Source organism: Acomys minous (assembly GCF_964271855.1).
Source record: "Acomys minous genome assembly, chromosome: 1".
Classification (NCBI taxonomy): Eukaryota; Metazoa; Chordata; class Mammalia; order Rodentia; family Muridae; genus Acomys; species Acomys minous.
The window spans coordinates 125,115,102-125,187,190 of NC_140483.1; the positions used below are offsets into that span (position 1 = coordinate 125,115,102).

Sequence of the window (72,089 nt, forward strand, 5' to 3'; positions counted from 1 at the left end):
CTACCCCCCAGTCCCTCTGCCGGCTTTAAAAAAGTGTCTGTAAATAGGAACTACTTGTTCTAAGGGACTCATGGTTCAGCGAGGGACACAGACCAACAGAAGAAGGCCACTGTCAGGTAAAGAGTTAACATTGTAACTCATCAGTTTTATTAGGTTTTATTGGTGCTGCAGAAGACTGCTATGAATTCAGTGAGTTAATAAGGTATAAGCTTATTCTTGTCTTGTCCATTGATGGAGGTGGAAAGCACCAAGTTACTGCCATACTGGTTCCTTTCCTCAGGTTTAAGGGGAAATTCATTTCTCTCTGAACTTCCAGAGCTGTACTCCTTGGCTCTTGGCTCCTCCTTTCCTTGTGAGGATAGCAATGTAACATCTCTAGACACCTTCTGCATCCCTGACCACATGCTCCATCCCTGTGGAATACAATGTCTCTCTCCTTTCCGTTATGGACATTTGTAAGTCCATGTCTACTCCTGAGAGCCAGGATGATATCCCTATTTCAAGATCCTCCACTTGAGCCACGTCTGTAAATTCTCTTTGATCATCTATGGTGGCCTTCACAGGCGCCAGGGTTAGACTGTGATACTTTGCCTTTCATCAATCAGTGAGCAAAGAGAGCTACAGCCACAGAAACTCACAACCCCAGGGTCAGCACGTCTGGCTCAAAGATAGGTTTAAAAGATGAGATCTTTCTGAAGAGGTGAGTATAACTTGACATGGAAAGCGAATATTAAGGCAGTAGAGAGATCGTGGGTGGCGGGTCAGGTGACCTGCGGGACTTCTGGGTGTGCTTGAGCGGTTGACTTAGGCCTCTGTCTTGGCCGAGAGTCTTCGCAGCCATGGCGAGTCAGTCGCAGGGCATTCAGCAGCTCCTGCAGGCCGAGAAGCGGGCGGCCGAGAAGGTGTCCGAGGCCCATAAGCGAAAGAACCGGAGGCTGAAGCAGGCCAAAGAGGAAGCCCAGGCTGAGATTGAACAGTACCGCCTGCAGAGGGAGAAGGAGTTCAAGACCAAGGAAGCTGCGGCGCTGGGGTCCCATGGCAGTTGTAGCAGTGAGGTGGAAAAGGAGACCCAGGAGAAGATGGCCATCCTCCAGAACTACTTCCAAAGAACAGGGATGAAGTCCTGGATAACCTCTTGGCCTTTGTGTGTGACATCCGGCCAGAAATCCATGAGAACTACCGCATAAATGGATAGGCGGTGGAAGCACCTGCTCTGTGGGCTGGCGTGGAGATGCCCTCATAGGACAGGAAACCTCCACAGAGCCGAGTCCTGCTTTGGAAGGCATTGAATTATTTCTCTATGCTGTTGTAGGTCCCTTCACTTTTTGAGAATATCACATCTAACTTTTTGTACAGATTTAGTACATACCTGAAGTTTCATCTTCTTACCTCTGTATTTTTAAGGAGTTTATGTCACCTGTGTGTTAATAATGCAAGTAACAGGGACCAGTGTTGAATTTTCTGTCATTAGTCTAGTAGAAAAAAAACCAATTCTTTGAAGAAAGAAAGGGACTAAATTATTCCCTTCCACTTTCTTAAAGGTCAGGGGCGTTACCTATGAAAAAGTAGTAAATAGCTATTTGTAACTCCATGAAGCAGCAGCCAGCCTTACATAGTCCCTCCTGGCTAGTTAGACAGCCATCATGCTGTGAAGGTTGCTGTTACTGTATCCTAACCAAAACACGAGATGCTAGGACTCCACTTGTTACATGTTATTTGTTTGTCTTGCCTTTCTTAAAAAAAAAAAAAGGCAGTAGAACTCCCAGAAATCCTAGGCACAGAGAGTTGATAGCCTGAGTGAATCAGATGCAATCAGACATTTGCAGAAGTGAGAAAAAGGCCAGGAAAGGGGAAGCCAGAATTTGGAGGTCATTGGTCTCTGTGTTCTGGGGCAAAAAAAAAAAAAAAAAAAAAAAAAAAAAAAAAAAGCCATGACAGGGTGGTAATAAAGGGAGAGACAGACCTTACTCTTGTCCGCCGGGAAACTTGCATTCAAATTCAACAAATATTTTTTTGAACTACCAGGAAATACTAAATTATAAAAGTACCTAGACTAAGATGGACATGGTTCCCACTTACCTTTATGGAATTTGTTTACTGAGAATAAGGCTAGTAAACAATAAAAAAATGAAAGCAAGAACTTACCTCTTTTTGCCTGCACATATACCTGCACACCAGAGGAGGGCGCCAGCTCTCATTATAGATGGTTGTGAGCCACCATGTGGTTGCTGGGAATTGAACTCGGGACCTTGGAAAGGCAGGCAGTGCTCTTAACCTCTGAGCCATCGCTCCAGCCTGAGGTATAATATTAAAGGCACACGCTACCTTTATGGAATGTGTTTCCTGAGAATAAGGCTAATAGGCAATAAAAAATAAGAGCCAATGTTTACCCCCTGAGGTTTAGTATTGAAGGGACACGTAGAGTGATGTTAGAGAGTAAGTGGAAACTGAACTTAGATGTTGCTCAGGGATGCCCTTTCAGAGGACACAGGTCTGAGCTGAGAAGTGAAGAGTAAGAAGCCAGGAAAAGACTCCCATGAAGATCCACTTAGGGAAGCAAGAGGCAGGGTGCCGTCGAGACTCACAGGAGCACACATGGAGACGATGTGGCCTGAGCTTGGAACGAACTGCACACACAGATGTCGCAGACTTGAAAGCAAAGCCTCAAGAAGCCACTAAGGTGTGTTAAGCTAGTGGATGACTTGAGTGGCTTTACTTTTGAGATTCCAGCCAGCTGGTAAAGAGATGCTGTCTATCAGCAGCACGGAAGTGCAACAGGGATGCAAGAAGTTGAGGAATGAAGCTGTATTTTGGAGATAGAATGGTTTGTGGGTACGCATGGTGGGGGTTTGGAAAGTAGAGGGAAGAGAAAGAAGAGGGTCAGAAGAGTCAAACTTGTCCGTAGGTGGTGATATTACTTTCTGGGAAAAGCAACACGAGAAGCGAGTTGTACTGGGTGTTTGTGGTAGTAAGGAACGCCAAGGTCAGTTTTGGAATGTGGAGTTTCCTGTGGAGCAGTCACACGGGCGAGCCTAGAGAGAAGTGAGTCCGGAGTCCAAGATATAGGACTGACTGTGGGAGCCACGGGTGGTAATTAGAACTTTGGGGTGGATGAGGTTGGTCAGGGAAATAATGTAGAATATTAAACAGGAAGGAGCATACTGAACTTGAAGTAGGAAGGCAATCTAAAGTCCACGACTAGGAGAGGACCACAGTGTAGGAAACATACAGAGGTTGTGGTGTCCTGGATCCCTGTGAAACCACTAGCTAAGAAGGGAGTGTTCAGCCATATCACATGGGAGCACGTCTGGAAAGCTTCCTAGGTTTAGGAACAAAGAGGATGTTAGTCATTTGGGGCAAGAACAGTTTCAGGGGAGTGGCTCAGACAGAAGGCAGATTAAATGGTTGAGGATTGAGCAAGGGAGGCACTAAGTTGGTCAAGAACTGCCATAGGCAGCTTCTCCAGGATGTCTGGCCACAGTTCACGTAGGTTCCAGTAAGAGAGTAAGTTGATATGGAACCCATGCAAGAGAAGTGACATTTAAAATGCTCATACTCTTGGACCCAAGAAGTTCGATTCCTAGACATGTTTCCTAATAGTTTAAGCTTTCCAAGGTAAATTCTTGTTTATTAGTATTAGTTTTAAAGACAATTTTTAGCAGTTTCATATACGCATACTGACCTCCCTTGCACACTGACCTTTCATCTTCCTACCACTTTTGTTCATCTTCCCTCATTGCCACAGATCTCTTTGTCATATTTATGTCTATTCATTTTATTTTGTGTCCGAGCAGGATTAACCAGAGCCGTCTGTGTGACCTTGGGTTTGGAGCTACTAGGCTCAACAGTGGGTATACAACTAAAGTCAGTGACACCCACTTCCTGGAATTTATTGACAGCCAGTAGTTGAGAGGTAAAGGTAGAGCGCACAGCCCTCCCCATTCCTTGAGTAATTGTTGACACAGCTGGTTGTGGGGCCCAGCTCAGGAACCACAGTTGGTATGCTGCTAATTACAGTGCTTACACCCAGTCTAGGGAATGAAGCTTTGTAGCCCTTTCCCTGTAGTCTAGCTCTTACATATTTCTTACCCTGTGTTCTAAAATGTTTCCTGAGCCTTAGAGGGGCATGGTAAAAGTGACTTGTTTAGGGTTGGGCTCCATCTTGGGTAGTATTTTTTTGTGCATTTGTTTTCCAACAGCTTGTATTTTATTCAGCTAGCCGTCGCAAGAACATTCAAGTAAGAACTCACATAAATCCAGATATTTAAGATTGGTCTTTAAACATCATAGCTAATGATGCTACATTTGCCTATGATCTCTCCAATATAAAACCCATCTACACCTCAGTGGCCACCAAACCATTCAGCATAGCCTTCTTTAACTGTGAGGGTTTGAAGCTACCAGTTTTAGCACTTGGAAATTTTTTTTTTCAGTCTCTGAATGGCTGAAAGGAGCTCAGCACGGGTTGGGGAAAGATAGCTCAACCTTGGCATAATGTCAAAATGTGACCAATCAAGGTTTCCAGTAAATCATGGCAGCACGTTCCAGAGCTAGGACTTTCTCCGAGAAGTTACAGATGCACTTGGCCATGATCTAAGGTGAAAGGTCAGCACTGTTGTTAATAGCAGAAAGTTGTACAAGTTAGAGTACCCATTAACAGGAAACCTGTTAACTATTGGTGCATCTATACAATGGGATACACTGGAACGGTTTAAAATGGAGATGCCTCTGAACATCTAAAATTTTAGGAACTAAGCGCCAGAGTTGTATGTGGAGTGAAGAGGACAGAACACTCCTGGTGTCTGATCACACGCCGAAAGGTGGGATGCCCTTTTACTGTGTATTGTATAAGACTATACTCTTAAGCTTTGTACCTTTAAAGAGCATAGCACAAAAGAAATCAGGCTTAAATGGAGAAAAGCCAAGAATGAGGAAGGGCGAGTGTTATGAGGGAGTATGCAGTAAAGATAACTGGCAGAGCCTGTGCTGGGCGGAGAGGAAAAATCCCCCACAGAGTGCCGGGAGGGAGGCTTATTTTTGGCAGAAGGGGTACGTAGTTCTATTCAGATGCCGTAGAATGAGCAGAAGTAACGCCTCCCACCCAATCTGGTTCTGAGTCTGGTAACAGAATTGTGTGAGTTCTTATTGAATGGTCTGGAGGGTCACTTGATAGTATCCCCAACTGTTTACAATTTTATATAGATTCTAAGTTTTTATTGCTTCAAACGTTTGCTCCTGGGGCCCCTCTAGGGGGCCTGTGAGGTCAGTCTTTTATCAATTCCGTCTCTGCTTTGCTAACTGCCATTCCTTCACATGTGTCCTCTGGGTTGCATAAAGGTGACTTTGAACAGACTGACGGAAGATATGAGAAAACAGACTTTTTTTCTGCTTATCTTCTTGAAAGACACCTGCAAAATACTTTTCACCATTTTTTTTTATTGTGGAAAATATGATGGATCTTTGGCTATTTTATGTAAACTAGTTTTTTTTTTTGTTTTGCTTTCTAATAGCAAATGCAGTTACAGTGACTGAGTCAGCTTTGCATATCAACTTGAAACAGCTTATAGTCAACTGTGAAGGGAGTCTCCACTGAGAGCTTGTCCACAGAGCTGTCTGCCCAGCCTTGAGAAACAGAGCTTAGAAATCAATGTAGCAATGTACAAATGATCTTGTGTAGAGAAAAACTAAGGAAGAGGTTATAATTCTTTTCCTCAATGGAGTATTTGCCTATGATATACAGGTATATTAACATTCATTTTTTATAAAGGATCTTGGAGCATCAGATGCATAATTGTTCATTTTAATCCATGCATTAGTTACATGACATTAAATTTTAAGCAATTTATGAGACTGACAAGGTTCTTTAAATTTTAAACAATTTAGAAAGGATTTTTTAAAAAACAAAAATGGGATATAGCAATTCTTCAGGAAAAAGATTAATAGAGGTACACAGGTTAAGCGAAGGAATTTTGCTTTTACAAAGAATATGGGTACTTGAGATGAAAAAGTAATGTTTTCTGCCAGGCATGGTGGCATGCCTTTAATCTCAGCACTCAGGAAGTAGAGGCAGGCTGATCTGAGTTTGAAGCTAGCCTGGTCTATAAATAGAGTTCATTTTCCCATTATATTTTATGTGTATGAGTGTTTTGCTGGCATGTTAGTGCATTGTGTTATGTGCCTGGGGCCTGTAGAGGCCAGAAGAAGGTTTAGATCCCCTGAAACTGGAGTTACTAGTCGTTTGTCAGCTGTCATCTGGGTGCTAGACAGAGAACCTGGGTCCTCTGCAAGAGCCTGCAGCACTGTTAGTGCTGAGCCATCTCACTTGTTTAAATCGTTATTTCAAATTAAGAAATATTTTATTGTCCCAGTGCCATGTAAGTCCTTTTATTCTTTATTCATATTTTTTAAGGTATGAGTCTGGTTCACCTCACAAGTTTGAGCTTTCTAATTTAACCTGTTTTTCACTTTCTGCTAACTTTGTTAAACCGTTTCCAGAAAAAGGCATCACTTCTTATAGGTTCCCTTGACTGACATAAGCTAACAGCTCTGGCTCTCCTCCTCCCTGGGGGGCTGATGGTCACCAGCCCACTGAGGCAAGAGGAGCAGAAGATGAGGCACAGGGCCTGGAAGGCCGTAAGCACACAGAAGAGAGCAAACACTCCAGGAACCACTCCAGGAACTAGTCCAACTTTACTCAGTGAGAACAAAGGCTGCATAGCCTGGGTAGTGGGTGGGGGCTTCCAGGATAGGTGTACATAATTTGTTAAAACCAGGCACTTGAAGGATGCTTGTTTTGCATTTGGCAGCACGCTCCTAGCATATGAACAGGAACACAGTACCTAATTATCCTATAGGCGCAGGGAGGGGAGAGCTGGCAGGGAGCTGTGTCAAGGGCCATATGTGGTTATATCAGATGTGCTTGGGGCACCTATGTCTAAAGACACTCTCCAGATGGAATCAGGCAGAGAGTTGGAGGTCCTGCTGGGGAGAGGGAGTCCTGCACCTAAGGCCAAACTCAGAAAGGCTAGAGGACTGCAACCTCAAACAGCAGGGTCCTTCCAACAAACAACAAAAGAAAAAAAAAAAAGAATTCACACTGTGTTGCATTTTTATTGTTGTTGTGAAGCTGGTGTGAACAAGCTGAGAAAATAGAGTCTGTAGTGAGGCCACTCTGTGGAAACTGAACAGAATGAGTGAGGTGTGCACCTGAGCTGGAAAACTACCTGCTGGACCCTTCAGTCGTGTTAAAAAAACAAAAAACAAAAAAACAAAACAGCACAGTACATAACGGTCTCTGCCCAATCAGCATGCTTAAACAGGAACAGGAAGCAGGCTGCAGCAGGGACTACAATGGGTTGCTCACTCTGGAGACAGAGGAGGCAAAGGTTAAACAGGCGGACAGCCAGCCAGTGTTAATACAAGATTCTTTTTTCCTTCTTTATACACTTTGTATTCCCTGAAACAACCATCTCAAACATTTGAAAGTAAAATTTAAAAATGAATAGCTCTTTGGAGACTAGAACTTGGGATTGTGAAATGGGGATTCCATATCACGGCTGCACAAAGTCAAATTGCATTTTGGAGGAATAATGAAGAATCCACACATAAAGTGAGTTTGAAACTGTCTTACATCAGAAACGAAGGCCACCTTAAGGCACCGTTATGAACAAGAAAATTGTAATTATTATATAAAAAAGTTCAAGTAGTGAAACTGACATAATAACTGAACTACACACACAATGCAAACTTTTTACTTATATTAATTTAAAAAAATACTGCTATGTCATGGAAAGAGACTCATACTTATCCCTCCCAAAAAACCTTCAGTGACATATCTAATACTCTCATTTTTTCATACAAATATTATCCAGGTCATAGAGATATAAATAACCATTTGTAAACTGACTTTCCTCTCAAAACAGACTCACTCAAACACTTTTATTTTGAAGGAAATTTGAAGCTGGCGCTCTGGAAACCACAGGTACTTCCGGGTAAGGCTGGAGTCCCATTTGCTTGTTATCTTTCAACTTCTGTACTATAACTTTGGCAAACTCTTCTCCTTGAATGTCAGAGGTGTCCAGTAGCTGCCTGACTTTTGAGGTCCTTGTGGGTTTGGTGCTAATGAGTTCATAATCCTCTTTCATGATCAAGTCCCGAGACAAAAGGGCGTCCAGTGATTGGTTGAGGCACGCCTCTGTCATTTGGCTCACGATGTCTTCCCTCTTGCTCTGGATCCACTGTTGGGCTACACCAGGTGGCAGGCGCTCTGTAGAAAAGCAAAGCATGAGCAATCTGCAAAGCTGAGGACAGACACAAGCAAGGAGTATGATTCTGTGTAACAAGGAATATGTAGAACACACATTTCTGTATGATTGTTCCCATATAAACAGTATTTTTTGAAAATGCTTATATTTTCCAGGAACCATTCAGAGAGCTGCATTTTATCCATTCACCTTTCAGAAAGAATATTATATTTTTATGTGCTGTGTTGTAGGGCAGAATGACTTTAACTTTTGTTTCAGATGTAAAGGCTACCTGCCTATCTGATAAACCATAACCTCTTCACCTTTACTAACACAGTAAGTGATGCTTCCTTCTAATATGCCCTTCTGGATCAGAGATTCCCAGAATGCATCTTGACCTATGAAGACATATCAGCACTGAATTTGGAGATGCTTTTCTACTCAGACAAATATTTACTGAGGAAGGGAATGAAGACGTATTACACGGGGAATCTACTCAGCGTGTACTTGTAAGATAAATATCAGCATGTGAGGTGTATCTCACAGCATACACTTACCTAAACTTTTCTCAACCAAGAGTGAGTTTATTACAGCTGGTGAGCACTGGGTGGGTCTGTGATCACAGAAGGCTGCCCTTTGTGGTGGAGAGATGGTGCCGTCCCAGGTGTGGTTTCCAGGACAGGGATGCAGCTTCAATGAAGAGCCATTTTGAGGTCCTCCTATAGAACATTTTATTAGGGGTAGAGTTTTCATTAACTATTGCTATCTGTAAAATATCAACAGGTGGGTCACACAGAAGGTAGGTTCTGATGGCTTTGAGTTTTCACTGTCATTCCAGCTACTTCAGAAATCCAACTCTGAAAATACTTTAAATATCTTTTTTTAACGTGTGTGTGTGTGTGTGTGTGTGTGTGTGTGTGTGTGTGTGTGTGTCCCTGTCTGTCCATGCATGATGCATGCAGGCATCTGTGAAGGTCAGGGGACTACTTGTAGGAGCCAGCTCTCTTTCTACCATGTGAGTCCTGAAGATCAACTCAGGTTACCAGGTTGGCTGGACCTATTTTTACCCTCAGAATCATCTTGCCAGCCCTGAAAACACATTTTAGAGTAACAAGCAATTTATACAGAATAGCTTTTTTACTAGTGTTAGTGCTTGCTTGCACTGTGTCACAAGATTTCCCATTTTCCTGTAGTCTCATACTCTTCCTTGTGAATTCCTCCTTTTCTACTTTAAATGTGCCTTATGGATGTCTGTCAAATACACAGACTTTTAAGTGTAACAAATCTATATTTGATATGTGTTTTCTACTTTCTCCTCTAGAAAACAGCTCCAACTGTTTATTTCTACTTCAAGTTTATGTAATTATCTCTCTGTCACCATTGAAGTACCGTCCCATCAACATTTTCAGAAGCTCACTGCATACCATTAGGCACTGATGACATCACCAAGAAACAAAAAATATGAAAATTTAAAATCTTAACCATCATCTGTATTAACTCTAAACTCCATTTCAGTTCTAGTTGTAACTGCTGTGCTGTTCATACAGCTTAACAACTTTACCTCCTTTACTTCCTTCTCTCTCAGCTCAAGTAATATGTCGCGCTAGCCTCTCACACCACCCAGCCTGCCTTTGCTCTAACCTGTCCCTAGTCCAAATCTCCTTTTCATTTCAAAGTAGCTTCTCCAGGGCCATCATGGTGGCTCATTTGATTCCCAGAATTCACAGTAGAAGGAGATAAGTGACTCTCAAAAGTTGACCTCTGACCTCTACATGTGCACCATGGCATGCACGGCTTTCTCTGTGATGCCCTGTCCCCCCTCACACAAAAAACCAATAGAGTAAATACAATTTCAAATTCCAGCCAGGATGAGCCTTCCTAAAGCAAAAATATGTATGTGATACCCACTCCTGAACTTAAAAGCCTAAGTTTGCTTAGCTGAGAGAACTCTCTTTTTTAATTAAAAAAATAATATCAGTATAAGTGTTTCGTTCCGCATGTATGTCTGTGCACTGTGCATGCTTGGTGCCGGTGGAGGCCAGAAGAGGGTGGCAGATCCTCTGGAACTGGCCTTGCAGCAGTTCTGAGATGCTGTGTGGATGCTGGGAATTGAGCTTGATTCCTCTGGAAGAGCAGTAAGTGTTCTTTACCACTGAGCCATCTCTAGCCCCTAAAAATTCTTGATGATATGACTGTAATCCTCATCTTTTATAGCTTTTTATTCATTCTATTTACTAGACAAACTAAATTGTCCTCTGTTATCTGTTTCCTTGCTTCGGGAATCCATATTGTTCTTCTTCATGGAATGCCTATTTGTTATAACTATAGGCCAGCCTTTAGCCAGAAATAAGGTCTTCATGGTGACATGTACAGGAGAGTAACATGAAGGTATTCATTAAGCCCAGCAGTGGTGGTACACACCTTTAATCCCAGCACTCGGGAGGCAGAGACAGGCAAACCTCTGAGTTTAAGGCCAGGTCTACAGAGTGAGTTCCAGGATAGTCAAAGCGACACAGAAAAACCTATCTCAAAAACAAACAAACAAACAAACAAACAAACAAAAAAACCAAAAAAAAAAAAAAAAACCAAAAAGTATTCTCAAAAAGGCTGGGTTTAATCAAGTCTTGAATTTGTTATCTACTTGATATGTGATCCAGAGAGCACATAATCTGTAACACAAGGTCTAGCTCCCTTACACAGCTATTAAAAATACTATGTCAAGAATATGTCTTGCTCCTTGTAGTTACACACACACACACACACACACACACACACACACACACTCCTCTTAAAATTAATTACTATGGTATCTTAGAAACACTTTTCTTTTTTCTTGTGAGATTAAGGGGAAAAAAAACCCTTTCCTCATGATCACAGAATGCCTTTAAATAAATGTATTTGTTCAGCATGCCGCTACTGCCCTCACATATGCAGACTTGGTACTTTAAAAGAAATGGAGCATGAATGCAAATGAAAAATGTGTTCCATGCACACCATCTGTTTGCCAATGCCATAATCCTGAAGGAAAGTGGAAAAGTTGCGGAACAATACTGACTGAAAAATTGGCATACCAGAGAAAAAACTTTTGTCTTGAGGAGCTGATAGGGACCTGGAGGGTCCAGGAGAACCAGTGCTTCTAGAGAGCAGAGAGGATCCACACGATTCCTAAAGTAGACAGAGGACCAACAGGTTGAGGGGAACTGTATACATGAAAGTTTGTAAGAGGCATCATCTTTAAAATTACATAGCTATAGTTTCTAAGTTGTTCTTACCTTTGGCATCTTAAAATTAATACCCAGAACTACTATAAATTATAGCTTACAGAACCAAAGAAGCAACATATAAAACCATCACAAATAAACATAATTTCTTTTTTACCCCTATCTGTACTAGGGATTGAGTTCTGTGCAGCACACATGCTAGGTGAGAGCTCGGCCACTGAGCTAAATCCCAAATTTTGAATTTAATTTCTTTACCAACTCAAATGGAGGGTATGGCAATAATTATATACTAGAAAGAACTGTACACCCATCGTGATTCAAGGAATCTGTGCAGTGGCAATAATGATGAAAGAAAATTATGGTTATCTGCTGACTTAGTACAAGTGCTTGTTCTCAGGTTCCTTCAACCTGAAGGGATGGAAAACACTCAGAAAAACCATGGGGATCTTCACTCTTAGCTCTGTCAACGACTGCTGACTGCCCTTTGACAATGCATTGGAACTTTTGGCTTTCAGGTTCTAGCAAAAGTTAGTATTTACTCAAGGATCAAATAAGATACATTAAATAAAAGAGATTTTGAAACTGTGCTATGGTCCAATGAGGTATTTCAGCAGATAAGGTGCTTTTGCCACGTGGATGACTTGTATTCAATCCTTGGGAACCGCATAGTAGAGGAGAGAATGGATTTTTGCAAGTTATCCTGTCTCTCTCTCTCTCTCTCTCTCTCTCTCTCTCTCTCACACACACACACACACACACACCTGCACACACTATATAAACAAATGCAAAAAAGAAGCACCCACGTGTTGTGATTTAATGCTATTTTGAATGCACTCTTGTTTTAATAAGCCCATAAAGTAGATGTATAATATGAAAATGACTCATAAAATGATCAATTAAAGAAGTAACTTTTGGAGAGCAACAAAAATTTATCTTATTATTTACTGTAAGAGGTGGAAGGGCAGTATAAAATGGTGGTGAAGTTTTCACCAATGCTTACCTTATATACTACCCTAGAGCATCTTCAGAGGGCAACAGAGTGGGATTTCAGGTTAGAGAATATCATGACTACTTACCAAATTATAAACGCTCCCTGAACTTTAGTTTCCCATCAGTAAAAATAACCAAGGTGAGACTAAATGATTTTTAAATACTCTTCTCACATAAATATTTACTATATATAACAGATGTATATTTGTACCTCCTGTGGAGGATGGTTTGCAGGTATGTTCAGTGATAAATCCATTTTCTTATGACATAAGTGAACAATACTTGATGCACTCTGTATCTGGAATGAACAAACACACACATATATGTACTTTAATTGGATGTGACTTAGAAATTACAGAAGTAAATTATGATCTATGTCACGTTTTGTGTTTACACAAAATCAATAGAAATGAAATCTAATTCATTAAGAATGTATAATTTAGTTAGGTAGAGTCAGTGTAGAACAAGAAATGCTTAGGGAATAGACTTTGCATCCTGCCTTATATTAATTGGTTGACTTCAGTAAATATTATCTCTCAAGGAGCTTCAGTTTCATCTTTAATATCTACAAACAGGATTGTTTAAAGATTGAGATAATAATGTATTTGGTTCAAGCAAAGTATGCAATTTTGCTTTGTGCTCTATCTATCCATAATTGTTACTAAGCAAAATTATATTTCAAGAAGTATATTCTAAGTTCTATTACTATTCCTATTGTACTGATAAGAAACCAAGGTTGGGATGATGTAAAGGTGGTGATATGTTACCATGGTATTGGAGCGGTACCTCTAGGATATGTAACTATCTGACCCTTACATGTATATAATATGCTTTGGTCACAGTTATCACTCCATTCCCCTTTCTTAGGTCTCTCTTATACCCACTGAAACTCTACTTTTCACTTGTCCCCTGTTCTATTTTCATGCCCTCAAATTTTCATATATAAATTAAACTCAGTAGATGTGTGTTTATACACACATCTACTGAGTTTGGGGGCTGAAAATTCACATTAATTTTCTATTTATATATTAGAGATAAGGATACATATATAGTAGGTTTTTGTAAGTCGAATTATAAGTAATACATGTAAAAGAGTGCTAAGATTACTTGTAGGTATTCAATAAAAGGTAGGGGCTAAACTGGTGATTTGTTTATTTAAACACTATGACTTTACACTGAAGTGATTTACTTTTGGTTCCATAAAGTAGACTTAGACAAGGCGTCATCACTACTAAGTCATTTAACATCAAATCTGGAAGGCTACCCTGTACCTCAACTCCCCTTGATACAGAATCTCACTCTGTTTGCTGTGATTACATTGGAAAACTACCACACACAGCTAAGTCTACCTTCCCTCTCTATAGCAACATTAGTATTAATTGTTCTTCAGAACTTTAGAAACGAGTGGGTTCTGCACCCAGCTCTCCACCATGCCATCTCAACCTCGTGTTCCATTTCAGGGGAGGGGACTCATAGCCACCTGTGTATATGATGGATCTAGTTTATTACTCAGTAAACTAGTTCAATAAGTGTCTGAGACTATATAACCCTTGAGGACCTGGGTCTTGCTGCTGAGCTTATAGCAATCCACCTGCCTTTGCTGCCTTATAGGAATCTTCAAATTTGTTTTTTGCTATGCTTGTTATATAAAGTTTTCCTGACTTATATGAAAACTTTTCTAATATATCTTTTCATTAGTGATACCTTATTTTTATAAATAATGAGGTTTGATAATTCAAATTGTTTATGGACTGGTGAATCATTCCCAAAGAAGAAATATAAGAAAGTATTAAAGAAAACATTTTTGGTTCAGTTCTTATTTTTCAAGATATAGGAAACACATACTTGAAAAGACCTGAATAGTAAGAGTTGGTTAAAAGAATTTAAAAATATAGAAAATGCAAGTAAACCAAGCCATTCTAAATAGAGAAATATTAAACGAGTATGTGTGTGTTTGCGTAAGACGGAATCACATATGTTGATCATGTTTCTCAGGCTGTCCTGGCTTCAGACTCAAATTCTACTGCCTCCACCTCTACAGAGACCACAAACATACCACCATGCTTGGCTTCTAAGTTTCTATTTTACTGTTAGTTTCACAGTGGGGGTGTTATGTGACTAACTTTTCCAATACTACAATTGTCTCATATAAAGAAGCCAGGATTACAAAACCCTAACTATAATTTGATGTAAAAATAATACTCTGGCAGGGCACGGTGGTGCACACCTTTAATCCTAGCACATGGGAGGCAGAAGCAGATAGATCTCTGTGAGTTCGAGGCCAGCCTGGTCTACAAAGTGAGTCCAGGATGGCCAAGGCTAAACAGGGAAACCTTGTCTGGAAAAAAAAATGCCATGACACAAAAGCAATGATGAATCCATCTAGTGGTTACTAAGGTATCGGGAAACATATATTTTACTTAAGAAGATAAACCTTTTAAACATTAAGCCTTATATATAGGATCTGAGTGTTTAAACTGTTTGGAGATACAAAAGGGATGTGGGATGGTTCTCTTTCTCCTCATATTCAAGACAAAAGGCCTTTGTATTTTCCTGTTTCTTCTTTTCTTGTTTAATGATCTACCACTAAACTAAACCCCTAGGTTCCCTCCCTCTTTTATTTTTAATTCTGAGAGAGTTCTAACTAACTTACCCATGCTGGCTCAAGCTCACACTGTAGCCCAGACACACCTTGGATCTGCAGTCTTCCTCTCTTAGCCTACCCAAGTGGATGGATTACAGGATGGTAGTACCAGGTCCCTACTCACCTAGTTTTGCTTAGAGAGAAAGGAGAAAAAGAGAAACTTGTAAGGAGAAACAGGAAAAGAAAAGAGAAAAGGAAGCATTCTCAGAAGTTTGTATTGACATTGGTATCTCTGGAGCTGGAGAAGTTATGAAAGGAATTCAAAGAGATCACTTTTAGATCCTGCTAAAAACATTGCTGACCAATGGAACTGAATCAAAAACTTGGATATTAACATTGCTATGGTAGGTCTTTAATTTGATTATGACTGCTTGTTTCTTTTATACACTAATCTTTAAATGAAAGGTTATGTTAGTAGGCCCAGCAAACTAAGAGGGGAAAGGAAACTGTCAGTCAATAAGGAAACTGTACATCATGCTTGTTCATCATCCAAGAGTTGGGCTAGCTGGTAGTTTTATTGTCATATATGAAGTACAACTTAACGAAACCTAGTGAGTGCTAGCCTGTGCTGACTTTGCTCTAAGCAACTATGGCTGCTTCGTAAATCCTCAGTTGTTGTGATCCACACACAAAAGCTACACTGATTGTCTGTCCCAGGTGACTCACTTTAACTTCTCTTACAGTTTAGTCTATGCAATGTGAAGCATTTGTGAAAGAAAACAAAATAAAAACTTAGCCATAAAAATACAAGTTGGGGGCTCATAATTATCATAAACCCTGTTTTACTTGTCAATAAATCTTAGAAAAAGTCAAGTACATTAAAGAACAAGGACTCGTCCTTTGTAGGTCTTAACACTTAACAGAAGTAAATACAGACTAACACAACATATCTTATGCACCTGTGTGAGTGACACAAGGTGCTTGCTGCATACAGGAGCCTCTAAGTTCACATTTGATAGGCTGAAAATTCTGCAAGTGTTTTAATCTGAAGGTGGCCCATTTGAACGAAATGAAAATCCCTATTGGTGACAAAGAAAAGGTACTAATTGTCATAACCCCTAGCCTTTTTCTGGGAAACAAAATTAAGACATCATGAATGACATATAGCTGTTTGAAGTTATAAAATTTCAAAGAGAGATTTACCTTTGTTTTTTTCAGTTGGATAACAGCTTCAAGAAAAGTTATATCTTCAAATGTTCTCAGAACTGGTTCAAGCTCTATTAAGCATTCTAAATAAGAAAAAAACCCCAAAACAAAACAAACAAACAAAAAAACACAACAATTTTAAGTTCAGATTACTTCTAATAATTAAACTGAAATACTAATATTTATCTTATAAGGCCCCATGTCAATCTTTCACTAAACTATTTTAAGGATTCTTATTGCTGGCACAGATATCCTCATGTTATCAACAGAGCCGAGTGAGCAGCCTAAAAATGAATCATCACATTCTGGTAAGCTGATTTTAAACTGAGGGCCTTAACTTCTACAAGGCAAGGATAGTCTTTTAAATTTAATTGTACTAAGACATTTGAATAGCCATATTAAAAAAGATCACTTATGCATATCATACATAAAAATTGACTCAAAATAGATCATTCACTTAAATACAAACAGGAGGAAACATTTAAATCCTTGAGTCAGGGAAATTCCTTAGATATGACATCATAAAGAGGATTCATAGAAACCCCATAACTGGACTTCCAAAAGATCTTGAAAATTGTACTCCAGAGCAGGGGTTCTCAACCTGTGGCCTGTGCGCCTGACCCTTTCACAGGGGTCACATCAGATATCCTTCATATCCGATATTTACAGTACGATTCACAACAGTAGCTTACAGTGCTGAAGCAGCAACGAAATAATTTTATGGCTGGGGCTGACCACAGCATGAGTAATTGTATTAAAGAGTCAGAACATCAGCAACGTTAAGAACCACTTCTCTAGGAAAAAAAAAAAAAAGACACGTTTAAGAAAAATGAAAAGCACAGGCACAGAATAGGAGTAGAATATACTTCAAGTTGAGTATCTGCTAAAGGGCTTGCATCTGGCCTGCGTGAAACATCCTGACAGGCTGGGCCGGGAAGATGGCACAGTGGGTAAAAGTGCTTGCTATGGAGCCTGGTGACCTGAGCTTGATCCCCTGAAAGAAGCAAGTCTTCAAAGTTGTCCACTGACCACTGATGGAGTATGGTTGTACTCATACATACACACCACCACACACACACACACACACACACACACACACACACACACACGGAGAGAGAAAGAAGGAGTGAGGGAGGGAGGGAGGGAAAGTAGGAGAAAAAGAGAGAGAACAACAGAAAGAATACATGTAAAAGTCTTAACTGTTAGAGGACTAGGGGAAGAGAACAGGGCAGCAGAGGGGGCGGGGTGAAGGGGGAACAGCAGGGTACGAGCAAGGGGTAACAATTGGGATATAATGTGAATAAATTATAAAAAATTAAAAATTAAAAAAGGAGCACATTCTGTTCCTGAACCCAGATTTGGTTTCTGGTACCTACATCCTACAGCTAACAACTGTCTGCAACTCCAGAGAGACCTAATGCCTCTCTGTACATACTCACTTACACACATAACATGAAATTTAAAAAACCTTTCAAAAATTAAACTACATTTGTATGGGTTACCAATGATGATGCCAGTGTGACAAAATTCTTCCTTCCTTCCTTCGTTCCTTTCTCTGTCTGTCTTTGTCTGTCTGTCTCTGTCTCTGTTTCTCTCTCTCTCTCTCTCTCTCTCTCTCTCTCTCTCTCTCTGTCTCTCCTCTCTCTGTCTCTGTCTCTGTTTCTCTCTCTCTCTCTCTCTCTCTCTCTCTCTGTCTCTTCTGTCTCTTTCTCTCTCTCTCTCTCTCTCTCTCTCTCCCTCTCCTTCTTGAACCTAGAGCTTGCCATTTTGGTTAGTCTAGGTAGCCAGCTTGTTCTGGAGCCCCATCTCCGCCTTCCAAGTGCTGGGACTACAGGCGGGCTACAGACCTGCAGGTCACTTAAACAGGTGTTAGGGATTCAAACTCTGCTCCTCAAGCTTGTATGGCAAGCACTTCCTTCTGAGCGCCAGCTCCACAGCCTGGACCTTCACTCTAAAGTTCAAAGTTCTAATTGTTTTAAAGTTCAATCTCCAAGCTTATTTATTCATTGGATTTTTAAGAAAGATCCCATGGATTCAAATCTAAGAGCTCCACCTAAGCAAGGTCTGAAGATCTTCTCCTATCTATATTTAGAGGTCTGATCCACTCTTCTTCTGAAATACAGTTAATTCGGGATAATTTTTCTGTGCATAGAATTATCACCATAAGTGGACAGTCACTGAGGGAGTTTCCTAACTGGTTTCTTTGTTCTTCTCTGTTCCCCCACAGTCACTTCCCCATCTGGCAGTCAAGATGATTCTGAGCTAAACTTAAATTAGATCACATTTCTTCCAGAAGAGAAAAGGGTGCATGGCTTCCCACCGCACAGGAGCACAGGTCTGAGGGGGGCTCCCTTGCTCTCCCTCTAAAACATCTTGACCATCCTCTTGGTTCACTGTGCTCCAGAACACAGGATTTCTCTTTCTTCGTTGAAAACATAAAATGTTTTCTTCTGGTCTCAGAATCTTTGCTCTGGATGTTTTCTTTGCTGGAGCTACCCTCTCCCAGAGCCAGAGAATGACTGGCTCTGTTTCACGCTTCAAACAGCAGCTCAGACCCTTTCACCATTCTTTTCCTGTGTCAGCGCACTTGTTGTATTACCGGACTGACTTCACAATCCATGTCTTACTCATTCACATTTCCCCCATGCTGTCTGCAGAAGAAGGCTGTATGAGGGGTAATATTATGTCTTGGCTCCTTGTGTTAATCCCAGCAAGAAGCGAACACAAGGCAGGAGGTCACGAAGTGGCCACTCTTACCAGACAACTTCACCTTCTTTTAGAAATTCTCAAATACTCTCTAGAATTTACTTACATATAGCAAAAACAGTTTCAAGACAGGCATACATTTTCGAGGAATGTTTTATTTATAGTATACGGAAAATTTCTAGAATCAAAGGTCCAGATTAAAACTGTTGACTCACTCAAGAAAGATGGTCGTTCGTCCGGGTTTTGTGCCCATCCACTTTGTATTAGAGAGACCATGAGACCTCGATGAGGTATATCAAATGACAAATTTTCCTCACTAGTGTCGGGCCGATGACCCTGGGACACACTATACATGATTTGCAACGGATTGGTGACCTCTGTCAAAACAAATGTATTTAATTAACTGGACACATGTGACTAAAATTAATCAAATAAAAGCGAGGACATCTTAAACTGCTAGACCAATTCAAAAATAGCCTTTTCTGTAAGAGAACTTACCTCCCAGCCCTGTACCTCTCATGGAGGAGGCTACAGCCCCTCCTTCTCAGGTCTAGATTTAGACAGGACCCTTGATTTGCTATGGGGATGTAAGAAGAGCTGAACCAGGAGGTTCACAGCCAACAAGGGACAGTAATAAATAGTTAACACAAATGAAAGATAAATGCTGCCTATTATAAAATGTGAGGATGTTCATAACAGAACAAGTTGAATATTACAAACTTCATACAAATTTAAATGACAATAGTATCTAGTAATGACAAATGTTATTTTTCAATATTTGTTGGTATTTATAGAATGAGTAATAAAATTTTGCAGAGTTTCATAGCTACTATGATCTTGAAAATAGTAACACAATCAGGTGTGATGGTACATGCCTTTACTCTCAGGCAGATCTGTGAGTTCAAGGCCAACCTGATCTACGTTCTACATTGTTCCAGGACAGTCCGAACTACATAGTGAGACTGTCTCAAAAAAAAAAAAATCTCATTTGGAAAAGGATAAAAATGAGAACATGAGATTTTGTGGCTTGATCACAGAGTTAATTACTGCTAGAACAAGAACTAGAATTTAGATTTTTTTCTGATCCTTAAGCCAAGTACACTCTTCACAACTGATCCTTAGACTTTGTAGCATGCAGTAGACTCCTAACTGATAAACCGCTGTTTTTACAGCGTGTTTTGTACAAAATGAGTGGCTGGTATGTTTAGAATCTCATGAGCTTTAGACCATCCTGAATGTGGACCAACAACATGCTATCCCTACAATAAGGTTATCAAGAGCATGCCTACCTTCAAAAGGCTGTTTTCTGGATAGCACCTCCCACATGATAACTGCGTAGCTGTGTCAGTGAAAAAAAATGATACATCATAAGCAAACTGTATAATAAGCTAGAACAGCATTAGTTAAAAATGAAACCACTTTTGAAAATGATAAGGTAAAAGAGTCACCATATACAGTCAAGACAGTGAATGCTCATATGAATTAATTTTAATGAAAAACATAAAGTTACCACAATAATGGCTTAATGCTACATACCAGAGTGAATATTTATGATAACTTATTTAAACATCATATAAAATGTACCCTCCAATATGGTGTCCTTATTTTTCACACAAAGTAAAAAGCAATAAAATTAGACTGTCTAATGCAGCATCTGTTCCTCTGACTTTTGTCAACAGTCTTCTCATAGCACAAGTGTACTAAGAAAAACTAACAACAATTACAGTTCAGTTACAAATTGCCTAGTTAAGCTGAATAGCATTTATATTTGAAATAAATGAGTAGAAAATAGAAATTCTACAGTGTTTCAAGTAAATTCCATGTTGAAAAGTGAAACATGAACCTGATTAGGTACCAACTCATACCTCTTTGAACAAAGTGAAGATTACAGAGAACATCCCACCCAACCAAGTAAAAATATTTTCCCCCTCTTTTGGGGAATTCAGAGCTTGAACACAGAAACATAATTCACAAAACATATGATAATTACACTGATATTAGTCTCCTATCAAATCCCTGATACCAATGGAGAAAGTAAAGAACAAATAATCATCAAAACCACCAGAAAAGCAGCTGACAAAAACTATAAGAGTTACTACATACATCTCAACAGAAAACTTAGAGGAAAGTGGTAGCAGCTCACCAATAAGGAGGTAGAATTGACTGGATGAAGACCAAGATCCTGCCTTCTGTTGTCTCTAACAATCTGAGATAAATCTATCTCAGGTTTATCTTGATAAAGATAAACATATCAAAAACAAGCTGAGCAGCTATTCTGATGGCAAAGCCAACTTCCAAACACAGTGAGTCAGAAGAGACAAGGAAGACACCACACATTAAGAAAGAGTGAGTTCACCAAGAAGTAACAGCTGTAAATATATATGCAGCAAACTTTGGCACTCCCATTTTAATAAAACAGATGAATACAAAAGGTCTGATTTTAGCTGGGTGTGGTGGTGCATATCTCTAATCCCAGCACTCAGGGAGGCAGAAGTAGGCAGATCTCTGTGAGTTCCAGGCCAGCATGGTCTACAAAGCAAGTCCAGGACAGACAAGGCTACACAGAGAAACCTTGTCTCGAAAAACTAACCAAACCAACCAAACAAACAAATAAAAGGTCTAAATTTTGAAACAACAATACTGGTTTAATTCTGTGAATAGTTATGCTAACCAAGCTAAAAATGAATAAATATTATAGGTCAAGGGATTGACTGAATATTCAATCCCACTGCAACAGAACACACATTCTCCTTAGCAGCCTAAGGACAATATCTAAAATAGACCACATTCTAGGCTACAAATTAACTCGAAGCAAGTATAAAAGAATCAAAATCACTTCTTGCATCTTCTCAGCTTCTAGTGCAATAAAACTATAAATCAAAACACAGAAGACTATACAAATACACCTGTTGAATTACCACTGGGTCATTTAAAAAGTCAGAGAGGAAATTTCTAAGTTCCTAGAATCAAATGAAAATGAAAGCACAACTTATGAGATAGTTGTAAGAGAAAACATTTGTACCCATGAGTGCTTTAAAAATCAGAAAGTCTTAAGTAACCAACCTTACAATGTACCCCAAGGTACTAAGTAAAATGAACAATCCAGGTGGCTGGTGGTGCACTCTTTTAATCCCAGAACTTGGTAGGCACAGGCAGGTAGATCTCTGAGGCCAGCCTGGCCCACAGAGTGAGTTCCAAGACAGCTAGGGCTACACAGAGAAACCCTATCTCCAAAACAAAACAAAACAAAAAAGCACGATCCAAACTGAAAAGCATTGTATGGCAAGAAAATATTAAAGATCAGGGAAGAGCTCAATGAAATGGAGACAGAAATAATACATATTTTGGTTGTGAGTGTAGGCAGGTGAGCCATCTCTTCAACCCAAGAACTATATCAAATCAACCAAAGAGTTGGTTCTTTAAAAACATAAATAAGATGGACAAACTTTTTGCTTAAGAGCCAAAAGAGGAAGGCCCAATTTAATAAAATCATAGACGAAAAGGGAGGCTGCTTTTTTATTTTCAATAAAAAATATAAAGACTTTTTAGGGAGTACTTTGAAAACTCATTAAAAAAAACCTTGAAAATCTGGAAGAAATGGTAAATTCTTAGATATATATGACCAATCAAAATTAAATCAAGATATGTGTATAACACACACATACACCCCCACACACAATCATTGATATCTGTCATAAAAAGTCTTCTAACAAGAAAAATCCAGGACCAGATAGATTCAGTGTCATATTTTATCAAACCTTTAGCTTTTTTGTTTGTTTGTTGGCTTTTTGACACAGGGTTTGTCTGTGCAGGCCTGCCTGACCGGGAACTCACTATGCAGACCAGGCTGGGTTGAACTTAATCTGCCTACCTCTGCCTCCTGAGTGTTGAGATTAAAGGTGTGAACCACCATGCCTGGCTCTCTATCAAGCTTTTAAAGAAAGAAGTAACACCAGTATTCCTCCAATTGTTTTATAAAATGGGGTCCTGGGTAGTTTTATGTCAACTTGGCACAAGTTAGATTTATCGAAGAGGATGCCTCAATAAGATCCAGCTTTAAGATATTTTTAAGATTAGTGAGTGATGGAAGAGGGTACAGCTCATTGCGGTGGGGACACTCCTGGGCTGCTAATCATGCCTTCTATAAGAAAGCAGGCTGAGCAAGCCTTGGGTGAGCAAGCCAGTAAGCAGCGCCCCTCCATGGCCCCTGCATCAGCTCCTGCCTCCAGATACCTGCCCAGCCCTGGTTTCCTTCCACTACAATGTGGATGTGTAAGCCAAATAAATCCACTCCTCCTCAGCTTGCTTTTGATCATCTATTATTTCACAGCAGCATAGAAACCTTAACTGAAACAAACGGAGATCAAAATGACCCACCAAGCTCCTTCTAGGAAGCCAACATTGCACTCATACCAAAACTGAATAGGGACACGACAGAAAAAGAAAACTATAGTCTAGTTTCCTCAAGGAACATAATATACAAAAATTATGAATAAATTATTGCAAATCAAATTCAAAAGCACGTTAAGGAGATCACATACCTTGACTAAACTGCTTTCGTCTCAGGAATGCAAGGTTGGCTCAACACTTGCAAACCAGTAAATGTAGTTCAGCATGAACGAAACGAACTGACAGAAACCACAGGGTCATCTCAATGTAGGAAAAAACAAATCCAAACCAACCCAACCCAACCCGAACCAAATGGTCTGTCTTTATAGAATCAAACCAGCCTTTGGGAAGTCTTGGCTGGATTATGTAGTCTTCATGTAGTGGAAATATGTCTTTTCTCTTCCTCCTTACTCAGTATCTGATTTAAATAAATTAAGGAACAATGGAAGTCTTTTTTTTTTTGTACAGCAATATGAATGTGAAAGATATTTGTGCTACCTGCTCACTGACACAAACTTGCTGCCACCGGATTTAAGAAGAAATAGCAAGAAAATCTTTTCTTGACAAAAGGGGTATATAAGCTAATATAAAATTCTCTACTCAAGACAGATCATCTACTGTTAACAGCACTTTCATTTTTTAGCATTAAATATTTATTAAAGATAGCAAAAGTTGGCTGGTCTGAAGGCAGTGAGTTATCACAATTGATTGTTCATAGTCAGTTACAGATTGAACTCCTGTTCTACACTTTCCCCCCTTCTCACTACTGCACTTGACTAGTCTTAAAAAAAAAAAGATAGCAAAAGTTGATTGAAAGAGCTACAGCATGGGTTTAAAATAAATGTAGGAAGCCTGGTTTTGCATTCATCGGCAGGTTAAATAGATAGCTGTGAATTACACACAAGGTAAAAGTTCCTGTACTCTAATTTGTGAATAATCACCCTTCTTTTCTCTGGTCAAAGAAGCAATATCAAAAACAATGGATTATTCACTTCTGCACTATGAAGCTCTAACTAGCTGTAATGAAACATGAAACCATAATCCTATTAAACACATTAATTCAATGAATAAAAGATCCATCCATATATAAACATTAGGGATGGCCTAAATAAAAACAACCCTAACAGGTTGAACAGTTTGCTTATTTCTCTTTAAAAATGTGTGTAATGTGTCAGTGACAGTGATTAAATATTATGGACTACTGTTTTCCTAAGTCACTTATACTAAAAACCTTTGAGCATTGTTACATATTAATAGGACAAAATGTACACTTTCATATTTTGAAACAATGTTTAAATTGCTTAAAGCAAAAGTGCCTAATTTGAAAAATACCAACCATTGTGGCCTCTACTTATTTTCATCTTAAGTTATTAGACAAAAATCTCATTACAAATGCAGCTGGAAAATTCTAGCTGATTAATCTTGTTGCTGACAAAACAAACCCAGCGCCCTTTACCTGTAAATATCATGCTTCACGCTGGCCCTGGATTTCTGTCCAGGTTCATAGTTTTCAGGTGGCATATAGATAATTGTCCCTCCTTCGGGTGCAGATTTGCTACTTCGTGATTGAGAGAGTGACATCATACGCCATTTTGATAAGCCAAAATCTGCAATCTGTGAGTGAGAAAAGCTGAGTTAATTTTTTTTCTTTAAAACATCTAAGAATTGACTGCCTTTGTTTTCATATACTATATTTATAATGGCTATCAGACCCAAGAAAAGCTATATACTATTTATATTCCATAGCTTCTTACTTACATCCACTGCACACTGAAAAGGTTTGTAACAGAATACTACACATTTTTAAGGAAGACTGTTTCAGAATCTGAGTAAGTGTATACACGGAACACTGATTATGTCAAGAGGCTTCAGGGCAGGCTGTGCTTTCCAAGCCCCTAGCACTGACTATTCCTCCTCATATGCCACACACTAGACTGAGCACAGCTTGCAAATTAGGCCTATGTGGTACTTAGTAATTCTTTTTATTAAATTTATTTGTGTGTGTGTGTGTGTGTGTGCGTGTGTGCGTGCATGCGTGTGTGCGTGCATGCGTGTGTATGTGTGTGAGTGTGGTCATGGTAGGTCAGAGGCCAGCTCCAGGAGCCAGTTTTCTCTGTCCATCACGTGAGTTCTGGGAGTGAAACCTCAGTCATCAAGCTTGGCAGCAAACACTTGAATAGCTGAGTCAGTCTACTAGCCCCGACTTATAAAGTATTATTCATGTTTTGAAAGTGGTGTTGTTAAATTTTGAAATAAGCAAAACCTCATGCTAGTAAAAGTCACCACTACATGCTTCATGTTCACTATTAAGAGTCACTTTGGATGGCTACATATCATGTATTTGTCCCCTCAAGAAAGCACAGCTGAAGAACTGACCAATGATAAGCATTCTTTATTTTCAGTATGTCTTTTACAGTTTTATTTAGATTGTAATCTTGTATATGTTATCTAACATAGTTGTGTAACTTTCTTAATGCTTAAAAGGTTCCTTATTTTTTAAAAATAAAAGGTAAAATGTAAGACCAGAAGTATTATTTGGTGGGCAAGGAGTATAGGAGAACTTTGGAGGCACAGAAATTACTTAGACTTATAATACATACTGAAGAAGGTAACAAAGCAGGATGGGCTTCATTCAGGGTAGTTGGTATTTTGAGTATTTAACACTTGTGGTTTTGTATAGAAAAAAATAATGTATATTTTTTTCTTAGATGAATGAGATAAAGATTTGAGCCCACAGCCTATCAAAAATAAAATACATAAACTTTTTATACATTCACTGTAGCTCAAGAGAAAACAAACTAGAAAACAGAAAAGACCAAGGAGTGATACACTGCTGAATCATGGAAAGCCAGGCCTGCTCTATTCTAAAGGCAATGAAGCGTCAGTTATGAACACTGGGTTCTGGAGTTGAGGTTATTTCGATTTACAGTCGAATTCTACCATTTAATTGGTTGTGTGACCATGAGGAAGCTGTTTAATTTCTCTGTGCGCTACAGTATTCATCTGTATCTGGGGATAATGAGCCCTAGAGAGATGTGCAGAGATAATTCCAACTAGTCCTCCTGAGGAATTATTTACATGACACTCTGTCCAGAGGAGCTCATTAATATTGCTAATGTATGCATGCAATGAATTAGTATACTGCATTCCATTTAGATATATAACATTATTTATAAACTGAAACCAAAAATATAAAAAGTTATGTCAGTCTGAGTTTCTATAAAAAGGGGAAAATGTCGGTTTTGCAAGTCTACATCCTATTAAGAGGCCATAGAAGAAGCTGTAAAGGAGACCTTTAAGTTATCAAAAGGGGAAACTTTAAAAGTAATAAGAAAATGCAGAAACCAGCAAAAAATTCGTAATAAGCAAATTACAAAGACCAGTGCTCTATTTTATACTTTGCATAACAGAATTGCTTGCTCTACACATAATAAAATAAAAAGTTACATTTGTTTGATAGCACTGTTGCCGTACTACCAGCTTGTATCTGTAAGATATTTTGTCTTATTCTTACAATAACATATTTGACTATTAACTGAGCAGATGTATTCATTACATTCAAAAGACCTGAAATTCACTTGCCCACTTAATTATGGGATGCTTCTATACGGCATGTGCTAGGAATGAGGTCATTAACAATCCAGGCTACACTGTTTTCTTCATGGGCTGCATAAGACCCTTTCACAAGAAAAAGAAATAGTTTTTACAGTTTTGTTTCTTTGTTTTTGTCAGTTGGTGAGAAATACCACGGGGAAGCCTAAGGCACAGGATATAGAGAGGAACTAGGTGGGATATGATGGGAGGACTGACTGTTCCTGATGGGGTAAGCCATGGAGACATCTGGGAGAAGCAGCCAGGCAGTGTGCCATTAGGAGTCTTAGGAAGAAAGTGTAATGGTCCCTACGAGAAACTGAGTGATGATTCCCTGAAAGCATAGATTAGCAAAAGCACTGGTATTAACGTGTATGGAGAGTCTTAGGGCTACGTCGTGCTGCTCTCTTCTTACTCCCGCACAACAACAGGATCAGATCTGTTACTGTATAAAAGGAATTCTAAAAAGTACAGGATAAGGAGAGGTACCTTAAACAGTAATACATGAAGGCGACAAGAATAACAAGACAAACATAAAAAAGAAACCTCTTGGGATCTCTGGTCGCCAGTCTGATTTGAATAGCATGGCTGCTCATGCCAACTGGTAAATTACTACAACCCCCCTCATTTTTTTGTCTTGTGATAGGGTCTCGGCAGTCAGATTGGCCTCAAACTCACCACGTAACCTAAGCTGGCCTTGACCTCCTCATCCACCTGCTAGCTCCTCACAAGTGCTGAAATTACAGGCAGCATTCACCTACCATGCCTGGCTAAGACATTTCATTAAGTATTTAGAACTACAAAAATCACACTTTGATTCGACTCCACATTCATCAGATTATATCAGATATATTTTGCTCAGTGCTAAGGATCAAAATTTGAGATGAAAGCTAAAACATGTATTCAAATAACATGACACTAAGCAATCATGTAACAAGGCGGAAGAAGGTGAAGCTATTGGTGGAGAAAAGGGAAATCTCCCAGTGAACATGAGAAGTGGAGGAACTGCTGCTACCCAAATATTAGAATGCTTTTGTATTGAAGAAGAATTGAATTTGCTAAGTTGTCAATAAGACATGAAGAAGAATAATGGATGAAAGCAACAGGGAAGGAAGTTTGGTCATTTAAAAAGATGCTGTGTCCTCTACTATGGAGTAACTATGCTGGGAACAAGAACAGTCACAAGGTCTGGGTTCCAGCTGACTATAAGGTCTTGCAGAAATGATGGGGGACCTCAGTCAGCCCCTTGCTTCCTCTCAGGAATGCTGGACCACAAGCTTGGCCTTTTTTCCTTCTCAAACTACCATTTCATCAAGAAACAGAAGTGTGTTCAGTAAACGTGTTAATTTTCCTCATGCTTCTGTGTTACTATGTTCTACTATTACAATTTCTCTATTAAACAGTGGAGAAATAGGTCTTTCTGTGAACATTTTTAATATTTAAAATCCTCTTCTGACTACGTATGCCACAGAGATAGGGACGTAAACATAAAAACGAGTTGCACGTAGTATTAATGACTCAGCAGGCACTCCTGCCTTGAGTTCCCCATTCTCTGCAGGCTACAGTCTACTTTGCCCTTCACACAAAAAGAAATGCACGACATGCGCATTCAATATAAAAGCATAATGGTAACAAACCTTAGGAGGAAACACAGTGGGGAATCATCAGTACCTAGAGTTTAGTGACAGGAAAAGCATACGGATGCACGGGGGCGGGGGCGGGGGGGGGGTGTGATAACCTGGACTTTGTCAAAGTGAAATTTTTTTCTTGGTGACAGGCTTTGTTAAAAGGATAAAAATAGGCCCAGGAAAGTGGCTCAGTGGTAAAGTACTGCTGGGTAAACATAACCCGAGCCTAATGTCTCAGAACCCATATAAAAAATCCAGGTGCGGCAGGGCGCACAGGCAATCAAAGCACCAGGGACCTGGAGTCAGGAGGATCCCCCATCACTAGCCAGCAGCACAGCCAATGATTATGCACCCATGTGCACCCACATACACTCTCCACGATTCAAACACATGGCTAACAACACAAGCTGTGCAGAAATATCTGAAAAAAATATTTGAAATATATTATTTGATGAATGAAGGACTCATGTTTAAAATATATGCAGGGTTCTTAAAACCCATTTAGAAAGTGGGCTCATGCAAGAAGGCTTTCGTTGAAAAGGGTATATGGGTAGCAAGAAAGCACATAAAAAGGTGTTGAAAAATCTCCAATTCCTGTCCAATTTGTGGTCTGGAAGCCACAATCTAATTATGTAGGGAAACTGGGTTAAGGGTACATAAAACCATTTTTGTATTTTGCTTTATAACGTCCTATAATACTAATACACTAATTTCAAAATAAACAAAAATAGGTAAAGTAAAAAAGGTGAAAACATTCTTGACAATTTTAACTAAGAAACATAGTGAATTTCTATTTGGTACCAAATTCTATCTCTAGAGTTTAAAGATAACTGAGCCTTAAGCCAGGTGTGGTGGTATAATCCAAAAATCCCGGCACCTGGAACGCAGAGGCAGAGGCAGAGGCAGGAGGATTTCTGTGAGTTCCAGGCTAGCCAGGGATACACAGTGAGAGCCTGCCTCATACAAACAAACAACAAAGAATAAGTGAACCACTTCTAGAAAGGGGCAGAAGGATAGAGCTGAGGAAGCTGCGCATGAAGGAGAGTCACTGACATGGAGGCGTGGTCATGTCAAGGACCCAGTGCCTCAGAGCCATAGGAATGGCAAAACCTCTCCTGGTCCCATTGCAAATGTTGGCATTGTGTGCAAAAAACAAGGATCTTTACAACCAGAGACTCTTGATTCTTTACCCACCCAATCAGGTTCCTCAGCCCCAAGCCACGAGGAGGTGGTAAATTAAGACACCACTAAAAAGTTTTTTTTTTTTTAGAATTATTAAAACAAGAGACCCAGAGAAGCTCCAGGCCGCAAATAGTTACCTTAACATGAAATTCATTATCCAACAGGATATTCTGAGTCTTTAGGTCGTGATGAAGTAGAGGGGGGTTCATATTGTGCAGGTAATTTACACCAAGAGCGATTTCGTGGAGGATGCGGAATCGCAACGGCCATGCAATATCAGGATACTCTGTTTTCTTTGTTAGGGAGAAAGAAACAAAGTGACCATTACTACCATAATTTAACAGTTAAAAATTAAGAATTATATGAGGAAACAGATTATAAACTAAACTAAAAAAATATGTTCAGTTTTATAACATAGTATCAACTGATATTGTGTAACATTCTCATATTTTACTTTCTTTACATCTTAGAGATGTTTGTCATAACTGTAAAAGTGGTATTTCTCTTTTTATATTGGCCTTGGAATTGCATGGTACCACTGTTCTTTAGTAGAAACAGCTCTCAGTTATTTGTATGTAGACATAGTCAGACACACGTATTTACACTCCCATCCACCACTCAGTTCAATGGCTTCATCAAATAACTTATACCCATAAGCACATGCACATATAGAAAAAATATAACTTGTTTTTGACATATGAAACCATTTGCTTAAAAAATTTAACTTTCTATGTTAATTTTAAACTCAGTTATTACTATAATCCTTATATCAGTTAAAACTGAAAGTATATTAATTTATTTGAAGCATCAATATGTCTAAAAACGTGTAACTGGTTACTATAGTTACTATAGTTGTGTGTATGTGCGTGTGTATGCACAATATGAGGAAGATGCCTGTGCTAGTGTGGCCGTCAGAAGACAACTTTGGGAAGTCAGTTCTTTCCTTTCACCTTTACACTTGAGCTTTGGGGTCAGACTCAGGCCATTAGGCTTGTACTGTTGGTGGCAAGTGCCTGTACCTTCCGAGCCACCCATTTCATGCTTTTAATTGCACACTTTATTGGTATTACCTCTTGAAACACTAACCTTTGATGATTTTCTTGTGGAATCAAAGAGCATTTTTCTTTCTAAACCTATATCCACCCGAGATTCTTTAAAATAAATGTTTTCTGAATAAATAAATTACTGCAGTTTCCCAGGAGAATGTGTACACTCAGTAAAATCAGACACTTAAAAAAAGGTGCAAGAGATCATCAGGGACTGTGCTCCCGGGTTCATTCTCCAAAATACTATGTAAAATCATATCTGCCTTACGATTCTTTCTGAAACAACTTTGCTTAAATTTCAGTGACCAATTGGTAGGTAGGATGAGTGCTTCAAAATAAATCTCACTGTGAGTAATTAGTTCATAATTTAGGGCAATATACTAAGGAGACCAATGTGGAACACTACCTGCTAGGGACAAATACAGCTCTTTGTCTCTTGAAAAAGAGGCAACTTTTTCAAAATACTATGAAGTTTAAAGGAACAATGGGGCCTCTGAACTGCAGCATCACAAGGAGGCTTTTCTTACTGGAGTCAAGAGTAGGCTGACCCTCACTCTGTACTTTATGGTCACATTTAAGAGTTAGCAATATCCCTAGAGGAGGCTACAGAATTTCCAGTGGGCTCCAAATCTGGGTGCCACAGTAGCTATAGGGACATGGAAAGAAAACATTAGAATTACTGTGTAACCTTCATTTCTCAGCCAACAAAAAAGAAATTGCGATTTACAGAATCTTTGTAACTTGATTGCTGGGGCAGGTGCACAAACCTTACAGACTGACACCAGCTACTTCAGTCCATCTTTGTTTCAGATGGTCACAAGTCATGAATAGAAAGCGGTGTATTCTGAAACAAAGAGGAAGTCACCCCATGAGTGGCTGGGAGTGGTGCCCAACTTCCCTTGCCTGCGTAGAAAGCACTGTGAGATACTGTAATGTGGGAGTGCCATGGGAAGTCACAGGGCTAATTAGCCTGAATCCTCCTAAAATGGACCATCTGACCTAAAAAGATTTCTGAAAAAAAAATTCATACTGGAAATAAGCAGGGAGTAAGATCAAACAAAAATAAGAATAGAATACATGTATTTTGAGAATGAGTACCCCCAAGTTTGCTTATTGGTAGGATTCACAAATAAAAGCCAGAGTTAACTCATACGTTGAAAAAATAAAATTGGTAATGGCTGAAACTGCTATACATAGAAAAGCGTCATGTATCTTGTCATTGGAGATACTTTACTTGGTCCATTAACTGGTAATGTTTAATTTGGATCCTAAATAGTCAGTAACATAAAATATGGCTTAACAATGGATTTTATAGTATACTGAACTCATCTCTTCTATTTTCTATGCCCACCCATGTAAGGATATGTGTGTGTATTTATATATATGTATATATGTGCACATATTTACATATGTATATAAATATATACACCTATATTTATCTACATATATATGATATGGATTCAGGGGTTTAATATGAATGTCATAGTCAAATATGCAAAATAACCTAGGACCCTTGAATTCAAGCCTTACTCAACAGCACTTTGTAACAACAAAGACAGCCATAAAAGAAAAGAGTTAGTTACTTCCATGGTGCTTCTATTCTTATTTGACTTATTTATATGTTATTAACATGACTGAAGAACAAAAGTGCTACATACGGGTGAGCAGACTAAATAATAATTGTAGTCACTGAAAACAAGCAGTACTTACTCTGTGTAGAAGCTCATTTAATGATCCATTTGGCATGTATTCAGTAACTATGCCCAAAAATTCAGGCTCATTGCAAATTCCCAAAATCGGAAGAATGTAACTAAATCTAGCTTTATGTAATATTTCAGCTTCTCGTAAGATATCATTTCTTTCACTACGGAAGAAGAGGATAATTATTTCAGATAATGAGAAACATACAGTGACTGTGCCCACAGATTAACTACATTTGAAATTTCCCCCACTAATCAGTTATGCAGCCTCATGTGAGTTTTCAACTTCTGTGTCCCTTAGCTTCATCATTTTAAAATAGAGATAAAATCCACTCAATGTATTTACTGCTTAGAGAACAGCCAAAATAACGTCTACAGCCCACTGGTGGTGACAGTGCTGTACATGGCTAGTGCTGTACTTTTCACTAATAAAAGCACTGCACACGGGGCCTGTACTTTTCCTAGGAAAGAGAAGGAACAGTGATAGAGGATGCTCCAAAAGTTGGCCTATGTTAGAATGGCTGACACCCGAGATAATTAAATTATCAAGATGATTTCATAATAATAGGCACATATTTGATTAGAATAACATTACGTTTTATGGTTATATAACATGTAAAACCTTTCCAAACACGAACTCTGAAACATTTAAATACTGCAGATGTAATTGCTCAGATCTAATGCTGCGACCCTTTAGTACAGTTCCTCATGATGTGATGACCCCCACACACCCCACAACCATGAAAGTATTTTCATTGCTACTTTATAACTGTAATTTTGCTACTGTTATGAATTGTAATGTAAATCTCTGTGTTTTCTGATGGTCTTAGGCGATGCCTGTGATGGGGTAATTTGAGCCCTGTCCCCTCAAGAGACAGCAACCCACAGGTTGATTACTGCTGGATTAGATGATGACGGCTACATGAAAGTCAGTAACGCTTAGAGAGTTACACACCAAGCTTGGGAGGAGAACAGAGAACAGGGAAGCACTCATAGCTGATCCCTGGTATACCATATGCCTTGTTCATGGATAAAATAGGTGAATGGTTAACTTTTAGTACCAATAGAGTTATGGTCAACATTTCAGAGCATACAGACAAAAAGGCATCTTTTCCTTTAAAGGTACATAATTCACATAAGAGCAATAGATAAATAATACAAGGAAGAATGTGATAAGTACCATGTATTTTACATATATACATACACACACACACACACACACACACACACACACACACACACACAAAGAAAGAAAGAAAGAAAGAGAGAAAGAAAGAAGAAAAGCAAACCATGGGGCTTTCAGAGGAGAGAGAATTTTGAGCAAGGTAAAGTCACCAGGGTCTTCAGAGAGGTAGGCTTTCAGCGGAACCTGAAGTATGTCTAGAACCTGGCACTAGAGAGAAGGCACAGAAAGTGAGTAAAGCCTCCACGGAAGGCAAGGCCTTGAGTCCCCTTTGCACAAGTGTCTCCATCCCCAGGACTTACAACAATGTCTCCAACCCAGCAACACAGTACATGCCCCATAGCCATGTGCCACATGAATTCAGGAAGTGAAAGTAAAGCTGTGATGATTTAATGTGAACTAAGATATGTAACAGTATATGTAAAAGAAAAAGACACACCGGGATCCTCATACTCCCCAAACTACTTTATCTGACAGCAGGTTGTGATAGAAGATTTTGAGCAAGAGAAATCAATAAAATTAAGTTTGAGGATAATGATCTTGGCAGCCGTACATGGGATTAACAGAAAGAGGAACAGTTTTGAAGACTGTAGTAATAGTTTAGAAAGAAAGCAAGGGGGCCTTGAAACTATGAAATAGTAGTGGGAAGAAAAAAGAAAACACTGGCTGAATAGATTGTATATGTCAGGACTGACTGGCTATAAAGGACTTACAAACAAACAAACAAAAAAACTGAAGAGAACTGATATTGATGCCATCATCACTTCCCTTCAGATGCATGGGCGTTGGTAGCGATGACTTAAAAATAGAAATGTTCCCAGGAGAAGCCTATTGGGTAAGTGATGACCATTAGTGGGCTCTTGCTCAAGAAATCCAACCTCTGGACAAATGGCTGTTGAGATCAGGATAGCAACAGACATTTCTGGCCCAACAGCTTAAAACACACAGAGAGACGCATAGATGCACCCAACCATAGTCAGGGGTTATATATTCTTTGACTAGGGAAAATATTTTGTTTTTAAATTCAAGAGCTGCAAGAAAACATAAAGCTAAGTTTTTCTCCTCTCTGTTCCTTACCTTGACTGTAAGAAAACCAAACATATTCTGGGAAGCCCATTTAATTAAGCTTCAATGTCTCAAGCTCTGTATATGCCTCAAGAGATATCAGTCAACAAGACAGTTAGTGTGTAGTAACTTACAGGAAGAATGTGAAGATTCCGCGACACTAGGGAAATGTTCATAGAGAGGACACACTGTGGGAGTTTCAGTGACATGCACATACAAGATACCCTTTCCTCCTCTGTTCAAAGTATGAAATAAGGGGTTGAGAGACAGCAAGCACAGTTCCTTAAGGGATTGTCATGCACACAGGAGTATCTGAGTTTGATTTCTAAGAATACACAGAAAGGCCAACAACAATAAGACATTCCCCAAGCAATAAACACTAAACACATGCGCGCGCGTGCGTGCACACACACACACACACACACACACACATCTCACACAAGATAAATGGTGTGGTCCCTGGGAACAATACCTGAAGTTGACCCCTGATCTCCACATCATGCACATAGATCAGCCCATACATCTCACAAGTGTATGCACTAATACAAACATATACATGTACACACACACACACACAAGTCTGATTTATTCTTCCTTTCTGTCAGGCACTTTATGTGCACCGTAACCCTTGGATCAACTTTGTAAAGCTGGTTTCTTTATCACTGTTTTACATATAGACTCACCCAGAGTAAGAAAAATGAATGGTTCTCTGGTGACCACAATAAAGTGCCAGGGTTTAAGTCAGATCCAAATCGCAGTTCTGATACTCTAAAGTCTGTGTTTTTCCTATTCTATTGTTTGATAGGAAAAGCAAGTTGGATGGTTTGTAAGGTTAGATTTCAACAGAATTGAGAAAATAAAACCAAAACATTACAAAAAATAGAAAATGTAAAATACAGCTTCAATAATTGTATCACTAAAATTACCCAACTCAAAGGTTCAATAAGCAGTTACCCCATCTCTAAGGTACTTGAATAACCAACCAAGAGTTGTTATCAGTCCATTAAGGTAGGAAGACTGCTATGGTAGGCCCACTCATTGGCTATGGAGAATGACACATTAATCATTAAAATAACATGTAACGTCACATAAACTTTTTTTCCCTTCAGCTCCTCTTAAAGACAATGGGTACATTATCCACACCAGAGCACAACAAATATACCGACAGTGTTTATTATTCATGTTTTAGAAGTGAGGAAATAAGACACTCGCAAGCCTATGCTCATATTAAGACCTTAGGCAGCAGAGAAAGAATGCGGTGCAGTAAGGTAAGGGGATTTTGTTGGCCTTATGAAGGTAATTCCCTACCCAACTCAACAAAATTATAATATGAAGTGATTGCCGAATATGGGAAAGCAATTCCATCTTTATTCCTTAGGTCACAAATGACACCAACAAAGCTTTAGGCAACTTAATACCTTGGAAAGCAGAATCCAAAGTGAGAAATCAATTAGCTTTGGCATACTCAGTGGGCTAATAGTACAACGTTTCCATACACTATCTGTTTAATCGGTTCCTAATGAAGCTCCCTTTAAAGTTGACTGCTTACACACATACCCCCACTGCCTCTACAGACTACAAGGCCTGGTATAAACAGGCACTACACCTTGAACATTCCCGAATCTGGATCATGCTGCACAAAAAGTTTTAGTGTTGCAAGCTACGGTGTGATCTAGCCCATGGTGTGTTTGTGGGGGGGGGGGGCGCTGGGGAGGGTGAAAGCTACAAGCAGATGCAAGTCCAACAATCTAGCAGGGCTGACGCTGGACCTGACCTGATACCCAGCATTAACAGTCTCTGGCCAATGGGATGTCTACGGTTTCTGTTTTTTCACACTAAATCCAGGAGAAGAGAACGTTGCAACCTCCGATGTTAGGGAGTGAAGTAAGAACTGAATGAAGGTCTGGTTAAATTCCCGATGAGAGGGAAACACACAAGAGTTCTGACTAGACCCACTGACTAACACGTACATTCAAAGATCCATGGTACTTAGCTGCAATGCTTTCCCGGAAACAGAAACCAACGCTATTTCTCTTTTTTTCCTGAAAATGTGGGTACTGGATCCAAATAATATCAGCAAATGAGATAGTCAATTAAAAATATATTCACAATTTTTGACTATTCAACAGCCTTGGACTCAATTTACCGTTACTAAAACAGTACACACTTCCTTTGGGGACTTCCAAAGTCAAAACTCGAATAACAACTGCTAACATAGAGTTTGATATCTGAACTTCACGCCTGCATGTAATAAACCACAAACAAAACACATCCAACCAAAACCAAACCATAATATGCAGGCTCTGGGGGCAGCACTGCTCAATAAGAATACGGAGTAACACATACATAGAACCCTAAAATATATTTTGACATTTAATCAATATTAAAACACTGGTAAATTATTATTATTTTTTAGTGCTAGATGTTCAAAACCTGGTGTGTATTTTGCTCTCACTGCGTATTTCATTTCTGAGAGGACAGTTTCAAGAGCTCCACAGCTCTTGTGGCTAGCAGCTAGTTAAAAATAAAGCAAAAACCACATGCAGTGTACCACCACACGTCGAGTTCAATAATCAGGGTTCTGTGGCCGTGATTGCAGGTTTTTGGACAGAGAGAACACCTCGGATGGGAGGACAGACAGGGCGGTGGAGAGGCGAGTTGAAAAGTCTGACGCACGTCCAGGGCAGTTTCTCCCTTGCACTAGGACAACCCGCGGGCGGGCTAAGGACTCGCCGCGGCGGGAGCAGGCGCATCCCGGTCAGCGCGGCCAGGCTGCGGACACGCTGGCCCACGCCTGTGTGGGGGCCCGGTGGCGGCGCCCTACCTGTCGAGCAGCGGCGTGTGGATGTGCAGGTGCTTCACTGCCACCCGCACGCGCCAGTCCGCGTGGCGTGCCGATGACACGGTGCCCGAGGCGCCCCGGCTGAGGTAGTGCAGGTCGGCGAGCTTGTGGTAGGGGATAGTGGGCAGCGCGCTGCAGATGGCGTCCCCGTTCATGGCTCCCGGCTGCCCGGCGGCGGCGCCGGATCCGCCCGACCCTGCCCGCGGCCGCCCGTGCTGTGCGGCGCTAGGTTCCTGGGCGGCCCATTCCCGCCCAGCCGGCTGTCCCTCGGAGCCCGTCAGGTCTGTGGCCGCTCCGGGGTGACTTTCCTCCTCCCGGGTTCCCGGTTCCCAACACTCAACCAAGTCCTCAACGAAGGCTACTGCTCTTGGCTCCTCCCTCTACAGGCTCCTCCTCCACGGGTCCCGCCCTCCCCGGCTTTTTCCTTATCATCCCCCGCTCCACCCCCTCCACCCTCGACCCCCCTTTCACAGACACCTACCTCCTCCAGCTCCTTAGCCTATAACTCCTAACCCTGGCCCCTCCCTTAACCAGCTTCTTCTTCTACCGGCTCTTTCCCCCAACAGCTCCTCCTTCCTCCGGCTCTTCCCCTCAGGCTCCTCCCCCGTCTCCGGCTCCTCCCTCTGCCGGTTCCTCCCTGCGCCAGCTCCCAGGGCTTAGGGTCCTCCCTCCCACTGTAAGCCATGTGAGCACCACCGAGGTCTGGAAAAGTTTTCCTCTGGGGAAAATCCCTCCAGATGTGTCAAGTGGATTGGTCGGATTTTCCTTTGGCCCGAGTATCTTCCTTAGTCTCCAAACTCCAGACGTGATGCGGTGTGGGGTGACTCCTGCTGCGGAGCCTGGTGACTTCGCTGTCTTCCCTCTGCCTTGGTAACCACCTGCTTGCCTCCACACCAGTTTTCACTCAGTGGCTGCCACTTGAGTAAGGTGGAGAGGAAACCGCTGTCAGTGTGACAGATTGAGGTGTTTAGTTTCTGTGACATGCTCTCTTATTAGGAAACTGTTTCTTCTTTTATTCCCCCAAGCCTAGAAGCAAACTGAGAAATGCAACCATTTCTTGTGTTTGGAAAGGCTGCTATCAAAACCAACAAACAAAAACCAACCAGCCAAACACAAAAACCAACTATCCAAACAACCAAAACCCACCACTATTCCATCTTTTTTACTTTAAACACGTTTTTACTTAAATGACTGTTCAGTAGGATGTTTGGTGCAAATACAGTTGTCTTGTTATATTTGTGAGTAACTTAGTTTCATGATCCCACCATGATACCCACTGGGATACTACAATCTGTAACTGTGTCCCTTATATGAATAGTGTAAAATATATAACATTGACACATCCTTTCCTATACTTTAGTTCTTTTTAGTTTTTTACAAGTCTACATTTTAAGTTGATGTTTTCTAGGGCAGGAGACACTGCCAAGCCCTTCAGAGGGCTTGTTGTTCTCCCAGAGGACCTGAATTTTATTATCAACTGGTGGCTCACAGCTGCCTGTGATCTGACCTCCTCTTCTGGCTTCTGCAGGCCACGCATAAACACATAAAAAAAGTTAAAAATATGGACTTACAACATATGAAATTGAGCTTCATATATGTATATATTCTCCACTAAGAGTATATGGCATATATGAAAAATTAGTGTGTATGTACATTTAATTTCCATAATCAACTAAAGACACTCATGGAAGTAAATTTACTAAACAAGATGCAAAAGAATTCGATGAAATAGACAGATTAGCCTCAAAAATAAGCATCACACCTATATGTTGAACTAATTTATTCAAAAATTCTGTGAAATCATGCCAAAAGTTTATTTGTGCCTGTTCTACACTAGTTTAGGAAATAGCGGCTTCACGTCACATCTCATTCAGAACTAAGACACCCACATTTTACAAAAGAAGGCACTTTTCAAAAAAGGAACTTCAATTCAACTGCAGTGGTGATGGTACATGCTTATGTATCATCTAGAAGCATGGATTGAGTTCATTTCCCCCCAACAATGAAAGAAGGAAAGGACAGAAAAAAAATCACAGTCACAGCAAACAATAATCCAGGTCTGTTAAAAGTGAAATGTGCACACACACACACACACACACACACACACACACACACACACACACACCAGGCTGTTCCTAAGTAGGGAGAGGATGGAGACGGAACTTTGCTGTCCTGTGGAGGATTGATAGTCTTAAGAGTTTGGTGGCATAGGAATCGTTCCTTCTCCTCTCTTTTTACATTGATTGGCTTGAAAAAAAGAGGACTAAGTCCATAGTATCTTACTGTGCAAGCTTTGACATATCCAGCACCTGCATTGAACATGCCTGGGTAAAGCCAGCCAGAAAGGGCACACTTGTGTGAAAAGCCAGAAGTTTGCCATCTTGTTTATTTGTAGTCGGAGTCTCTGTCTGCTACTAGACTGTTATCTCACGTCCAGTATCCTCTTAAAATCCCACATTTGTCAGGCTTGAGGGGGCAGGGCACAGAAAAACTTTATAAAGCAGAATAGAACAGAACACAAAGCACAGCAAGCAGAGACGGAATTCCAGGAATCCCAGCCATCTCACACTCAGAACATCCAAAAGGCACACAAACGCAAGTGCTGCCGAAATCACATAAAAACTGAAGTTCTTCCAAGGAAATGTATGTTTGGGGTGAATTTGTACCTCTCTTGCCTGAAATTAAAACAAAAACAAAAACACAATTGCTTTAATCTAGTGATGCAAAAATCTGTTATACAAGGAATTAGAAAATTATCCATTTTTTTTAGTTTACACAGTTTCTCATTTAGCCGTTCTTTATGAATATTCTATATTCAATCCTATAATAAAATGAAGTGTTTTTCTAAGATAATTAAGCCAAGTTAAATTGCTCTATCTGCCAATAGGAAAAACTAAGCAAAATTATTAGTAAAGATTGTACTAAAACTAATCTTTCAATATGGCATGTACTAACGCAGTTTTCTTGAGCAAAACCTGTTTCATGCCAAATAGGCATGGTATAAGACATTCCATTGTTACAAAGAGGTGTGCAAATGAAAATTGGATCTTTCTTGAGCTTATTTCAATAGAAGGTTCGTCTTTATCACTTAACATTCTATAAAATGTTAAAGAAGATGCGGTGGCATGAATGAGGACTATCCCTCAGGGCCTTGAGTTGAAGCCTTTAATGGAGGAAGTACCTAACTAGGGGTGGTTTATATGGGCATGCATCCTCCTTCTATTTCTAGTTCAACATCTCTCTGTTTTGTGTTTATGGTTGAAGATGTGCTCTTTCAACTTCCTGTTTTGGTCATGTGCTGCCCTGCCTTCTCTACCATCATGGACTCATGGCTGGAGCTTTAAGGCAAAATAAACTTCCACCAGTTGCTTTTGGTCCTGATATCACAGCAACAGAAAAGTAACTAATACGAAAGCTTAACATGCTTGTCTGCAAAATAGTGAAGATTAAATAAAGCATGGAGACACTGAGCTAATAGAGAACTGCTGTAATACAGCTAAGGCTAAAAAAACTCAAGGAAAGTGGGCCAGCTTCCTGAAATATTTCCTTGTGAATGAGCAGTCACTATATTTTGAAACCACCTGTTTCAAACTCTTGCAACCTTGACCTTCCAACTCTGAGCCTGAAATAATCTTTCCTCTATAGGTTGCTTTTGCCAGGGTATTTTATCACAGCATCAGGACAATGTCTAAGATGCAACTGATTAAGTTAAACTCACTAGTCTGTTCATGCAAAAAAGAAACAAATAAAGAGTTAGATGTGGGGATCTATGTCTGCAACCCCATTACTTGGGAGGTTGAGGCAGTAAACTCATGGCTTTGAGGTCTGCCTGTGGTATCTAGCAAGACACCCCACTTCCCCAAAAAAGAAAGAGAAGATATTTGGAAACCAAGATAAGCATACATAGGGGGAAGATAGTGTGAAAACACAGGAAAAGGATGAAGAGAGTAGGTCTGTGGTTGGTAGTGCCACTGTTTTTTCGTAGCCCAGTGAGACAGTGCATCGTGGCAGGGATCATGTGTAGACCCAACCTGTTCCCTAGGATGCACAGAGAAATTAGGAAGGACAGGTGACACATTTTATCTTTCACAGACAGCATGCCACCAATAGCTGCAGGGGCTGCTTTCTTAAACCTCTCAGTAGTGCTACCAGCTGGGAACTAAACCTATTATGTATGCGGCTTTTGGAAGGACACTTCGTATACAAACCATAGTAAGTATGTTAACAGAATTGTAAAATATGTATGTTTTGAGATTGTGGTTTTTTGAGATTTACTTTTTTTTTTTTTTCAATTGGGTCTTTCTACATAGGACTGGCTGTCCTGGAACTCACTATGTAGACCAGGCCAACCTTGAACTCAGAGATCTACCTGTCTTGCCTCTGGAGTGCTGAAATTAAAGGTGTGTGCCACTCCACTTGGCTAAAATTCTTAATTTAATTTAATGTGTATTTTATGTACACCATGCCTGATAACCACAGAGGCCAGAAGAGAAAATACTTTTTGGAGTTAACAGGTGGCTGTGAGCCACCAGGCAGACTCAACAAATCTTCCCCTGAAAGAGCAGCCAGTGCTCTTAACTGCTAAGCCATCTCTCTAGCCCTACCTTGCCATTTTAAAAAGCTGACTGTATAGTTAAGAATAGGTAAGAATACCAAAGAATTTCTTTTTTGTTGGTCTCCATATTCCTTCAAAGCTGAAAATCCTAGATATAAGATAAAATTGCTGATTTAACTGTCTTTAATAACTTCTTCATGATAAATAAAAATCCTTTTAAATGTCCTATATTTTAGTCCTCAAATTATGTTTGGTTTATTATGGTGAAGAATATGAAGAAAATATTGGGTGCTTACTACTTCATTATTACATTTAGTTGCCTACAATATACCAGAAACAATTACTCCTTTTTTCCACATTAATATGATTTTAATGTATGCCAAATAGGCATGGTGTTATTAAAATGAAATTTGGACCTTCTTGATAATTCAGATCTCTAGACCAACTACCCCAAAGCAACACATTTAACAGACGTTTTACATAGCATTATCATAAGTACTGGGAATACAAGGATAAGAAAATAAATGTTTTAGGAAAGATAAGACACAAGAACATGGTCACAAGGCAATAAATGTTCTGCTGAAAGTTCAGGCTTTTCCTCTCAATGTCAGGAAGACACTGATGGATGGGCAAATTAAGGAGAGTCGTGTTTGCAGTGATTGTGCGACTTTCTGGAAGTGACAGTTTGTGAGTTGCAGGGTTAGGATGCTGCAACACATCTGTTTGGATCAGAGTGCGTTTTCTTTCTGGGAACTGCTTTGGTTGGACAATAATCAGTGGTGTGTTCTATTTTCACTTTCACTTTGTACAATGTCTAAGGAGAGAAATAAAGTGATCAGGGAAATTCCCAGATACAGAAAGATGGTGCTGGACAAAGATTTTTTATTACACAAATTTTCTGGGAATTTCCATTTTCCTTTGGGATTTTATTTGGCAGGTTTATCAAAATGTCTAACTCTAGGAATTTCAGTGCCTAAATTTAGCAGAATACTTTGCTTTTTCACTTTTTTCCTCAGAGCTCAAAAATCGTATTCTCTGTTATTGCAAAGTTGTAAGCTAAATATGCTGAGGTATATTAACTGTTAAGGCAACACAGTTATTGTTGCTTTAGGAAGTAACTATGTGATAAAGGATGTGAGGTTAGTTCCCTTTTAAAGATCCTGTCTGGGGAAGAGAGATGTCTGTAGACAACAGGCTAATCAGAGATCCAACACCAGCAGCTGAACAGATGTCTAGGGAGAACTTGAAGGGTAGTTGGAAAATAAGGAGGTCCACTAAAGCCCCTGTGACCTAATATTTTCCAAAATTGTTAAAAAGAACAGAGTTATGTATGTTTCTAGGGAAGTCTTGTGTCCCTGCTCTGGAGGGCATTTTTCACATCAAGGAAGTGGCACTTGCATGAAATCCATTATATTTTGAGCCTGTGGAGTTGAGTAAGTGAAGGCCCTCTGTCCTACTTAACTTAGATTGTTCAAGTTGCACAATGATTATAAAAGGACTTTAAACTAAACCCAACAGTATATGCAATAACAATGATAGTTACTGTTTTCTCACCAGCCCTGCCACTTTCTTTATCCAGTTTGAGAAACAGAAAAAACAAGCCTTTGCTAGCTAGGAGCTTTCCAAGTATTCATCTTGAATGTGCGGCGTTCTCCTGTGGGAAGGTAAACACGTTCATAGGACACTAACCTCAGACAAGACAACGTAGCGCCTCTAGTGGAGATAGAGAGAAATAAATTCACTGGGTTGTCTGAACAGGCAAAATGAACAAACACTCCCCACTTTGGGCTGACAATGAGTGACCATTGCCCTTTTCCAATTATAGATCAGATCAGCGTTTGTCTTTGAGTGATTAGATTAAAAAGAAGAAGAAGAAGAAGAAGAAGAAGAAGAAGAAGAAGAAGAAGAAGAAGAAGAAGAAGAAGAAGAAGAAGAAGAAGAAGAAGAAGCAGCAGCTACCCAATCAGAATTCTCCCTGCTTCTAGACAGCAGCCAGTTTGAGAAGGATGCCCATTTCCTTGGCTGCTCCCTAGGCTCCTCTCCTATAGGAAATTCTTCCTAACATTGTCTTATTGTGATTCCCTTTGGGTCCCCAAGAAGCTCATTTTTCCTGCTGGCAATGAATCAGTAAATCCTGTTTCATATCGCTGTAGATGAGTCTCTTGTAGTCTTTGTCGAGAGAATGTTGATGTAATTATTAGCCAATCAACAGCGCTTATTGTATCGCAGGTGGTGCTGGCTCTTTGGACTTTTCTAGGGGTTTGTTTATGGTATTGGTGCAATTTCAAAACAGACTTTGTAAGCCAGTGATTATGTCTAGACACAATATTATCCTTCACCTTGTGGATTATGGGGACATGAACCGAAGGTACTGCATTTTTAAAAATAATAGCTAAAATTTATGTGATCCTAAGATGTGTATTATATAGTTCTAAGCATGTTCCACGGAATAATTTATGTAAAACAACACATTCTAGCAAGGGCTATTGCTATTCTCAGTTTTCCAATGGAGAACTGAGGTACAGAGCTGTTATTTGTGTCTTGTCCTCCAGCTGTTGAATAAGAGAGTCCACACATGAACTCAGGAAATCATGTTTGCATTCTGCACGGTTAGTTCTTCTACCAAAATGTTACGAGTCCACTGAGAGACAGAGTGTGAATGATTTGGTACTGTGTAGTGCACTGTTACATGAAGATTTGCTTTAGCTGTAAGCGACGCTATCCCTGTTGGGGATATGCAACCTTAAAGTGTTAATGTGTCTCTTTAATAGCTTATGGTCAGGAGTAACTTAAACTTTGTGGAATTGAATTCAGGGACAGTTCATGGATGAAAAGCATGCAGGATTACCAGCCATGCATATCTCGACATTTAGTTTTTCAGTTACCAAGTTTATGTTTAAAAATATTTCAACTGGGGAGATGGCCCAGTATGTAAAATGCTTCCTACATTGTGCAAGTTTGAGGAGCTGCGATGCGATCCCCAGAACACACACAAGACAGGAAGTAGCTCTGTGTATCTGTAATTGCGTTTCTCCTATGATACAATCAGAAATGAGACAGGAGAAAGCCAGAAGCTTGCTGGCATATGCACCAGTGAACAACAAACAACCCTATCTCAACAGGGTGGACAATATGCAAGGGGTCCTCTCATTTTCACACGTTCTGTGCATTTGCATACACACACACACACACACACACACACACACTCACAAAGATAAAATAAATTTGAGCTAGGGATATGGTTTAGTTCTTGTCTGGCACACATTACGCCCAAGATCTGATCTCTAAAACAGAAAAAAAATCTCTGGAGTCAAGGTATATATAGTTCTTAAAACTCTAGATGCGTTCAAATGTAGTCATTTTTAATACCACATTTGGGAAATTTAAATCAGATTAACATATTAAAAGACAAATCCTGTACAACTGAAAACTTTGGCTGGAAAATATCTTTCTTTCAGTGTATTTAGATATTTAACTTAAATGTATTCTTGATAGATTTTTAATCAAGTATCCATCATCTGGCTAAGTAAATTATAGATTACTATGAAGTAGATACATGAATCAAATGATAAAATTGAAGTATCAATTGCTTATATAAAATATGTAATTCATGCTCTACCAAATACAGTATTTTTAAGACAAGTCTTTGTGTATTTGCTTGTTTTGAGACAGTGGTGCTATGAAGCTCAGGCTGGCCTAGATGCTGTGTAGCTCAGGCTGGCCTAGAACTGGCTATATCCCCAGACTAACTGTCAAAGTTAGAGTTTCTATTGCTATGATGAAGCATCATGACCAAAAAGCAAGTTGGGAGGAAAGAATTTATTCAGCTTACATTCCGTGTCATAGTCCATCATTGAGGAAGTCAGAATAGGGATTTAAGCAGGGCTGGAACTTGGAAGCTGATGCAGAGACCATAGAGGGGTGATACTCATGGGCTTGCTCTCCAGTGGCTTTCTCAGCCTGCTTTCTTATAGAACCCAAGACCACCAGCCCAGGAATAGCACCACCCACAATGGACTGGGCCCTCCCACATCAATAACTAATTAAGAAAACACCCTACAGCTTGATATTATGGAGGCATTTTATTAATTGAAGTTTCCTCTTTTCAGATGACTTTAGCTTGTGTCAAGTTGACATAAAACTAGCCAGCACACTGACCTTGAACTTGTCATCTTGTTTTTGCCTCCTGAGTTCTAGGGTTATAGGTGTGTACCACTACTCCTGGCTTTAAGACAATTTTGTGGTGATTATTATCTCTTCAGTTCTTAGGTTTGGAGATAGGAGTTGAAAAGAAAGAAGGAGGAATATAGAAATATATAGGGGAGATAGAAAAAAGTAGATTAGTGAATCTACTCCTCAGTTTAATGCCTCAATTGTCACTCACAAGGTTATTTTTAATTCACTGGTATAAAATTTGTATACAGATGCAAGATAAGTGTAATTTTAGATACAGTGGTATAGAATTCAAATGTAAGATTATTCTTCACACACACATTAGATATATTTCTACACTAATATGAGGTATTGTATCCATATACTCAATTAAAATGGAAGGTTTACTTCCAATACTTTGAAAATGCTATTGCAGGCTGTTTAGGATAAATAAGTTGTACAAATTGTTAGTTGATTAAATCATGGTCATATCAATTACTAGTCTATTTTCATCACAAGAATATACATCTTAGGTGCAATGGATAGATATGATTCTATAGAAAGATAAGTTAAAATAGACAAGCTCTTCAAAAACCTCAGACACATACAGAATATAGCATTTATTTATTTTTTATTATTTTAAAGATTCACTGTCAATGAAATAGGTTAACTCCTGGCAACACCCAGTTTACCTCAAAGAGGATGATGAACATCAAAGAACCTCCTTATGTAGGTGGCTTCAAATGTGGCAAACAAGTCACTGGGTAAAATGTCCTCATTTCTACCACAGACAGAATTCTGCCTAAGAAAGGGCAAGCTTGATTGCAGGCAGAGTCGATGGCCAAACTCTGCCAAGACAGGGTAGGCAAGGCCTCAATAGTTCCTGCCTCACAAATATGTCTGTCAAATATATTGGGCCAGAATGCTGAAGATGATGCTCCAACATTATAGAGAGTTTTGGGTGACTATTCAGGTAGCAAACTGTCTCTGTCATCTTCTCATTTGGAAAGCTACTAACCTGCACTCTAGGCATACTCAGATAATCAATTTTATTCCTTCTCAAGTCTCTGATGGAGTTGAAGAACAGATAGTTTAGTTTTACAATGAAGCTTAGTTGTTTAGGGGTTAAGATGTTTTTAGGTCTAGATAGATGTTTTAAGCTGATAATGAGGAGATATCATAGATGTTGATTTACATTCAGAATTTTAGAAGCGCCAACATAGGAAAGGTGTTTTCTTCAAGGTTGTCAAATACAAATAGCCAAAACACTAAGAATTTGACATTTATGTAATTCCTGATTGTATCATGGTTCTTCTTGCTATAGGTAGTTTATTATATATATGTCTAATAATGTGTATGTATATGTAAATACATATGTATACATATGTATTACATACATAAATATGTAAATAATGTATATGTAAAAAATAATAAACTATTTAATAAAGAAAAAACCAAACAACCTGCAAAGATCTTCCTGAATAGTCTTGGATGTGAGTGTGAATGGATTTGTAAATATAAGGAAATACATTATGAATAAAGAAACATTTATTTTAACAAAGAAGAATTGGAGGAGGAATGAATGTGAGAAGGCATGTGCAAAGTAAGGTATCACTTTAGATGCTGATTGTGCTCCATTCCAGGTTTTCCTTATTTTAGCGTAGTGTTGTTTTGAGGGTGTAATCTTTGCTGTATTCTTATAAGGAACAAAGGATTGGCTCCTTTTTAGGAATTTTTAAAAAAAAGTGAGTTTTTAAAAGGAGCTTAGTAATTATTCTATATTCTACCTTTCGATCTTTTCTGGTTAATATAGTTTCTAAAATTACTCCTCTGTGGGAGGCTCGATACATACTTTGCTGACTACGGTATGTATGACAGGCAAATCAGAGACTAGGTCGTAACACTTTCATTCATGCAAGACAGCAGGTGACCTTATACCTGGGAACTGGCAAATGTGGGAGAGTACTCAAACTGGCTTTCCAAGTCTAGCTCTACCAGTTTGGTTTTGGCTTATTGTGTTTCCCATGCATGTTGTAACTAGAGCTTGTTTATATAGCCTGGTGTAGAACACCTGACTCAAGCAGGAACTTCATATGTTGTCTCTAAATGCAGTTAAATCGTCCTCTAAGGCACTTCTTCCCTTAAACCTCAAACTATTCAAAGAACTCTGTATCCTTCTGTTTGCTGTGGTTACTGCTCATAGCATCCTACACAGGCTTTGGGTGGCATCTGTCATGGTTGCTGAGCTCTTCTGTATAATATATGCAGTAAAACAGATTATTGAGAAAGTTTGGAGTGTCAACATCTTCCCGTAGGAAGCACAGTTGAGTTATTTTATTAGTTCCTTTTATTTATTTATTTATTTTTGGTTGATAGGGTTGTTCTTCTTATTGAATTTTTTTTTTCACGCAATATAGTTTGATCACCTTCTCTCCCCTTCCCCATGTCCTCCCACATCCTCTCCATCTTCCTACCCACCCAACTCCATGCTTTCCCCCCTTTCCTCTTCTCTCCTGCCTCAAAGTAAATACACAAATAATAATAATAATAATAAAAAAGAACCAGTCAAAATAAAACAAAACAAAAGATGAGCAGAGGCCAAGTCCCAAGGGCATATAGGTGGGCTAGGTGGAGGAGCTCACACGTGCAGGTGCCTGGTGGTCTAAGGTCTGAGTAGACTGCAATGGAGGAAGTAGAGGAAGAGAAAATTCACCTCATGAGTTCCAGCCAAGTGTGACACTGTGGGGTCCCCAGTCGAGAGTTGTTCTTCCAGATGGTCAAGAGCTACAGAGAACGGAGATGGGCTTTGAGGAAAGGCTGGAAGGAGTAGTAGGAAGAATCAGCCATTAGCTAATTTTAAAAAACAAAACAGAGTTATATAAAAACTTGTTCTTCTTTGTGGTAAAGCTTCACTAGTGTTTCATCTTCATTTGAAAGGATAATGATGCCAGTAACTATTGATAAATATTGAGGAATTAGGAGTACTAGTGGGTTTGGAAGACATTGTCTGAGCCACAATGCTGGGCTCTGTTGTCTTCTGTTTGTCTTGTGACTCCATCACTAGCTTTAATACATGGGTAAATGACTGGGTCCTGTGACATGTATGACTCTGTTATGAAATGGATGCTCACACAAGTTGAGCAACTGCATAAAAGGGACTGTAAAATGACTGGACCCAGTTCATCTTGACACTGATGCGTAGATTGAACTAGGCAAAGAGAATCTAAAAGGCTAATTTTTACACCAATGGGAAAGCTAGCTGAATTGCTCTTACAGGCTACTGAGGGTAGCAAAAATATGATTAAACTATACTTTAACCTGAGCTCCCAAATTAAACACCGACAGATGCCTGTCTTAATTTCACAGTACTTATGGGTCCATAAAAAATAATTTTATATACATGTTTTCAACAACATGTTTCTAGCTGACACATGTGTGCTGTGTAAAAATTAGAGGAACCAAAGGGTGTACTACTAAAAAACACATTCTCCTCTTCTTTCACAATTCCTAGGACATGGTTTCGTTTCCAGGGCATCAGAAATGGCTGGTTTCCACCTCCTACCATATTCTCAATCTTTGTTCGAAGGCTGTCTTCCCCAGTCTTAAATGCATCCTGCCCTGGAACTTCTCAGGTTATGTCTCCCTATGCCTTGTTAAATTAAACCCTATTGACCCATGTTCAAAGCCTCAATGCTTTATTTATCCTTCTCTGATTTCCTTTTCCGCTGTATGGTAATACACTTCATCCCTGAGGGTACTGGGTACTGCTACTCTTCTTTGACACCATTCCTTCCTCCTGCTTGTCTGACCTTTCTGCTTCTATGACATTCATGCTAGACTCCCCACTCCCCCCACCCCCATTTGTTTACATTGCTTTTCATTTCCTTATTATCAAATTTTATTTTGGTCTTTATTTCAACGTGAGTCATCTACATCTCATCAAATGTCTTGAAGTCCATTTGAGTTCCTGTTTTCATTATTACTAGATGATGCAAAATCGGTTAAAAACTACATGAAGGTTCTTGCCACCAAGCTTGACAACCCAAGTTTGGTCACCTGGGACCTACATGGTAGATGGACAGCAAATAATTCACTAACAAAGGAAGTTCTCTCTCCTCCTCATGCACCCAGTGGTAAGAGTTTGCTTACTCTCTCTCTCTGAATAAATAACTACAAAAAATAAAAAATGAAGTATTAAGTTGCGTTTGGGCCTGGAATTATACAAATCCCAAAATATTTAAAGAGGTTAGCAAAAGCTTTCAGTTGGACTTTTTTTTTTTCTGAGACAGGGTTTCTCTGCTTATTTCTGGCAGTCCCAGAACTCATTCTGTAGACCAGGCCATCTTGGAATTCACAGAGATCACCAGCCTCTGCCTCTGGAGTGCTGGGACTAAAGGTGTGAGCCAGCACGACCTGCCTGGAAGTTTGTCTATGATTCCTAAAAATGTAATTAAATAAATGCATTTTCTCAGGATAAAGTCTTTTAAAAAATATTAAGATAAATCATGATTGAGAAAGTTTTGCATCATTTAATGTACACAGTTTTAGAACTTAGCTGTATGCAATGACCCATGTTGGTAAAGAACATGGCTTTTGCTGTCAGGAAGGCCTGTGTTTGTTACCACCTGTCTGTGTAGTTGTGAGCAATTTGTCATGTGTTTTTAATTTCTTGCCAGGGAAACAAGTGAAGGCAAGTGCATCACTGAATAGATCAGCTGCCACATAGTAGATGTTTGATAAGTTCTTTTTTATTATGCTGCTATACGTTGTACTGTTTTGTGTGAGTCATCTTCTGTGTTGCCAAACAGTTGCTTAACTATTCTCTTGAATTTGCCAAAAATGTTTACTTCTGAACATTCCAAATCTTTTGTCACATTGGGAAAGGGATTTAGAAGGTGTGTTTATGTCAAGCATCTTTTAGAAGGGTTGCCTAGGGTTATTCAGCTGAACTCCACATTAGCACAAAGGTCTTTTGGAGATGGAGGGCACAAACAGAAGGGCAACAAGAGACATGACAAGTGTCAGTGCCAGGAATAGAATACTTAAATGCAAAAAAAGATTCATCCTGCTGTTGCTGGCTTTGAACATGGAAAAAGGAAAAAGAGAAAAGAGACATGAAGTATAGCTATCTTCCAGAAAAGAACAAGGTAATAGATGCTCCCTTATGACTTCTATAAAGGAGCTCCTCACTGATGCCTTGATTGTAGTCTGATGGCACCTCATTCAGACTTCTGGCATTAATTATAAGATAATAAGATTAAATTATTTTAAACCAGCAGACTTGTGGCAATTTGAAAGAATATCAATAGGAAATGGTTATTTCTCCCTAGAAAGACCCCTTTTGATCAATTTTCTCAGTGTCAATGTCTGTTGTGTCAGTGTTGGATGCATATACAGACCAATCAATAAATTTGAACTACTAAGGATTTTAGCAGCTTGTAACATGGTCTTTTTTAGTGAGAAGAAGAAACCAGATTAAGCATAACCCAGTGTTCTCTTTCTGACTTGGATTCCACTGAAGCACAGGTTCAAAATACTGGGGAAATTCCAATCCCATTGCCAAAGACGAACTATAACTGGCAATAGTTTTATCTATAGTCATGCCAGGATTTCCCCGTTTCCTCATAGCTGTGGCTAATTTTCAAGATCAACACGTGCTGAGCATGTGGTATGTGTATTGGCTATGTTGAGTACTTTGAATATATTGTCTTAGTTACTCCAATTAAATTCTGATGACTGTCAAAAGAAATAGAATTATGTATTTTTCAGATGGCTCACTGGATTGAAATGAGCCGTTTTTATGGTTCATTGGATTGCTTCATCAGTTTTGTGGGGAGTCACACAGTTGGATATACCCAGTACATAGTATGAAATAAGAGGAGGTATACTTTCATAAAAATTTAGTTTCAAATATAGATATAATAGTATGCACATAATAGTTGTTAATAATAGTATGTACATAATAGTTGTTATTGGTTCTATTTCTTATGGTGGGCTTGTAAGATTCTAGGTGGCCTGAACTCAGCGGTGACATTATTAGCTACGGAAATGGTGTTTCATTATTAGCTAAGGAAATAGAAGAATCCAGGTGGTTTAAACTTAGCCATCATGACAATAGCATTATCAGCTGAGCAAGCAAGTTAAGAGTTGCAAGCTGATAACAAAAGCAAACAAAGTAACAGCAAACTGAGAGGAACAAGTTAAAAAATTCTCCACCGGCCTCTAGCTCAACCCTGCCCCCGGAATTTACTGCCCCTATCTCACCCTACTTAGAATTTACTACCTTAGACCTCGTATTGTTAGCCTATCACTCGTTAACCAACCATTGTCACTAAGTTCTGCTTCTGTATATGGTATATCAGTCCCCAACTCTTGCAGAATGGAGTCTTCCATCTCCTCAGACCTTGGTAGACCTCAGTGCATCGGCTCAATAAAATCCCTTTGCTTTTGCATCAACTCTGGACTCTGACTCTCAATTGGGCTTCCAGGAATAGACTCTGATGACCTGAGTCTAGCATGCTAAAGAATTTAAAAAAAAAAAAGATTTTATTTATTATTATGTATACAGTGCTCTGTCTGCAGGTACACCTGCAGGTTAGAAGAGGGCATCATATCACCTTATAGGTGGTTGTGAGCCACCATGTGGTTGCTGGGAATTGAGCTCAGGACCTCTGAAAGAGCAGTCACTACCTTTAACCTCTGAGCCACCTCTCCAGCTCCCCAGGGCTAAAGATTTTTAAACCACTAATCAAATTATTAAGCATGTAGTCTTCAATAACAGAGGTAACTAGTTTCATTCCAATTATTTGTCTTACCCATTCAGTGATCTTGTATACCTTACTTATTTGTCACTGCATTTATGGGACTTTTTTGAGTAGTGAATGAGTTAATCTGACTACATTACTTTGACAATGCCATAGTACTTAAACACTTGGATATTTTCTCACTATGGTGTGGATTAGCAAGTGGCACAACCAGCCAAATTTCTGCTTTGTATAACAAAATGTACTCTTTTAGCTACTATATGTCATTGCTTGAATTTGAAATCCAACCCAGCTCTATATATACTTAGATGTTCTCTTAAAGCAAACAAAAGAAGAATAAATCTTCCTTTACAGTTAACACCAACTAAAATGCTAGGCCCTTTCATCTCCTGCAGTTGGCCTAGTTGGCATAGTCTTATCTCTGAGGAAATACAGGCTTTGTAACTTGTTCTGCTCTGAATAGCAAGAAAAGAGCACGGGGAGAGCAGTAGGGAGCTCCACCTGTATAGAACAAGCTGATAGTTCCCGTACACTTAGACAGTACATCACATAGACTACATCCAAAGGGACTCACATCAAGGAAGAAATGTCACAGGAATCTGGAGGGACTTCTGCTGCCTAAAAGCTCATTAGGTAACCAGAGTGCCAACAGCTTTTCTCTCTCTGTCTGTTAGTCTGTCTGTCAGTCTGTCTCTGTCTCTCTCTGTCTCTCTCTCTCTGTGTTTGTGTTTTGTTGTTGTTTTGTTTTTATTTTCCTCCCTGCTCTCTTTCTTTTCTTCCCTTCCATTGGGAAACTCTGGCATGTTGTTAATCGGTTAAAACAGATTTTGGCACAACTGGTTGAAATATATAGCAAAGCCGTATTTTATAAACTTTGAGAATTTAAAAAGCAGAACATTTATGTCTCTCTGTGCTAATATAACAGAATACTATTCTAGTCATTTAAACCACTGGCTTTATACTCACTTAATAACAATCTAAAGTGAATTGCATACCACTTCCAAACTAGTGTAGAATAATTTTGTTGCCTGTTGCTATATTGTTGGGGATTTTTTTTTTTTTTTTTTTTTTTGGCTTTCAGATCAGGAAGCAAGTGAGTCTAACCTGTCTAACAGGATCTACCACATTACACACTAGTGTTTTGAACCACTAGGAAAAGAAAAGAGGTAAATTTAGCTTGTTTACCCCTTGTCAACACATCCAGTTCCTTGTAGTAACAATGGTAATCTTTCTGTTTTTATTTAGTTTGAATGTTGGCTGTGGCACGTGACCCTACTGCCTGAGGGCTGTAAGTAGAAGGGAGGATAAAGCTAGTAATTCCATCACAAAGATGTGCCTCTTTCTCTTTTAAAGGTTATGACTAATCCTTGAGGTCAGTGGTAGTCTAAATTAACAGTTCATGCATGGTCACATGGTATCATTTTGAAATACACATTATAGAGCTGGTTATTAACCTTTGTTTGTGCAAAAGATCTAAATAGCTGATCCCAGGACTCTACAACCCACTCCAAGAGGTGCTGGTGAAAATTCTTGGGCAGCTGAACTGCATGTTTCACTGGTCTCTATGGGTGGCAGCTGGAACCTGCATGATTGACCGGGGAAGTGGTCTCATAGGGATGTGTGTGGGCCCTTCTGACGTTCTGGAAATATACTGGGGCCCTCTTACCTGAAACACAAGGACAAGACAACAATTTGTTTTCTTCTTAGTGTTGCTGTCTGCCAAACACAGGCTCTTCTCACAGCAGCCATCTTGGGGTAAGAACATTTTATTAGACCTCAGATATTCTGAGCGAAATGAGTTGAAAGTCAGAACCTACAGTGGATGATCTTTAGGGATATGTCACATTAAGAGCTTGGAGAGGTGGGGGAAGGAGGGTGCGACTGGGAGGAGGGACGTAAAGTGAATACGTAAATAAACCAATACAAAGAAAGAAAGAAAAAAGAAAAGAGAGAAAAAGAAAGAAAGAAAGAAAGGAAGGAAGGAAGAAAAAAAAAGGAGAGCTTAGAGAGGTACCTTAATACACGCAGGCCATTATAAGAAAATATTACATGTGGTGTAGTTTATAAATAACAATTTTGTTATTTGGTGCGTATTTATCATATACATAGTTGATTTTCAAAAAAATGATTTCTTCCAAGTGTATATGTATTTGGCCATCTTAACTCCAATACTTTCCTTGTCTTCCCCTTCTCCCTTTACTCTCCCATGAACTTCTTCCTACACACAGACTCTCTTCTGCTTGTTATGTATTAGTCACAGTTCTCCAGAAGAACAGAGTGAATAGAGTGAAAAGATGGATACGTGTTACAAAGAGGGTTTATTAACTTGCCTAGGTAGTCCGACGATGGCTGTCTGTATATTGCAAGGGTTAAAATTGAGTTAGCTGCTCAGTCCATGAGGCTGGATGCTATAGTAATCCTAATCTGGAGCTGAAACATTGGAGTATTGCTGGAGAGCTGTCACTGGTCTTCATTCCATGTTGGGAGACTGAGGAAGCTGGATTCTAGTGTCACCAAAGATGGAACCAGCAGCAGAGTATGCACTTACCAGAAATGAGTGAAGGTGAACAGAGACAACAAAGCTTTCCCCTTGAACCACTTATATCTTGGCTGACACCAGAAGGTGTTGCCTACTCTGGGGGAGGGAGGGAGGGTCTTCCAGCCTCAGTAAATTCTCCTGAGAAATAACCTCACAGACATTCTCAGAGGCCTGTCTTTTAGTTGAACCAGATCTAATCAAATTGACCACCAAGATTAACTGTTACAAAAATATAACTAGCAAAGATTTTTCTCCTTTTTGATGGGTTGCCTCTTTCATCTGGTGATAAGCACAACTCTTTGCTTTTGTGAGATCCCATTCATTGGTTTTTAGTATTATTTCCTGAGTTCCTGAGGTCCACAGACAGTGCTTGCTTATGCCAATGTACTGAAGTATAGTCCCTATTTTCTTGTAACAGTTTCAGATGATCAGATCTTGTATTGATGTCTGATCCATTTATAGTTGATTTTTGTTCCAGGTGAAACATAGACTAACTTGCATTCATCTTCCTATGGGTTCTAGATTTCCCACATATTTGTGATTTCTGTCAACAATAATTTGGCTTAGCTATGCAGATCTAATTCTGTTTTTTTTAAAAACTCCTTTAAATTGTAGCATCAGTTTTTGTGACAGTACCCTCATGATATATATTTCTTTCTTTTTTTTTCAAACAATTTTTTTTACAAATTTAATTTGCATTGGTATTTCACCTGCATGTATGTGTCTGTAAGAGAGTGCTGGGTTCTCTGGAACTGGATTTACAGAGAGCTGTACATGTGGGTGCTGGGAATTGAACTCAGGACCTCTGGAAGAGCAGCCAGTGCTCTTAACTGCTGAGCCATCTTCCAGCCCCATGATATGTATTTCTATGGCTGTATATAACTTGAAGCCAGGTACTCTGATAACTCTTGAGATTTTTTATGTTTCATTTTGTTGATTTTCCCTCAATGGCTTTGGCTATTGTGGGACCAACACCATTTATTGAAGGCACTGTCTTTTTTCCAGTGTGTTTTTCTGGTTTCTTTATGAAAAAAATCAGGTGGCCATATGTGTATGGATTTATATCTGCATTTTTAAATTTTATTCCATTCATCAGTGTGTCTGTTTTTATGTTAATACCACATTTGTTTGTTTGCTTATTTGTTTTACTCTGTGGTGAAATTTGCCATCAGGAATGGCGACACCTTCTACAATTGTTTTATTGCTCAGGATTGTTTAATTATCCTGTTTGTTGGTTGGTTTTTCTACACAAAGTTGAGAAATTTTCTTTCAAAGCCTGTGAATAAGTGTGTTGAGATTTTGATGGGAATTGCATTAAATATGTAAATTGCTTTTGGAAAGATGACCATTTTGACTATTGATCCATGAGCATGGGAGATTTTTTTCATCTTTTAATATCTTCTTTAAATTCTTTCTTTGCAGACTTAAAGTAGTTCCTTCTTCTTCTTCTTCTTCTTCTTCTTCTTCTTCTTCTTCTTCTTCTTCTTCTTCTTCTTCTTTCTTCAGATTTGTTTATTTATTGTTATATAACGTTCTGCCTGCATGTACACCTGCACACCAGAAGAGGGCACAAAATCGCAGTGCCATGAGGGACCATGTGGTTGCTGGGAATTTAACTCAGGACCTTTGGAAGAATAGCCAGTGCTCTTAACCTCTGAACAATCTCTCTAGCTTTACTTAAAATTCTTATCAGATAAATCTTTTACTTGCTTGGTTAGAGTTACCCCAATGTATTTTATATTGTTTGAGGCTATTGTGAAAGGTGTTTCCCTTATCTCTTTCTCAGACCATTTGTCATTTACATATAGGAGGACTACTGATTTTTATTGGTTAATCTTGTGTCCACTGACTTTGCTGAAAGTATTTATCAGCCATAGGAGTTCTCTGGTGGAATTTTATGGTCACTTATATGTAGTATTATATTTGCAAATAAAGATATTTTGACTTCTTCCTTTCCAGTTTGTATTTCATCTCCTTCAATTGGCTCATTGCTCTGGCTAAAACCTTAAGTACTGTAGTGAATAGACAGAGAGTGGGCATCCCTGATTTTAGTGGAATTGCTTTGAGTTCCTCTCCATTTAAGTTATGGCTATCGGCTTGCTGTAAACTACCTTTATTATGTTGAGGTGTGCCTAATATTTCTAGGACTTTTATTTTGAAGGGTTGTTGGATTTTATTAAAGGCAGTTCTGTGTGTGTGTGTGTGTGTGTGTGTGTGTGTGTTTCTTTCAGCTTCTTTATATGGTGTATTACATTGGTGGATTTTCATATACTGAGACATTCCTGAATCTTTGGGACAAAGCTTACTTAATTATGGTGGATGATCTCTTTTATGTGATCTTGGATTCAATTTACGAGCATTTTGTTCAATATATTTTTTTAAGGATTTATTTATTTAATGTAATGAGTACTCTATCTGCATGTACACCTGCAGGCCAGAAGAGGGCATCAGATCACATTATAGATGGTTATGAGCCACCATGTGGTTGCTGGGAACAGAACTCAGGACCTCTGGAAGAGCAGCCAGTGCTCTTAACCGCTGAGCCGTCTCTTCAACCCCCTTGTTGAATATTTTTGCATCTATGTTCATAAAAGAATTTTTAAAAATCTTTATGTGATCTGAATATCAGGTTAACTGTGGCCTCATAAAATAAATTGGGCAATGTTCTTTCTCCTTTTGTTTTTATTTTGTGGAATAATTAGAGAGGTGTTGATGTCATCTCTTTTTTGAAAGTCTGGTAGAATTCTGCACCAAAACCATCCAGCTCTGGGCCACTTTATGTTGGGAGACTTTTAGGGACTGCTTTTTATTTCACTAGGAGTTAGATGTCTATTTAAATTCTTTATCTGATCTTGATTTCACTTTGGTAAGTGATAGCATTCACAAATAATATTTTCTTTAACATTTTAAAGCTCAGAGTTTAAAAACAAGTGTAAAGGTATTAACATTTTAGTTTCCTTCCATCAACTATAATCATAGATCTTAAAAATCTTAACTCTTCGCCTAAGTAGACATCACAAACCAAATGCCAAGTAAAATACCCCAAATGGAGGGGGCAGTAAATGTTGGTTTTATTTTAAAGTTGACATCTGTATTGTCGGTTTTTCTGGGACTCTATTTTCATCTGCGTGATTGAGAATCACTTTCTGGCAATGGGCTCTGCCCAAGAGTCCTTCTTTTTGGCATGGCATCTTGCCTCCCTTTGCTCAGTCTCAGTTGAGCTTCCTGAAGCAGCAGCTGAAAGCTCTCCGAAGAGCCTGATTGTGTCTCCTATACGTCCCAATCTGTGGGCTTCTTCCTTGTTCTCTAACAAAGAAACACAGTGAAAAGATACCATGGGAAGAGAGTTATATTTTTGAATTATAGTAGGTAAAATGTTACTTACTGTAATAGGTTAGACAGTTACCCGTTAACTGTTTCAAATACTACAGATTTTGACATAAACTTCTTTTTTTTTTTTTGGTTTTTCTTTTTTTTTCTCCTTTATTAATTTATTCTTGTTACATCTCAATGGTTATCCCATCCCTTGTATCCTCCCATTCTTCCCTCCCTCCCATTTTCCCCTTATTCCCCTCCCCTATGACTGTTCCTGAGGGGGAATACCTCCCCCTGTATATGTTCATAGGGTATCAAGTCTCTTCTTGGTATCCTGCTATCCTTCCTCTGAGTGCCACCAGGTCTCCCCCTCCAGGGACATGGTCAAAGGTGAGGCACCAGAGTATGTGAGAAAGTAATATCCCACTCTCCACTCTACTGTGGAGAGTGTTCTGTCCATTGTCTAGATCTGGGTAGGGGTTTAAGGTTTACCGCCTGTATTGTCCTTGGCTGGTGCCTTAGTTTGAGCGGGACCCCTGTGCCCAAATCTGCCTATCATAATGTTCTACTTGTAGGCTTCTAGGACCCTCTGGATCCTTCTACTTTGCCTTTCTCCCATGCTTCTCTCATCTAGAGTCCCACTAGAATGTCCTCCCCTCTGTCTCAGTTTCCTGGTAAGTGAAGGCTTTCGTGGGACATGCCCCTTTGGCTAATATGCAGATATAAGTGAGTATATACCATTTGAGTCTTTCTGCTTCTGGGTTAACTCACTCATTATGATCATTTCTAGCTCAATCCATTTATCCACAAATTTCGGGAATTCCTTGTTTTTAATAGCTGAATAGTATTCCATAGTGTATATGTACCACAATTTCTTTATCCATTCTTCTATTGAGGGACACTTAGGCTGTTTCCATGTTCTGGCTATTATGAATAAGGCTGCTATGAACATGGTTGAGCAAATTTTCTTGCTGTGTGCTGGAGCATCTTCTGGGTATATTCCAAGGAGTGGAATAGCTGGGTCTTGAGGAAGCCCTATTCCCATTTTTCTGAGATAGCACCAGATAGATTTCCAAAGTGGTTGTACTAGTTTGCATTCCCACCAGCAATGAAGGAGTGTTCCTCTCTCCCCACATCCTCGCCAGCATGTGGTGTCGCTTGAATTTTTGATCTTAGCCATTCTGATGGGTGTAAGATGGAATCTCAGAGTTGTTTTGATTTGCATTTCCCTGATGATTTAGGAAGTTGAGCATTTCTTTAAGTGTTTCTCAGCCATTTGATATTCCTCTGTTGAGAATTCTCTGTTTAGTTCCAAGCCCCATTTCTCAATTGGGTTATTTGGTTTGGTAGTGTTTAATTTCTTGAGTTCTTTATATATTTTGGATATTAGACCTTTGTCAGATGTAGGGTTGGTGAAGATCTTTTCCCAGTCTGTAGGCTGTCGCTTTGTTCTCTTGACAGTGTCTCCTGCCTTCCAGAAGCTTCTCAGCCTCATGAGGTCCCATTTATTAATTGTTGACATTAAGGCCTGGGCTGTTGGTGTTCTGTTCAGGAAGTTGTCTCCTGTGCCAATATGTTCCAGGCTCTTCCCCACTTTTTCTTCTAAGTGACTTAGTGTCTCTGGTTTTATGTTGAGGTCTTTAGTCCACTTGGATTTGAGTTTTGTACAAGGTGACAAATATGGGTCCAGTTGCATTTTTTTTACACATAGACCTCCAGTTAGACCAGCACCATTTGTTGAAGATGCTATCCCTTTTCCATCGAATGGATTTGGCTTCTTTGTCGAAAATCAAGTGACCATAGGTGTGTGGATTCATATCTGGGTCTTCGATTCGATTCCACTGATCAACCAGCCTGTTGCTGTTCCAGTACCATGCTGTTTTAATTACTATTGCTTTATAGTACAGTTTGAGATCAGGTATAGAGACTCCTCCGGAGCACCTTTTATTGTACAAGATTGTTTTAGCTATTCTGGGTTTTTTTTTTCCATATGAAGTTCAGATTTGAACTTTCAATGTCTTTAAAAAATTGTGTAGGTATTTTGATAGGGATTGCATTGAATCTGTAGATTGCTTTTGGTAGGATGGCCATTTTTATTATGTTAATTCTCCCGATCCATGAGCAAGGAAGATCATTCCATCTTCTCATGTCATCTTCAATCTCTTTCTTTAGAGTTTTGAAATTTTTTTCAAACAAGTCCTTCACTTGCTTAGTTAGAGTAACTCCTAAGTACTTTATATTGCTTGTGGCTAATGTGAAGGGTGTAGTTTTCCTAATTTCTTCCTCTGCAAGCTTGTCATTTGTGTATAGGAAGGCTACAGACTTTTTTGAGTTAATTTTGTATCCAGCCAATTTGCTGAAGGTGTTTATCAGCTGTAGGAGTTCTCTGGTGGAATTTTGAGGGTCACTTATGTAGACTATCATATCATCTGCAAATAGGGACAATTTGACTTCCTCCTTTCCCATTTGAATACCCTTGATCTCCTTTTGTTGTCTTATTGCTCTGGCTAGAACTTTGCGTACTATATTGAAGAGATATGGAGAGAGTGGGCAGCCTTGCCTTGTTCCTGACTTTAGAGGAATTTCCTTGAGTATCTCACCATTTACTTTGATTTTGGCTATTGGCTTCCTATATATAGCCTTTATTATGTTGAGGAAAGTGCCTTGTATTCCCGATCTCTCTAAAACTTTAAACATGAATGGGTGTTGGATTTTATCAAATGCTTTCTCTGCATCTAAAGAGATGATCATGTGGTTTTTAATTTTCAGTTTGTTTATGTGGTGGATTACATTGATGGATTTCCATATATTAAATCATCCCTGCATGCCTGGAATGAAGCCTACTTGGTCATGATGAATGATATCTTTGATGTGCTCTTGTATTCGTTTTGCAAATATTTTATTTAGTATTTTTGCATCGATGTTCATCAGAGAAATTGGTCTGAAATTCTCTTTCTTTGTTGAGTCTTTGTTAGGTTTAGGTATCAATGAGACTGTGGCCTCATAGAATGAATTTGGTAATGTTCCATCCCTTTCTATCTTTTGGAGTAGCTTGAAGAGTATCGGTATTAGCTCACCCTTGAAGGTTTGGTAGAATTCTGCACTGAAACCATCTGGCCCTGGGCTTTTTTTGGTTGGGAGACTATCAATGATTACTTCAATTTCTGGGGAAATGGGACTATTTAGCTTGTTTATCTGTTCTTCACTCAACTTTGGCAAGTGAAATTGATCAAGAAAATCATCCATTTCCCTTAGATTTTCAAATTTTGTGGCATATATGCCTTCAAAGTAGGATCTTATGATTCTTTGTATTTCTTCAGTGTCTGTTGTTATGTCTCCCTTTTCATTTCTGATTTTGTTGATTTCAATACTGTCTCTCTGCCTTTTAGTTAGTTTGGCTAATGGTCTGTCTATCTTGTTGACTTTCTCAAAGAACCAGCTCTTGGTTTTGTTGATTCTTTGGACTGTTTTCTTAGTTTCTAATTTGTTAATTTCACCCCTGAGTTTGATTATTTCCAGACGTCTACTCCTTTTGGGTGTTTCTGCTTCTTTTTTTTCTAGGGCTTCCAGTTGTGTCGTTAAGGTGTTTATGTCCGATGCTTCCAATTTCTTTTTAAAGGCACTTAGTGCTATGAATTTTCCTCTTAGCACTGCTTTCAATGTATCCCACAAATTTGGGTATGTTTCATTTTCATTGAATTTCAGAAACTCCTTGATTTCTTTCTTTATTTCTTCCCTGACCCAGGTGTCATTTAGCAGAGAGTTGTTTAGTTTCCACATACGTGTAGGCTTTTTGTTATTTCTGTTGTTGTTGAATTGCAGCCTAAGCCCATGATGCTCTGATAGGATACAAGGTATTATTTCAATCCTCTTGTATCTGTTGAGGCTTTCTTTGTGAACTACGATGTGATCAATTTTGGAGAAGGTTCCATGGGGTGCAGAGAAGAAGGTATATTCTTTCTTGTTTGGGTGCAAGGTTCTATAGATATCTGTTAGATCCATTTGACCCATAGCATTGGTTAATGATGTTATTTCTCGGCTTAGTTTCTGTTTCAATGACTTGTCCTTCAGAGAGAATGGGGTGTTGAAGTCTCCCACTATTATTGTGTGGGGATTGATGTGTGGTTTAAGCCTTTATAGCAGATCTTTTACAAATGTGGGTGCCCTTGTATTGGGAGCATAGATGTTCAGAATTGTGATGTCATCTTGGTTGACTTTACCTTTGATGAGTATGAAGTGTCCATCCTCATCACTTTTGATTAATCTTGGTTGAAAGTCTATTTTGTTCGATATTAAAATGGCTACGCCTGCTTGCTTCTTGTGACCATTTGCTTGGAATATTTTTTTCCAACCTTTTATCCTGAGGTAAGGCCTATCATTATGGGTGAGATGTGTTTCTTGAATGCAGAAGAAGGTTGGATCCTGTTTATGCACCCATTCAGTTAGTCTGTGTCTTTTTATTGGAGAATTGAGACCATTGATGTTGAGAGATATTAATGACCAGTTACTATTAAGAGTCTTAATTTTGATGTTGGTTCCAGTCGAGCGTTTGTGTAGTTGTGTTTTTGCCATGGTATAGTTATCTATTTCCTGAGTAGTTTTGGTTGTAGCTTGACCCTTTGGGATGGAGTTTTCCTTCTAGTACCTTCTGTAAAGCTGGATTTGTGGATAGGTACTGTTTGAATTTGGTTTTGTCATGGAATATTTTGTTTTCTCCATCAATGGTTATTGATAGTTTTGCTGGGTAAAGTAGTCTGGCCTGGCATCTGTGGTCTCTTAGGGTTTGCAGGATCTCTGTCCAGGCCCTTCTGGCTTTGATGGTCTCTGCTGAGAAGTCGGGTGTAATTCTGATAGGTTTGCCATGAAATGTTATTTGGCCCTTTTCCCTTGCAGCTTTTAATATTTTTTCTTTGTTCTGTATTTTTGTGTTTTGATTATTATGTGACGGGCAGTTTTTCTTTTCTGGTCAATTCTATTTGCTGTTCTGTATGCCTCTTGTATGTTTATAGGCATCTCTTTCTTTAGATTGGGGAAATTTTCTTCTATGATTTTGTTGAGAATAGTTTCTGGGCCTTGGAGTCTGATATCGTCTCTTTCTTCAATGCCTATTATCCTCAGATTTCTTCTTTTCATGGTGTCCTTAATTTCTTGGATGTTTTGTGTCAGGAGTTTTCCAGATTTGGCATTTTCTTTAGTGGTTGCTTCAAGATCTGTGATTGTATCTTCTAGACTTGAGATTCGTTCTTCCATCTCTTGGATTCTGTTAGAAAAGCTCAGCACTGTGTCATTTGCCTTCTTCTCTGAGGCCTCACGTTCTCGTTTTTCTTCTGTCTGTGTGTTTATCATTGAATCCATTTTCATCTTCATATCTTGAACAGATTTTTTTATTTCTTTCATCTGGTTGTTTACATTTTCCTGAAAAATTTCCAGTTCCACTCTATGTGCTTCTTTTATGTCTCGCACCTGCTTGGCTGCATCTTCCGGCATCTGATTTCGAATTTTATTTGTTTCCTCCATTATCATCCTCATTATCAAGGATTTGAGGTCATTTTCTTGTGTTTCCGTTGTATTTGAGTTCTCCGGTTGTTTTCTTTGGGATAGCTGGGAACTGGAGACGCCATGTTGTTTTGGGTTTTTTTTGCGTATGCTTTTACGCTGTCCTTTAGACATCTTGCCGTCTCTGTTTTTGTTGGGTAACTTCCAGAGTTGGGTGGAGGGAGTCTGATGATAGATTCACTTGTTTTCTCATGATTACCATAGGCTGGAAGCTCTCATACTTCACTGGTGTGTATGTCAGGAGGTTAGCCCTGTTGTTTTGGGCTCTCACAGCCAGTGATCCTCAGCTCCCCTTTGCTGTGGGTCTTGCAATTGTTCTGGGTCTCTGAATGAGCGTTGGATCAGGCCAAGGTATCCATAGCCTTTTGGGTTCCCTGTCAAGTCCAGCCAGGGATACTGGGCCTGAACCACGCGTCGAGCTCAGCTAGTTTCTCAGTTCCTGAGCTGTCTGCCACAGCAGGAGAACTGCAACTGCACTGAGCAAGCGCCTAGGGTGGAAGTGAGCACTCCACCCAGCCTGCGTCACAGCACGAAACTGTGACTGTGCTGAGCAAGCGCCTAATGTGGAACTGAGCGCTCCGCCCAGCTTGTGTCACAGCAGGAGAACTGCGTCTGTGCTGAGCAAGCACCTAGGGTGGAACTGAGTGCTCCACCCAGCTTTTGTCACAGCAGGAGAACTGCGTCTGTGCTGAGCAAATGCCTAGGGTGGAACTGAGTGCTCCGCCCAGCTTGCATCACAGCAGGAAAACTGCGGCAGCGCTGAGCAAGCGCCTAGGGTGGAACTGAGTGCTCCGCCCAGCTTGCATCACAGCAGGGAAACTGCGACTGCGCTGAGCAAGCGCCTAGGGTGGAACTGAGCGCTCCGCCCAGCTTGCGTCACAGCAGGGAAACTGCGACTGTGCTGAGCAAGCGCCTAGGGTGGAAGTGAGCACTCCGCCCAGCTTGTGTCACAGCAGGAGAACTGTGGCAGCGCTGAGCTGGAGCCTAGGGTGGAAGTGAGCACTTGGCCCAGCCTGTGTCACAGCAGGGGAGCTGTGCCTCAGGCAGAATTGCTTGCTGAGCTGAGCCAGCTTCTCCACGGCACAGCTCACTGAGCAAACCCAGGACTCTGGGGCTGAAGTGTCTGCTGAGTCCAGTTTGGGTCTCAAGGCACCACATGACCCAAATCCTGTCCAGAGTCCCCTCTCCAGCAGCAACTCCCACCGTCCACCACACCAATCGCCTCCACTGGAAGGCTCTGAGCTGCAAACCTCAGCCACTGCCACTGGTGCCATGGGAGCCGCTGGTGCCGCTGGTGGCACTGCTGTCTCTGCCGCTGCTGCTCTGATCTGAGAAAGTCCGTGCTCCTCCCGTGTGCAGGGGCAAGCAGGTCCTCCGCACCCTGGTTCCTCCGAACCGTGGAGCACTTCTGCTGCCGTGGTGTGGGGACCTTGATGTTCCTGGCTCAGAAATCTGTGCAATTCCCTGAATTGTTCACTGGAGCTTTCAAACACGGTCCACACTGCTCGCCGCCATCTTGGATCTGACATAAACTTCTTAAGAAGGCTGGCTGCAATAATTTCTTAAATGATGATGGTTAAAGTAAAGGGTATTTAAATTTTGTTTTATTTTTTACCTTACAGTACCATGTATAAATATTTCCTTGAGAAGAAAACTGATTCTCTCCAAAACAAAGATTTACTGTAAGGAGCTGATGTGACACACCAGGAAGGACCTCATATGAGTGGGATGGACTGACATCCCCGAGAAGAATAAGAGTTTTTTTCCAGTCGCCGCAGTAGAGGATGGGCTATGGCTCAGGAGGATATGATTGGTCTTTTTGTTGGAACCATTCAGGTGGCAACAAACACTTGGTGTGGGTGTTGCAAAGTGAACTCTGGTCCTCTGCAAGAACAGTAAGTGCTCCTTATGTGCGGAGTCATTTCTCTATATCTACTCTGTCCTTAAAAATGTGACCCAAGAACAAATCCTGCTTCTTCTACAGACTTCCTAGAACTCCGCTGCCTGTTCTTTCTGCCGCCATTTTGTTATCTGTTCTGCACTCTTGATTCTGTCAGTTGTATTCCCTCACATTTCTGGATTTTACATCTTTGTGTCTGATATCTTTTCCTTCTTGTCCTCTCTTTGGACCCTCTTCCCTACAACAGTCTTATTTCTTTTTACATGTTTTAAATTCCTTTGTTTTAATTTATCGTGAATATTTACATTCCAAAGAAGTTTTGCTTCGTTCTCTTCATTCTGGTGTCACCAGTATATTATTTTAATGCCTCAGTACATAATACTAGAGATTTTAGAAACAGAAGAATATTTTATTATTTATTTTTGTATACTTTTATTTAAAGTGCTAGGAACTGGAAAATATACAAAGATGAGATCTTTAATAACTTCTCTTTTAATTTAATATGCTTAGTGTTACAAGAGTACCAGAGAGATCAATTTTACCTGGACAACACGATCTACTGAGGCACTTCAGATATTCTGTGCTGACTTCTGAAAAACATGATGCATAGGCCAGCAGAACGCACGTCCCTCAGGGAACTTGTCAGAACTCTATGATCACAAGCACTAGGCACCCTTTGTTTTCTTTTTTAGTCAAATACTCTAATTGTTTTTCTTTATTTTATTGGAAAGTTTTTTTTCATAGTGTATTCAAGATGGCAGCAGCTATAGGCACCTGAGGTGCCAGCCATGTCACTCCTAGTAACCTGAGTGACCCAGGGTGTCTTTGAAAGGAGACATAGCAGCAAAAGATGAGTCTTCAGAGCGTGTAGTATCACTGGAACAACTAAAAAAGTCAGGCCTTATGGGAAGATGCTTGTAAAAGTGGTCTCAGGTCTTGTAAAATTTCAAAAAAACAAAACAAACAAAACAAAACAAAACCAACAACAAAAGATGGTGGAGCAGAGCCACATGAAGTGGAGAGAAGCAAAACTAGAGGTGTGGCAGTGGTGGCCGGCATGGGCGCACAGCTGCTGCAGACAAAGGAGCTTAACCCTAACCCTAAACCTGACGTCATTGCTAAGTGGGCCCTGCATGCTGCAGGGAGGAGAAGGCAGGCCTGCATTACCTCTCTGGTGAGCCAGGGCAGCCAGTGCTGAGGGCAGAGAGGTATGCAGTGGCCTGGTGCCCACGCAGGTCCTGCTTCCAGATGTGCTGCCCAGGGGCAAGAGCTGGACAGCAACAGGATATCTCAGTGATAGTCCAGCATGTACTGTAAACCTTGAACCAGACCATAGACTTGTTGCAATAAGTATTTGCATGTAAAGCCTTTTGGGCAATGTGGTGTGTAACAACCTCAGCAACAACAAGGTATCTGAGGTGAAAACCAGTTCATTTTCTGGATTATGCCTCCTAGAAAGATTTCCATGTTTCATGCCCCCACCCAAGGCCATGCTGGTGTCTGTGGTCCATGCTGAAGCCAGGGCTGAGCTGTTGTCTGTGGTCTGTGCTGACAAAGGAAACCATGTAAAAGTCCATGGTCTGTACTATTTCTGTCTTTTATGGGCAAGGAACATTCTTTTGTAGTGGAGTTGATTGAGAATGAGAGAAGTTGAAGGCTTCTGTGACAGCCTTTTCACTCCACACCCCTGCCCAAAACCAGACATTCCAGTAGAATGGAAGAAAGGTGTGTGTGAATGTGTTTGTGCTTTAAGTTTTCTTTTTAACATTGTGACAAAGATGCTAAAATGTAACTCTTCACAGTTGGTGGCTTCTGGTGGGGGTAGGGGTGGGAAAGCATTCAGTTATCTTTAAGAGGCTGGTTACTGTAAGTTTGGCCATGCTCCAATGAGCATATGGGCAACATAAATTGGACTTGGTGTATTTTTTTCTTTTCTTTTCTCTGTGTGTATGTGTGTGTAAGGGGAGAGAGTGGACCTGGGAGGAATGGGAAGCAAATGCCATCAGGGTGTATTATGAAAATTTCCCAAATAACTGATAGAGATATTATGTTGGGGAGAAAAAGAATAAAGATAACAATTTTTCATACAGTATATCCTGATGACATTTTCTCCTTCCTCCAGCTCCTTCCTGACCCTATCCATCCAACTCCATGCCCATTCTTTCTCTCTTTAAAATATAAACAAGAAACTTATGTGCACACACAAAATCCCAACAGAACCCTACAAAGTTGGAAACCAGAGTACAAAGGGAAAAAAAAGCCCAAACAAAGCACTTTGAGACAAAAAGTTTATAGAAAATACTGCTGAGTTTCCCATCTCCTAGACATGGGGCCTGCTCTGAAGTGTGGCTCATATACCTGTTGAGACTGCACTGGAGAAAACTATTTCTTTCCTTTGCAGATGAGTACCAATTGCAGATAGCTTCTTGGTTAAAAGTGGAGATGGTATCCACTTGCTCCTCTCAGTGCAGGGGTGCTACCTGGCTTGAGCCTCTGCAGGCTCTGTGTGCACTGCCATAGTCTCTGTGAGTATGCGCCTTAATCCTTTTGTGTCTGGAAGACACTGTTTCCTTGAAGTCACCTATCACTTCAGGCTATTTATTTATTCACTCCTTTATTTATTAGTTTTTCCATTTATTTATTTAATCACTTAACAGCCTGATCCTAGCCCCTTCCCTCCTCTGCTCCTAGTCCCCCCTTCATGCTCCCTCCTCCCATTCTACCTTCTCCTTCTAAGAGAAAATGAGGCCCCCATGGGGTACCAACCCACCCAGGCATCTCAAGTCACAGCAGGAGTGAATGTGTCCTCTTGCATTGAGGCTTCACAAGGTAGCTCAGCTAGGGGAAGGGATCCAGTGGCAAGAGAGTCAGAGACAGCTCCTACTCCCATTGTTAGGGGACTCACATGATGACCAAGAGGCAAATCTGCTACATATGTGTAGGATGTCTAGGTCCAGCCTGTGCATGCTCTTTGGTTGCTGCTTCAGTCTCTCTGAGCCTCCATGGGCCCAGATTAGTTTACTCTTATGTCTTCTTGTGGTGGTGTCCTTTATTTTTGCTGTTCTTCCACATAGTTCCCTGAACACTGAGGGGAAGGTTTGAGGAAGAGACCAATTTAGGACTGAGTTGTCCAAAGTCTCTTTTTTTGCACACTGTTCAATTGTGGGTGTCTGTGTTAGTTCCCATCTACTGAAAGAAGACACTCCTCCTATGATAAGGAAAAACTGATCTATGGGTATAGCAGTATGTCACTAGGAATAATTTTATTGCAACATTCCTTTAGTAGAACAACAGCATTTTATTTTCCCATAGGCCCATGGCCTATCTAGTATCAGGCTCTTGGAGGGGTTTCATTGCTAGAGTAAACCTTGCATCCAGTCAGTCAGTGCCTGGTTCCACCCATGTTTGTGAGTTTTGCACCAGTGTATCTCAAAGGCAGGTCACCATTTTGCTCACATTTTTGTTGTTGTTGCTGTTGTTGTTGTTGTTGTTGTTGTTGGTGATTACCTTTCTCCTCTAGTAACATGCAGGGTACCTTCCAGTACCATGAAGCCTGGTCAGTAAGGATCAAGGTTCTAGTTAGGCACCAGCTCCACTTCTCTGTGTTGTCTTCAGCAGTAGAGCCTTGCCATCAGTTGGTGGAGAGTGACCAATAGCCTGAGCTATATGAGGTTTTCATGGACCCCACTGGTGAATGTAACACATTCCTGGCACAGGAGGTTTCATTTGGTATGTCATATGTCTACTTGGGGCTCTGTCGTCACCATTATTTGGTGACTCCATTTAGATTCTTTTCATATATGTATATATTTTAGGAAGCTTCTGTCATAGATGGGTTCCATGTGGCCTCAAATGTCCCCAGTGTTATCTTTCCCTCTCCCTCCTCCCTCTCTCCCTCTTGCTGTAGTTCCTCTCCCCATTTAACCCTCCCACTCCAGTCTCCCCTCTTTTTCTCCATAACAATATATTTGATTTCCCCTTTCCCAGGAAGAACCTTTCTTTCCCAATAGTCTGTTACTAGATACCTATCCTCTGTGGCTATATGGATTATAGCATGCATATGCAAGGCTTCAAACCCTCCATGTATAAGAGGAGACATACCATATTTGACTTTTTTCCACTCTGGGTTATCTCACACAGGATGATTTTTTTTCTTGTTCCATCTATTAACTTATGAATTTCTTAATTTCAAATTTTAAAATTGAAGAATAATATTTAATTGTATAAATTTACTATATTTTATTCTCCATTCATCGTTTGATGGACATCTGTTTCCAATTTCTAGCTACTATGACCAGAGTAGAATGAACACTGATGATCACGTATGTCTGTAGTAATATGTAAAGTCCAGACACCTTGGACCCACAGAAGAGAAATAGGAGAATGAACTCATTGGCACAGGAAAAGACTTTCTTAACAGTGCACGTCTGTCTTCTTTAGGGTTTCTATTGCTATGAAGAGACACCACAACCATAAAAACTTTTATAAAACAAAGCATTTAATTGGGGCTGGCTGATAGTTCAGATGTTTAGTCTATTGTCATTATGGTAGGAAGCATGGCAGCACACAGGCAGACATGATACTGGAGATGCAGCTGAAAATTATACATCCTCAGGCAGCAGGGAGAGAGAAAGAGAGAGAGAGAGAGGGGGAGAGAGAGAAGAGAGACTGGGCATGTCTTGAGCATTTGAAACCTCAAAGCCAACCCCCAGTGACACAGTTTCTCCAGCAAGGCCAAAACCTACTCCAATAAGAACATACCTCCTAATAGTGCCAGTTCTTATGAGCCTATGGAGCTATTTTCATTCAAGCTGCCATAACCAATAACACAGGTACCAAGACTAACAATTAATAAATAGGACCTCATGAAACTGAAAAGCTTTTGTATCATAAAGGATGCCATCACTTGGGGAAAGCATTGGGCTACCAGTTGGGAAAGGATCTTTATCAATTACGCATCTGATAGAGGTTTAGTATCTAAATCTCTATAAAACCTATAAACCTATAAAACCCAAACCTATAAAAATACTGGCTATCAAAAAAATAAATAACTCAATTAAAATTGGGTTAAGAACTAAGTAGGGAGTTTTCAAAAGATGAAACACAAGTGGCCGAGAAACACTTTTAGTGTCCCACAGCCTTAATCATAGGGAAATGCAAAGGAAAACCATGCTGAGATTTCATTTTTCCAACAGTTAGAATGTCCAGGATCAATAAAGGACAGATCATGCTGGCAAAGACACAGAGAAAGGAGAAAAATGTATTCATTGCTACCAAGGGTACAAATTTGTCCGGCCACTATGGAAATCAGTGTGGTGGTTCCTCAGGAAACTGGCTATAGATCTTCCTCAAGATCCAGCTATATCATTCTCAGATCACTGATACTCAAAGGATTCTACATTTTTCTAACCAAGTTAAGTTATGCTCAACCTTCATAATGGTGCAACTTTTCACCTTGTGGTAACCGTTATCCATAAAATTATTTCGTTGCTATTTCTAACTGTAATTTTGCTACCATTAGGATTTGTAATGTAAATATCTGTGTTTTCTGATAGTCTTAGGTGACCACTGGGAAAAAGTCATTTGACCCCAAAGGGACCGAGACCCTCAGATTGAGAACTGTTGTTCTGTTCAGGAGATTCATATATATAGTGGTGACAGTTATTGTTGGTAGTGTGACAGTGTGTTCTTTAGTTTTTGCCAGCTTGGCACAAATTAGGGTTATCTGGGAA

General features: G+C 39.8%; 1 protein-coding gene and 1 pseudogene across 3 annotated transcripts; one reads left to right on the forward strand and one right to left on the reverse strand.

Annotated features, from left to right (window-relative positions):
• The first annotated feature begins 750 nt into the window (after positions 1-750).
• LOC311595014 (V-type proton ATPase subunit G 1-like) lies at positions 751-1,650 on the forward strand (annotated as a pseudogene). Its single transcript has one exon. The product of its transcript is annotated as a V-type proton ATPase subunit G 1-like (transcript).
• A 5,021-nt stretch (positions 1,651-6,671) lies between these two features.
• On the reverse strand, positions 6,672-37,981 carry RIPK2 (receptor interacting serine/threonine kinase 2). Of its 2 annotated transcripts, none has more exons than XM_084778667.1 (11): positions 37,559-37,981; positions 32,497-32,650; positions 29,878-30,033; positions 24,796-24,953; positions 20,240-20,289; positions 19,166-19,327; positions 16,242-16,327; positions 12,666-12,752; positions 11,315-11,408; positions 8,801-8,962; positions 6,672-8,266 (listed from the first exon to the last, which is right to left on the reverse strand). In XM_084778667.1, exons 1-11 carry the CDS (start codon positions 37,729-37,731, stop codon positions 7,929-7,931), a joined length of 1,620 nt encoding a protein of 539 aa, XP_084634793.1. In that variant the 5' UTR covers positions 37,732-37,981; the 3' UTR covers positions 6,672-7,928. The 2 variants fall into 2 exon arrangements, with proteins under 2 accessions (XP_084634793.1, XP_084634794.1); XM_084778668.1 differs by lacking the exon at positions 37,559-37,981 and adding an exon at positions 31,554-31,630 and having other exon boundaries at positions 32,497-32,635.
• Positions 37,982-72,089: the final 34,108 nt, after the last annotated feature.

Bases quoted from the DNA above. Each gene is read 5' to 3' on its own strand.
- RIPK2 (XM_084778667.1), bottom strand. From the start codon at position 37,731: ATGAACGGGGACGCCATCTGCAGCGCGCTGCCCACTATCCCCTACCAC. The intron at 30,034-32,496 runs GTAAGTACTGCT...TCCCTAACAAAG, and splicing joins TAAATGAGCTTCTACACAGA to AAAACAGAGTATCCTGATAT. The intron at 11,409-12,665 runs GTACAAATATAC...TGTCTACTTTAG, and splicing joins CAAACCATCCTCCACAGGAG to GAATCGTGTGGATCCTCTCT.